Source organism: Bos javanicus, chromosome 16 (assembly GCF_032452875.1).
Source record: "Bos javanicus breed banteng chromosome 16, ARS-OSU_banteng_1.0, whole genome shotgun sequence".
Lineage (NCBI taxonomy): Eukaryota > Metazoa > Chordata > Mammalia > Artiodactyla > Bovidae > Bos > Bos javanicus.
This window is the reverse complement of record NC_083883.1, coordinates 45,048,281-45,113,101: the sequence shown is the minus strand read 5'-3', so window position 1 is coordinate 45,113,101 and position 64,821 is coordinate 45,048,281. Positions and strand designations below refer to the sequence as shown.

At 47.4% G+C, this 64,821-nt stretch overlaps 1 protein-coding gene, 2 long non-coding RNA genes and 1 other non-coding gene across 6 annotated transcripts; 1 reads left to right on the top strand and 3 right to left on the bottom strand.

Moving 5' to 3' along the window:
• Positions 1 to 10,757: 10,757 nt before the first annotated feature.
• LOC133227828 (uncharacterized) lies at positions 10,758 to 18,108 on the bottom strand. The gene is made up of 3 exons (XR_009729967.1): positions 18,034 to 18,108; positions 14,952 to 15,204; positions 10,758 to 12,371 (listed from the first exon to the last, which is right to left on the bottom strand). It is a non-coding gene; the product is annotated as an uncharacterized LOC133227828 (long non-coding RNA).
• Positions 17,814 to 63,159, top strand: LOC133227827 (uncharacterized). 3 transcript variants are annotated; one of them, XR_009729966.1, is made up of 4 exons: positions 17,814 to 18,251; positions 29,312 to 29,503; positions 61,694 to 61,885; positions 62,454 to 63,159. It is a non-coding gene; the product is annotated as an uncharacterized LOC133227827 (long non-coding RNA). The 3 variants fall into 3 exon arrangements; XR_009729964.1 differs by lacking the exons at positions 17,814 to 18,251; positions 29,312 to 29,503 and adding exons at positions 45,448 to 45,625; positions 54,815 to 54,946; XR_009729965.1 differs by lacking the exons at positions 17,814 to 18,251; positions 29,312 to 29,503 and adding an exon at positions 45,456 to 45,625.
• GPR157 (G protein-coupled receptor 157) lies at positions 22,267 to 47,080 on the bottom strand. The gene is made up of 4 exons (XM_061382830.1): positions 46,392 to 47,080; positions 29,195 to 29,408; positions 25,408 to 25,602; positions 22,267 to 24,967 (listed from the first exon to the last, which is right to left on the bottom strand). Exons 1-4 carry the CDS (start codon positions 47,063 to 47,065, stop codon positions 24,776 to 24,778), a joined length of 1,275 nt encoding a protein of 424 aa, XP_061238814.1. The 5' UTR covers positions 47,066 to 47,080; the 3' UTR covers positions 22,267 to 24,775.
• LOC133228300 (U1 spliceosomal RNA) lies at positions 54,577 to 54,739 on the bottom strand. The gene has a single exon (XR_009730162.1). It is a non-coding gene; the product is annotated as a U1 spliceosomal RNA (small nuclear RNA).
• Positions 63,160 to 64,821: the final 1,662 nt, after the last annotated feature.

Below are 64,821 nucleotides of genomic sequence, written 5' to 3'. Positions count from 1 at the left end.
AAAATGACAATAATAAACACCACTGATTAACCTAAGGACATTTTGCCCAATAGCACATAGCAGACCAAGGCGTGTCCTGGGAACACGTACTAATGTTTCCAAGAAACTGACCTGTGCTTGAAACTACCTCTGATGAGAGCCAAAGAATCATTTTTAAAGCAAAGAGGAGATAACTAAAAGAACCTATCGTATAGCACAGGAAACTTGCAGCACTCTGTAATGACCTATATGGGAAAACAATCTAAAAAAGATGGATATATGTATAAGTGATTCACTTTACTTTTCAGCAGAAACTAAGACAACATTGTAAATCAATCACACTCCAATAAAAATTAATTTAAAAAATAAATAAAAGGGAAAAGTGGCCAGACTCAGGTTCTGCCAGGACTTTCCTGATTTTCTCTTCTCCACCTTCCATACAGTTTGATTCATTACAGGGAAATTATATTAGGATTTTATCCAGAAAAGGACCCCAAAACTAATTTTGGGGTCCTTTTCTCTAGATTAGGTACTCTCTAATCTCTCACAATGGAGAAAGTGTTTGCTAAGAATACTTGTTTGCCTAGAATTCTGACAAGAGAATTTGGGTCCCAGATCTCATTCCCAAATCATTACCATATATTATTATTATTAAGCATCATTAATATAAAGTGTAACTATATCATGTGGCTAAGAATCTAGCGGGGAAGGCAGAATTTCGTCTGGTAAAACACTTGATGAATTTGTAACTATAAAAGAGCTCTAAAGAAGGGTTGGGGAGCTGGTCAGGGAAGTCTTCCCTAAAAAAGTGACCTTGAGCTGAAATGGGAAAGAAAGATGAATAGACCAGTGCTGAAGCTGAAGCACCAATATTTGGCCACCTGATGTGAAGAGCTGACACATTGGAAAAGACCCTGATGCTGGGAAAGATTGAGAGCAGGAAAAGAAGGGGTGACAGAGGATGAGATGGTTGGATGGATGGCATCACCGACTCAATGGATGTGAGTTTGAGCAGACTCTGGGAAATAATGGAGGACAGGAAAGCCTGGTGTGCTGTAGTCAGTCCATGAGGTCACAAAGAGTCGGACACAACTTAACGGCTGAACGACAGCAAAGCAAAAGGGGATGAGATAGAGATGGGGTGGTGGAGACATCCTTCCAGATAAGGAACAGTAAATGCCAAGGCCTGTGGCAGAAGAGAAATTGCAAGGTCAGTATAGCTGAAGAGCACCAGACAGGAAGAGTAAATGAAGAAGGAGCCTGGGGAAGTGGGTAGGGCCAGACTTATAGCCCGGGTGAGAGAGCTTGATTTTTGTTCTAGGAGAAGAGACAAGGCATTAGAGGATGGAGGGTGATCAGAGCTGTGTTTTTAAAAGTTCACTGTGGCCGCCTAGAAGAGAAGTGATGCGGAGACAAGAGACCAGTGGATTTGGGGAAGAGAAGATTCATTTTTTGCTGTTGAACAGGCAAAAGATGGGCTTCCTGGGTGGCACCAGTGATCAAGAATCCACCTGCCAATGCAGGAGACACAAGCGACTCAGCTTCAATCCCTAGGTCAGGAAGATCCCCTGGAGGAGGAAATGACAACCCACTCTGGTGTTCTTGCCTGGAGAATTTCATGGACAGAGAAGTCTGGCAGGTTACAGTCCATAGATCTGCAAAGAGTCAGACATGAATGAAGTGACTGAGCACAGACACAGGCAAAGATACCAGTTGCCTGAACTGTATGGTGGCAGAGGTTAGAGAAATACATGCATCTGAGAGATATTTAGGATGGAAATTGACAAAACTTGATGATTGACACCAAAGGGAATTAAGAGGATCTTTGTATTACTGTTGTAATACAAACAAAAAATAAAAATGGTCTTTCTGAAAATTAAGATTTTCAGAAATTGAAAAGAAAAAGTTTATATGGGAAAATGTAACCAAGATGTGAGATGTTGAATTAGCATCACACAGCAGAGTGGCAAATCCCTGGGCTGTTCTTGAAACTGAACAGGACCCTGTGCAGCTCCTAGGCACAGAAGCCTTTCTGTGTACCCCATTTCTTGTTTGTAGGGAACAGACTCCAACCTCCATGACTTTCCCTGAGTCCCAAAGGGTAGAATTGGGCTGTTACTAATCTGGGAAGGGAGGGAAGGTAGAGACAAGAGAAAGTTAGTTAGTGAAAGTTAAGTCGCTCAGTCGTGTCTGACTCTTTGCAACCCCATGGACTGTAGTCCATTAGGCTCCTCCATCCATGGGATTCTCCAGGCAAGAATACTGGAGTGGGTTGCCATTTTCTTCTCAGGGGATCTTCCTGACCCAAGGATCGAACCCAGGTCTCCCACATTGCAGGCTTTAACCTCTGAGCCACAAGGGATTTAAAGAAAGTCCTTAAGAAACAGCCAACAAATAACAATGCAGCCTTGGGGTAGGGTCCTGGTTCTGCCTCAAGGGATACACATAATAATATCTTTAAACTCTTTGTAGAACCAAAACTCCACAACAAATGGAAGATGTCAGCATTCTTCATTCCAGAGAAGCTCTCTAGATTAAAGGAACCACAGAAACCCATCAGATTACCAGAGACTAGTTTAAAGGAGTTTAGGCACACACTCTAATCTTATCAGCAATCCCCTCCTTGAACTATTGCTTTAAAACTCATCATCTAATGCTCCTGGGTTGGGACACAGTTTGTGAAGGGCATGAGTCCTCTCTCTCCCTCTTTGCCTGGCAAAGCAATAAAGCTATTGTTTTCTACTTGACTCAAAACTCTGTCTCTGAGATTCAGCACTAGTGCAGAGGCCGAGTTTTAGGTATCATTCTGAGATCAGACAATGATACCAGGGCTTCAGAACAGTGCTGATGTCATCTCTACTAGGAATGTTCTGGAGTGTTTAAAGTTTTGTTGTGGGCCTTTATTGCAGAGACTGCTGTAGGTGCCCTAGTGAAAAGAGAACACTCAGTCGTGTCTGACTCTTTGCGAGGTATGGACTGTAGCCTGCCAGGCTCCTCTGTCCATAGGATTCTTCAGGCAAGAATATTTGAGTAGGTTGCAACACCTTCCTCCAAGGGATCTTCCCGATCCAGAAATCGAGCCTGTGTCTCTTAGGTTTCCTGCATTGGCAAGTGGATTCTTTACTACTAGTGCCACCTGGGAAGCCTATATATGTGTGTGTGGGTATGTGTCAATCGCTCAGTCGTGACTGACTGCAACCCTATGGACTGTAGCCCACCAGGCTCCTCTGCCCAAGGGATTCTCCAGGCAAGAGTACTGGAGTGGGTTGCCACATATATAAGCCTATATATATAAGCCTATGTATATATATCAGAGAAGGCAATGGCACCCCACTCCAGTACTCTTGCCTAGAAAATCCCATGGACGGAGGAGCCTGGTAGGCTCCAGTCCATGGGGTCGCTAAGAGTCGGGCACAACTGAGCAACTTCACTTTCACTCTTCACTTTCATGCATTGGAGAAGGAAATGGCAACCTACTCCAGTATTCTTGCCTGGAGAATCCCAGGGACAGAGGAGCCTTGTGGGCTGCTGTCTATGGGGTCACACAGAGTCGGACACGACTGAAGCGACTTAGCAGCAGCAGCATGTATATATATGTGTGTGTGTGTATAAACAAATGGGGTTTTGCTTTCAAGATGGCAAAGTAGAAGGACATGCGCTCATCTTCTCCTGTGAGAACTCCAAAATTACAACTTGCTACTGAACAATCATCAACAGGAGAATGTTGGATCCCACCAAAAAAAGATACCCCATGTCCAAGGGCAAAGGAGAAGCCACAGCAAGACAGTAGGAGGGGTGAAATCACATTTAGAATCAAATTCCATACCCCCCAGAGATACTCTGAAAGTGAAAGTTGCTCAGTCGTGTCTGACTCTTTTCGACCCCATGGTCTATATGGTCCATGGAATGCTCCAGGTCAGAATACTGGAGTGGGTAGCCTTTCCCTTCTCCAGGGGATTCCAACTCTGGAATCGAACCCAGGTCTCCCACGTTGCAGGCAGATTCATTACCAGCTGAGCCACCAGGGAAGCTCAAGAATACTGGAGTGGGTAGCCTATCCCTTCTCCAGTGGATCTTCCCAACCCAGAAATCGAAACGATGTCTCCTGCATTGCAGGTGGATTCTTTACCAACTGAACTATGAGGGAAGCTCAGATGCCAGGAGGGCTCAAACAAAACCTTGTGTGCACCAGGGCCCAGACACCCCACCAAGACTGAGCCAGACCTGTCTTTGAGTGTTTGAGGGTCTCCTGTGGAAGTATGGGTCTGCAGTGGCCTGCCACAGGGGCAGGGGCTCTGGGTGCAGCAGAGCTCAGTGTGGAATAAGTCCTCTTGGAGGAGGTTGCCATTAACCCCACCATAGAGCCGCTGAGCAGACAAACTTTCACAGGGAGTCCTGTATAAGTCCTGGAGAAGGAAATGGCAACCCACTCCAGTGTTCTTGCCTGGAGAATCCCAGGGACGGACGGAGGAGCCTGGTGGGCTGCCGTCTGTGGAGTCGCACAGAGTTGGACACGACTGACGTGACTTAGCAGCAGCAGGGAAACAGACTCTTGTGTCTCGTGCGCACCAGGACCCAGGAGAAAGGAGCAGTGACCCCACAAAAGACCGACCCAGACTTGCCTGTGAGTGTCCAGGAGTCTTCGACGAAGCCATGGGTTGGCAGTGGCCTGCTGCAGGATCAGGGGCTCTGAGTGTAGCAGTGCGTGCATGGGACCTTTTGACTGAGGTATTTTCATCTCCACCATAGTTTGGTCTCAGATCAAACAACAGGGAGGGAACACAGCCCCACCCACCAACAGAAAGTTGAATTAAAGATTTACTGAGCACAGCCTCGCCCATCAGAACAAGACCCAGTTTCCCCTACAGTCAAGTCTCTCCTATCAGGAAGCTTCCATAAGCCTCTTATCCTTATCTGTCAGAGGGCAGAGAGAATGTAAACCACAATAACAGAAAACTAATCAAACCGATCACATGGACCACAACCTTGTCTAACTCACTGAAACTGTGAGCCATGCCTCGTAGGCCCACCCAAGACTGATGGGTCAAGGTGGAGAGTTCTGACAAAACTTGGTCGACTGGAGAAGGCAATGGAAAACCACTTTAGTATTCTTGCCTTGAGAACCCCCACGAACAGTATGAAAAGGCAAAAGATATGCTCTGAAAGATGAACTTCTCAGGTCGGTAGGTGCCCAATATGTTACTGGAGAAGAGTGAAGAAATAACTCCAGAAAGAATGAAGAAACAGAGCCAAAGCATAAACAACTCTCGGTTGTGTATGTGACTGGTGATGGAAATAAAGTCCGATGCTATAAAGAACAATATTGCATAGGAACCTGGAATGTTATGTTCATGAATCAAGGCAAATTGGAAGTGGTCAAACAGGAGATGGCAAGAGTAAACATCGACATTTTAGGAATCAGTGAACTAAAATGGACTGGAAAGGGTGAATTTGATTCAGATAACCATTATATCTGAATTATAATTATTCATTATATCTGAATATACTGTGGGCAAGAATCCCTTAGAAGAAATGGAGTAGCCCTCATAGTCAACAAAAGAGTCTGAAGTGCAGTACTTGGGTGCAATCTCAAAAACGACAGAATGATCTCTGTTTTTTCCAAGGCAAACCACCCAATATCACAGTAATCCAAGTCTATGCCCCAACTAGTAATGCTGAAGAAGATGAAGTTGAACAGTTCTATGCAGACCTACAAGCCCTTCTAGAACTAACACCCAAAAAGATGTCCTTTTCATTATAAGGGGACTGGAATGCAAAAGTAGGAAGTCAAGAGACACCTGGAGTAACAGGCAAGTTTGGCCTTGGAGTACAAAATGAAGCATGGCAAAGGCTAACAGAGTTTTGCAAAGAGAATGCATGGTCATAGCAAACATTCTCTTCCAACAACACAAGAGACTAATCTACACGTGGACATCACCAGTTGGTCAACACCAAAATCAGATTGAATATATTCTTTGCAGCTGAAGATGGAGAAGCTCTATACAGTCAGCAAAAATAAGACTCGGAGCAGACTGTGGCTCAGATCATGAACCCCTTATTGCAAAATTCAGACTTAAATTGAAGAAACTAGGGAAAACTACTAGACCATTCAGGTATGACCTAAATCAAATCCCTCGTGATTATACAGTGGAAGTGACAGATATATTCAAAGGATTAGATCTGATAGAGTGTCTGAAGAACTATGGACAGAGGTTTGTGACATTGTACAGGAGGCAGTGATCAAGACCATCCCCAAGAAAAAGAAATGCAAAAAGGTAAAATGGTTGTCTGCAGAGGCCTTAAAAATAGCTGAGAAAGAAGAGAAGCTAAAGGCAAGGGAGAAAGGAGATATACCCATTTGAATGCAGAGTTCCAAAGAATAGCAAGGAGAGATAAGAAAGCCTTCCTTAGTGATCAATGCAAAGAAATACAGGAAAACAGTAGAATGGGAAAGACTAGAGATCTCTTCAAGAAAATTATAGATACAAAGGGAACATTTCATGCAAAGATGGGCACAATAAAGGACAGAAATGGTATGGACCTAACAGCAGCAGAAGATATTAAGAAGAGGTGGCAAGAATACACAGAAGAACTATAGAAAAAATATCTTCATGACCCAGATAACCACTATGGTGTGTGATCAATGACCTAGAGCCAGATATCCTGAAGTCAAGTGGGTCTTAGGAAGCATCACTACATACAAAGCTAGTGGAGGTGATGGAATTCCAGTTGAGCTATTGCAAACCCTAAAAGATGATGCTGTTAAAGTGTTGCACTCAATATGCCAGCAAATTTGGAAAACTCAGCAGTGGCAATAGGACTGAAAAAGGTCAGTGTTCATTCCAATCCCAAAGAAAGGCAATACCAAAGAATGTTCAAACTACTGCACATTTGCACTCATCTCACACACTAGCAAAGTAATGCTCAAAATTCTCCAAGCCAGGCTTCAACAGTAAATGAACCATGAACTTCCAGATGTTCATGCTGGATTTAGAACAGGCAGAGAAACCAGAGATCAAACTGCCAACATCCATTGGATCATAGAAAAAGAAAACGTAAGCGATTTCTAGAAAAGCATCTACTTCTTCTTCAATGACTACACCAAAGCCTTTGACTGTGTGGATCACAACCAACTGGAAAATTCTTCAAGAGATGGGAATACCAGACCACCTGACCTGCCTCCTGAGAAATCTGTATGCAGGTCAAAAAGCAACAATTAGAATTGGACATAGTTCCAAACATGGTTCCAAACAGCAGACTGGTTCCAAATTGGGAAAAAAGTACATCAAGGCTGTATATTGTCACCCTGCTTATTTACCTTATATGCAGAGTACATCATGCAAAATGGATGTACTGGCTGGTTGAAGGCTGGATGAAACACAGGCTGGAATCAAGATGGCTGGAAGAAATATCAATAACTTCAGATATGCAGATGACAGCACCCTTATGGTAGAAAGTGAAGAGGAACTAAAAAGACTCCTAATGAAAGTGAAAGAGGAGAGTGAAAAAGCTGGTTTAAAACTCAACATTCAAAAATGAAAATCATGGCATCCGGTCCCATCACTTCATGGCAAATAGATGAGGAAACAATGGAAACAGTGAGAGACTTTATTTTGGGGGGCTCCAAAATCCCTGCAGATGGTGACTGCAGCCATGAAACTAAAAGACGCTTACTCCTTGGAAGAAAAGCTATGACCAACCTAGACAGCATATTAAAAAGCAGAGACATTACTCTGCCAACAAAGGTCCATATAGTCAAAGCTATCGTTTTTCCAGTAGTCATGTATGGATGTGAGTTGGACTATAAAGAAAGCTGAGTGCCAAAGAATTGATGCTTTTGAACTGTGGTGTTGGAGAAGACTCTTGAGAGTCCCTGGGACTGCAAGGAGATCAAACCAGTCAATCCTAAAGGAAATCAGTCCTAAACATTCATTGGAAGAACTGATGCTGAAGCTGAAACTCCAATACTTTGGCCACCTCATATGAAGGACTGACTCACTGGAAAAGACCCTAATGCTGGGAAAGATAGAAGGCAGGAGGAGAAGGGGATGACAGAGGATGAGATGGTTGGATGGCATCACCAATTTGATGGACATGAGTTTGAGCAAGCTCCGGGAGTTGGTGATGGACAGGGAAGCCCGGCTTGCGGGAGTCCATGGGGTTGCAGAGTCGGATACGACTGAGTGACTGAACTGAACTGATATATTTGTTTGCTTTAATTGATTACAGTCAAAATCAGGTTTGTTAGATTTTTTGACTGAGCTGTGCAGCTTGTGGGATTTTAGTTCTCCAACTAAGGGGTTGAACACAGGCCCCAGGTAGTGAAAGCATTGAGTCCTAACCAGTGGACCACCGTGGATTCTCAATCAGATTTTAAATTGTGATGAAACAGCTCTCTACTAGAAGCAAACCACCTAAGGACCCTCATTTTAAAGGAGCGAGCAAGAACCCTGTGGCCTGCTGGGTACAAACAACAGTGGAGATTTACTCAGGCCGTTGTCTTTTAGACTGCATTTGCTTTTGTTTGTGTTCAGATGTTAAAATTGCCTGGTGGTCCGCCTCAACCCTGTTTTCCTCTTAAGCGCCGTACTTTATTTATATGCTATGTTATAGAAGGTGGGTTTCCTTAGGAACATGTGTATCGCATTAGAGTACCTGCACATGTCTCGGAGGACACAAAGCGAGGCTGCTACCAAGGGGTGTGTGCACTGTTTGATTGGAAGGAGGGGCAGGAAGGCAGGAGACAGCTCTGGGTCATCCCCATTCCAGGATTAGGTAAGGAAGGAGTAATTAACAGGTCCCGGCTTGCACCCAGCCCTCCACACAGGCAGCGCTCCTGGTGCAGGGGTCTGAGAGGTTGACACAAGACTTCCCAAGCCTGGTGCGCAGTGGGGTCAACTACACCTTGCCCAGGCCTGCTGGGTTCTGGTCATTGGAACCCAACTCTGCAACGTGGGTGGAAGGAGGAGGGAGAGAACATGCCCGATCCAAGCTTTCTCTCTCCTCAGGCCAGATTCTGCCGTCATTGAATCAGGCCCAAGATTTTATCAGATGCCTGCAAGGCAAAAGGCTGCCAATCATGCTGACTCACCTGGTGAGTAAGCTTCAGAGACCTTACAAGGTTCCTAAGTTTTCTTTCCAAGAACAGAATTTGACCTCACCTATTAGGGTGCCCATGCTCTAAAGGGAGTGACCCTTGGGAATCACGGAGATGGGTGAAAGCCAGGGGATCACGAGGCTTCTCAGGGACATGAGTGGCTTCTGTTGGTTACACATTACCCTGGGTAAACAACTCTTTTTTTCCCACATCATGTTAAAAATAAAAACAAAACAGCAAACATATAATAAAATTGACCATTTTTAGGTGTACAGTTCAGTCGTGCTAAGTATATTCACTGTTGTACAACCAACTTCCAGCACTTTCTCATCTTGCAAACTAAAGCTCTGTATCCAACAAACACTAACATTCCCCAGCTCTGGCAACCTCCATTCTACTTTTTGTTTCTGTGAACCTGACTGCTTTAGTTGTTTCATGTAAGTGGAATCTTGGAGGATTTGTCTTTTGGACTGTCTTATTTCACTTAGCACACTGTCTTCAGGGTTCATCTGTGTGTGGGCAAGGATGCAGAGAAATTGGAACCATTGTAGGCTGCCTGCGGGAATGTAAAATGGGGCAACTGCTGTTGGAAAACAGTTTGGTGGTTTCCTAAGAAGTTAAAAATAGAATTACCTTAGGACTCAGCAATTCTACTCCTAAATATATTTTAATTCCAAAAGAATAAAAAAAAGTTGGCATTCAAGCAGAGATATGAATATGCATATTCATAATAACCCTATTTACTATAACCAGAAGGTGGAAACAGCCCACACTTCCACCAATGGATGAATGAATAAACAGATTGTGATATATACACACAATGGATTATGTAGCTATAAAAAGAAATGAAGTACCGACACAAGCCACATTAGCCTTGAAAACATTATGCTACGTGAAAGAAGCCAGGCACAAAAATGTCACATGTTGTAGGATTCTACTTATACTGGAAATTCAGAAAAGGTAAATCCGTAGAGACAGAGAGCAGATGGGTGGTTGCCAGGGGCTGAGGGGAGAGAAGAAGGGGGAATGATTGCTTAATGGGTGTGAATTTTCCTTTGAGGGTGATGAAAATGCTTTGGAACCAGATAGAGTGGTGATTATACAACATTGTGAAGGTACTAAACGCAACTAAATTGTACACTTTAAAAAGGTTAATTTTATGTGAATTTCTCCTTAAAAAAAAAAGGGAATAGGACTTCCCTGGTGGTTCAGTGGTAAAGAATCCACTTGCCAGTGCAGGAGACAAGGGTTCTTTCCCTGATCCGAGAAGATCCCACATGCTTCGGGGCAACTGAGCCCACGTGCCACAACTATTGAGCCTGTGTTCTAGAGCCCAGGAGCCACAGCTACTGAAGCCCAGATGCCCTACAGCCCATGCTCTGCAGCAAGAGAAACCACTGCAATGAGAATCCTGCACATCACAACTGGAGAGTAACCCCTGCTCACCACAACTAGAGAAAAGCCCTCGGAGCGACAAAGACCCAGCACAGACAAAAGTGAGTAAATATACAAAATTTTTTAAAATAAAATGAAAAGCAAGGGAATAAATGCTGAAATTCCTTGGTATGCCACTGCCCATCTCTGACTCTATGGTTTTGACCTCATATTAATAGTGTTAAAGGATAATTTTCAGGGATTTCCCTGGCAGTACAGTGGTTAAGATTCTGCGCTTTCACTGCAGGGGGCAAGGGTTTGATCCCTCGGTGGGGAACAAAGATCCTGCATGCTGTGCAGCCAAAAAAAAAAAAAGAAAAGAAACTTTTCAAAAAAAGTGAAAATTATGACTTTTTTCCTTCCAGTTTTATTGAGATGGAGTTGACATACAGACAGCACTGCTTAAAGTGTACAGCATAACGAGTTGGCTTACATACATCATGAAACAATTATCACAATAAGTTTAGTGAGCATCCATCATCTCATACAGATGCAAAATGAAAGAAAAAGAAAAAAATATTTTCCTTATGATAAGAACGCTTAGGATTTACTCAATTAACAACCTTCATGTGTAACGTACAGTGTTGTTAATTTTATTTACCTTGCTGTACTTTACACCCCTAGCACTTATTTCTCTTGAAACTGGAAGTTTGTACCTTTTGGTCACTTTCATCCAATTCCTCTTTCTCCAGCCTCTGGCAGCCACTCATCTTATCTCTTTCCCCATGAGTTTGTTTGTTTTTGAAGCATAATTGAACTACGGCATTGTGTTTGTTCCTGGTGTACAACCCAGTGACTATTTCTATACTTTTCAAAATGATCTACTTACAGTATGTCACCCTACAAAGACATTACATAGTTGTAGACTCTGCTCTCCACATTGTACCTTCCATGCCAGTGAGTCATTCATTTTTTAACTCTTACTCTCCCTCACCTGTTCCTCTCTTCCTCCCACCTTTTACCTCCTCTGGCAACTGCCTGTTTGTTCTCTGTATCTATGACTCTGATTCTCTTTTCTTATGTTTCTTCATTTGTTTCACCTTTTAGATTCCACACGTAAGTGAAATCATAAGAGGATTTGTCTTTCTCTGTCTGACTTGTTTCACTTAGCATTAAGTGAAATTTAATTTTACAGTATTATTGTCTAGTTCCAAGATTCCATTCTTTTTTATGGCCAAGAAGTATTCCATTGTGTGTGTGTGTGTGTGTGTGTGTGTGTATACCACTTCTTCTTTTTGGCCATGCTGTAAGGCTTGCAGGATCTTAGTTTCCTGGTCAAGAATCGAACCCAAGCCCTTGGCAGTAAAAGTGCGGAGTCTTAACCACTGCAACACCAGCGAATTCCTACCGCTTCTTCATCTATTCATCTATCAGTGGACACTTGGGTTGCTTCCGTATATTGGCTGTTGTAAATAATGCTGCAGTGAACATGTTGTTGCTATTTAGTTGCTAAGTTGTGTCTGACTCTTTTGTGACCCTGTGTACTATAGCCTGCCAGGCTCCTCTCTGTCCATGCGATTTTCCAAGGCAGGAATACTGGAGTGGGTGGCCATTTCCATCTCCAGGGGATCTTCCTGGACCAGAGATTGAACTCCCGTCTCCTGTATTGGCAGGTAGATTCCTTACCACCAAGCCACCAGGAAATCCCAGAATAAACACATATATACACATATACACATATGAAAAGATTCATACATCTTTTCAAATTAGTGTTTTCATTTTTGTTGGATAAATACCCAGGAGTAGAATTGCTGGATCATACGGTAGTGCTGTTTTTAATTTTTCAAGGAACCTCTATACTGTTTTCCATAACGTTGCAGTGAAAATGAAAAAGAGGGATGAGTTTTTTTCTTTCTCTTCCCTGAGAACAAAGAAGATAAAGAGAACAGTGAGCAGGCCTGAACATTTCTAGTTTTTTTACTTTAACTGCTCCAAGCTCTGCATGTCTGTAACTGAGTTTGCTTTTTCTGCCCCCTCTGTAGGAGCTACATTTCACAGCTATTATCTCCTCCCTTTGTAGTTCTTCTTTTCTACACACCATAAAGAAGGCTCCAGAGCCACCAAACTGCCAAACTTAATTACTGGGTTACTGACAGCCTAAGACTGCTTTTTAAACAATGGAAGAGGAAGGAGACAAGATCTTAAAACCTTTGTTCCTCATCACCAACCCCTGACTGTGAGCCCTTATCTGATATAAGCCCCTAGGTGCCCCATGGTGGGGGGCACAGTTCTTGAGGCATGAGCCCACTGTGTTCCCCTCTCTGCCAACTGAGAATGAAAATCACCTTTTTATTTCCCCCACACTCTGTATTTTTTTTATTCAGCTTCGATCGGCAGAGAAAGCCAAGATTTCAGCCAGCAACAATAACTGTTGTACCAATTTACATTCCCACCAACAGTGCAAGGGTTCCCGTCTCCCTACATGCACATCAACACTTCTTTGTTGTCTTTTTGCTAATAGCTGCTCTGAGAGGTATAAGGTGATATCTCATGGTGGCTTTGACTTGAATTTCCTTGATGATCAGCAACCTTGAGTATCTTTTCATGTGTCTGTTGGCCATCTGTATGTCTTGGAAATAAAATGTCTATTCAGATCCTCTGCCCATTTGAAAATTTGGTATTGGAATTTTTTTTTTTTTTGGATGTTGAATTGTGTGAGTTCCAGCATCAGGTACCTACAACTCGCAGAACTGTAAGCTCAAAGGTAGTATAGGGGTAGAGCCTTGTGCCAACAGGAAGTACACTCTGAGCAACGCACGACTTTACACTGAAGCACGTGGTTTTTCCTACAGTGGTTCGAAATCAACCTTGGTGGGAGCATCACAGATAACAGTGTGAAGTGAAGATATCTCCAGCCATATCAATAAACAAGAAATGTCCCAGCCATCAGCGATTACTGGCCTCCAAACGTGAATGAGGGCTCCATGGATGCTGCCCCGCACCCCCCACGGTGATTGCTGAGGAGCTGGGGGAATGCAAGAAGCAGCCATCTGCCACATCCTCACTCCTTAAGGTGAACAAGGAAATAGGATTTAGCCCCAGATAGCTGAGGTGCATACGAAAGGAATGAATTCAGTGAGCCCAGAGGCTTGCAGCTTCCCGTGTATAGAACGCTAAACTCCTTAACTTAATATCTGATCTTCGATGTTCAGATTGCCTGCTCCCTTTGTTACAAACTTGTTTGTAGCCTGACTTCCCCTCCTGCCTCCTTGGAGCAGTTTTCTCAGAGCTACTGAGATGCTGTCTCCCAGGCTCGGAGTCCTAAACATTTTCACCAAATAAAATAACTCTACTTTCAGGTTGTGAGTGTAGTTTTTACTCGACATCAGCAAAGTCTCTAAATCAGTGCCACCCTCGCCTCCAGTTGGTCTGTGGCTGGGCAGTTACAGCATCCCCCAGAATCTGGTGCCACTGATGTCCCAGGACAAGATAACACGTTTTACATTTCTAACTGTTGCAGTGAAAAGGAAAAAAGAGGAATGAGTTTTTTTCTTTCCCATTCCTGAGAACAAAGAAGGTCAAGACAATGGTAAGCAGGCCAGAACATTCCTAGTTTTTTTACTTTAACTGCTCTTAACTGTATGTCTGTAACTAAGTTTGCGTTTCTGCTCCCTAACTCTGCAGGAGTTACATTTCGCACCTATTATCCTTTGACTCTATGCTAAATACATCCTGTATTTATCCTTAAATCCTGATGTTTACCCTTAAAACACCCTTCCCCTGGTAGTTACACATCAAAAAGAAGGCCGCAGAGCCACCAAACTGCCAGACTCAATTACTGGGTTACTGGCGCCAGCCTACGACTGTCTTGGAAACAATGCAAGAGAAAGAAATCAAGATCCTAACACCTTTGTTCCTCATCACAGACTCCTGACTGCAAGCCCTCATCTTATATAAACCTCTAGACTTCTCAAGCAGGGGGCACAGTTTTTGAGGCATGAACCTACTGTGTTCTCCTCTCTGCTGGCTGAGAATTAAAGCCACCTTTCTATTTCTTCCAAACTCTGTCTCCATGTTTTTTATTCGGCTTCAGGGGGCAGAGAAAGCCAAGATTTTGTCCAGCAACACAACTAGGATCTTGAGGAGCATATTATGGAAGCCAGCAGCCTAGTGGGTGCTGCCTAGCTGCTTAAGTCCCCCTGGAAGCCAAACTCTGCAAGCATCTGACCACTGTCCTGAAGACCCTGCAACCAGAGTTTCTCTAGGTCTCCCAGGTCTGTGGACTGGCAGGAGCCATCTCACCTGAGAGCTTGTGAGAAGTTCCCAGACCTGCTCAAATCAGAACCTGCATTTTAACCAGAAGCCCAGGTGGTCCTGGCTCTCAGGAAGGTCAGAAGCACCCCTCCGTGCTGTGCCTGAAAGCAAATGTGGCATCAGCGACTCTCCCCAGACACCCAGCCCCGAGTCCTCCAGGCTCTGTGCCCGGCCAGGGCAGGCTTACCCCCAGGGCTGACACAGTATCCCCAGTGCTCTCGTCGTCACTCATGTCTCTCATCTCAGTGATGGTTGGTTCACTTCAGATGGCACCTGCCCTCCGACTCTCCACGATGCTTTCAGCCTGCTTTTCCTGCCGGGGTGGTGGGGATGAAGACAGGGACAAGACAAAGGCTGGCCGCTGGTATTTAAGGAGCTCTCCCGGGTGCAACAGGTCCAGGCAAATCCAGGGATTTGCTGTGTTCCAGGGAGAAGAAAAGCTGCAGAAAGATTAGAAGAAGGGAGAGTCTGCTCTCATCTCCCACATAATGGTCTTGAGAAATTCCCCAAACACTTGTTAAATAGGGACTGCTCAGCAGGAGTGAGTGTGAGATTGTTGCATCTGGAGCTAGCTGGGCCTGAGGCACTGGAAGGAGGGGAGGATCCAGCTGTGGGGGTGGGGCAGAAAATAGTAGGATCTTCTGTGGCACTTAGGGACTTAAGGAACACAGACAAGCTAACTGATCACAGTGACGGGAGGGGGCTTGCAGAGCATTCCTTGGGCTCAGTCATTGTACTAAGCACTGGGTCTCGCATTAATTTCGTGATTCTCTCCTTTTTTGATGAAACTGAGATGCAGAGAGGTAATGATTATTTGCCTAGAGTCACATGATTAGGAATGGCAGAGTCTTGTTTGACAGTTTCTCTCCTTTCGGTTCTTCATTTTTCACGCCTGTCTCTCTCCTGGCCACATTCCTTGGACCAAGGCTTGCCTGCCAAGATGTGGCTGGGTGAAGACTTGACTGACCTCATCAGTATTGGTTTACTACGCCCAGGAGACTGGCCCAGAAAGACGTAAGTTGCAAGAGTCAACTGGGGGGCGGGGGCGGGGCGGGAAGCTCAACATAAGAGCTGTAAGTTGAATTTTACTCAGTTATCATACTGAGGACTATAGCCTGGGAGACAGTCTCTCAGCTAGCTCTGAGAAACTGCCAGAGTTGGGAGTTGGAGGAGAATGTATATGAAATTTTTTGACTGGGAAATAAATACATGTAGTCAAGCCTTGCTGTTGTTGTTTAGTTGCTAAATCACGCCTGACTCTTTTGCAACCCCTTGAACTGTAGCCTGCCAGGCTCCTCTGTCCATGAGATTCCCCAGGCAAGAATACTTGAGTGGGTGGCTATTTCCTTCTCCAGGGGATCTTCCCAACCCAGGGACTGAACCCACATCTCCCATATTGGCAGGAAAATTCTTTTACCACTGAGCCACCAGGGAAGCCTACGTCTTAGTAAAAGATGACTGCCAATCACAAAAACCAGATATCTCCAGTTAATGATTTTAGTGCTTTGTTCTACATGGCAAGTGCAGAGAATCTGGGGTCATGGAAATTCTTCCTTAGATATGCATCTTAACTGTCTAGAGGCCCATGTACCCAGAACACAGGGTGCTTCATCCTGAATTCCTTTCAGGGTGTGCTGTCAGTCAGGGGCTAATGACTTGTAGAACTGGAAGAAAGGGCAACATTTTTTCATTTCCACAAATAACATCTAGTTCCCTCCAAGAACTTTCAAGAAACACTAAACATTCTTTAACAGAAAGCATCGTGACAGTTTACACCCAGAGAATTCTTTACCTTCAGAGCCTTACCTCACTATACCCTCTAATCCCAAACTGTGATATCATAATCCTTGCCCAATCCCAAGCATATTAAAAGACCCGCTTCAAATCACACTTCAAATATGTGCAACTTCCAGAGGTTAAGACAGTCCAGAGGTTAAGACTCCGCCTTTCAATGTAGGGATGGTGGGTTTGATTCCTGGTCAGGGAACTAAGGTCTCAAATGCCCCTGCATCCAACCAGAATTTTTAAAAAGTGCCACTGGTTGTCCAGTGGTTAAGGTTCCATGCTTCCAGGTCAGGGGGCACAGGTTTGATTCCTGGTGAGGGAACTAAGATCTCATAAGCTGGGCTGTGCAGCCAAAAAACAAAAATGTCACTAAATATTCCACTAAATGTCCCTCCCACTCTGTAAAGTGAGGTGAAAGTCACTCAGTTATGTCCAACCCTTGGCGACCCCATGGACTGTACAGTCCATGGAATTTTCCAGGCCATAATACTTGAGTGGGTAGCCGTTCCCTTATCCGGGGATCTTCCCAACCCAGGGATCGAGCCCAAGTCTCCCGCATTGCAGGCAGATTCTTTACCAGCTGAGACCTACTAAGGCCCTGTTGAGAATGCTTTTCCTTATCCTGCCAGCAATGCATGGCTTTGTCTTTTCAATAGGCAGGGCTGACTCAATGGCAGACCTGCAACCCATGCAGTCACTAGCGACTCTGTGAGAAAGGCAACCTCATTTGGCCCTACTGTAATAAGATCTCAGTAAACACTAGCTTCCCTGGTGGCTCAGAGGTTAAAGCATCTGCCTGGGATGCGGGAGACCTGGGTTCGATCCCTGGGTCGGGAAGATCCCCTGGAGAAGGAAATGGCAACCCACTCCAGTACTCTTGCCTGGAGAATTCCATGGAGGGAGGAGCCTGGTAGGCTACAGTCCGTGGGGTCACAAAGAGTCGGACACGACTGAGCGACTTCACTTCACTTTCACTAAACACTAGCTAACTCATATCAATGTCCTGACCCCATAACACCAGGAAAACTTTTTCTTCATGGAACCTGGATTCCGTTCTAATAAGTGATTCTGAGTTTGAGGGTTTTTTTTTTTTTGTGGGGTAGGGGGGATCCCACATGCTTCATTCAGAAAGTCATTCGTCTCTTCCCCCCAAACTTCTAACTTTTCAGATGTGAAAGCTTTAGGCCCCATGTACATGCTGGGCTGGTGCCAAGGTCTCACTCTGTGCCCAGAACCCCACTGGTTTTGGGGGAACAGGCCCAACAAAGTGGTCCATGGAACTTCTGGTCTCTACAGACACCATGGCATCTCAGAGGTCTGCTTAGAAGGCTATGGAGCAGAGGGAGGTGCTCTTCAGGGTGTCTGCTGCTTGAGGGCAAGAATACTTGCCAGAAGTAGGGAGTCAAGAGGGAAAAGGAGGGCTTTCCAGGGAGAGGGAACAGCATTATGATATCATGATTTATAATCAGAAATCTGTATTTCACCTTCATCTGTTCCTGGAGATGCTAAGATACTTGGAATTTCCTCAGCATTGAGGGTGTCTTTGTTATGTCAATGAGGTGACTTTTGAAAAAGCACTGTGTAAACAAAGAATGGGGCTGGTTGCCAAGGGAACCAGCTCCAAGATAGGGGATTGGAACTTTCAGGCCCCACTCCTCAATCTTCTGGAGGAGGAAGGGGCCGGAGGTTGAATCGACCACTGGTAGGCAATGATTTAATCAATCATGCATGATGCCTCCATTTAAAACACAAAGGACAGGAGAACACAGAGGTTTGGGGAAAGTAGGACTAGAGGCAAGAAAGACCTGTGTCCTTTCACACCTGGCCTTGTGCACACCTGCCTTCGGGCTGCTCTTGAATTGTATCCTTGGTAATAAGCAGTGATCTGATAAGTAAAATGTTTCTCTGACTTTTGTGAGTTAATTGAGCAAATGGATCAGACCCAAAGAAGGGATCTTGGAACCTCCCATCTACAGATGGTTGATCAGAAGCATAGCTGACAACCTGGACTTTGAGCTGGTGTCTGAAGCGGGGAGGCAATCTTTGAGACTGAGCCCTTCACCTGTGGATGTGATGCTCTCCAGGTAGAGCTGAATGGTGGAACACCCAGCTGGTCCTACAGCTAGGGTCACAGAATTGCTTGTTGGAGTTGGGAAAAACTGCAAGCATCACTAGCATGAAAGGGTGTGCTGTCGCTGGGGTGAGAAGAATGGAGGGAAACCTGAAGAGGCGATAGGTGCAGCTTGGAGGAGGCCTGAGAGTTTGGACTGTTCCCAGCCACTGGAGTGCTTCGGGCCGGGCTGCCTGGCCAGACTGTGTCTCAGGTGGTGCTCAGAGCCTCCCTGAGCCAGATGAGGGGGCTGGTGGGAAGATCAGAGAAGGGTGATGAAGGGTCATCAAGAGGAGGCGGGATGGACGGAGAGAGGCACACAGCACCTAATAAGGAGCAGAGGGTCTCTGAAAGGTTTCTCAGCACCAGTTGGGAAAGGCTTTTCCATTTTCTCGAAGGTAAGCGCATTAGTGTCTGGTTCAAGATGTGGGGACCAAGGCAAGAGAAAGTAGCTAAAAAACTCTCCCAAGTGGTTGCCTGGAAGAAGCAGGACATTGCTAATTCTGTATTGTTGAAGTTTGTGTGTGTTGCATCTGTTTTTGATAATTTTGTTGCAGAAAGGGGGACCCCTTCCAGGGCCTGAAACTGGGCTCCTGTCTAACACTCGGAAATGAATTGTCCGAGGAGACACATCTGCTGACAAAGCAAGAGATTTTATTGGGAAAGGGCACCCGGGTGGAGAGCAGTAGGGTAAGAGAACCCAGGAGAACTGCTCTGCCACGTGCCTCGCAGTCTCGGGTTTTATGGTGATGGGATTAGTTTCCGGGTGGTCTTTGGCCAAGCATTCTAATTCACAGTCTTTCCTGGTGGTGCACGCATCACTCAGCCAAGATGGATGCTAGCGAGAGGGATTCTGGGAAGTGGATGGACACGTGGTGTCTCCTTTCCCGAACTCTTCGGGTTGGTGGTGGCTTATTAGTTCCCTATTCCTTATCAGGATCTCCTGTCATAAAACAACTCATGCAAATGGTTACTATGGTGCCTGGCCAGGGTGGGTGGTTTCAATCAGTGTGCTTCCCCTAACAATTTTATTTTTTTTAATTAAAAATTTTTTTATTTTATATTGGAGCATAGCTGATTAACAATGTTGTTAGTTTCAAGTCTACGGTAAAGCGATTCAGTTATACATATACATGGATCTATTCTTTTTCAAATTCTTTCCCATTTAGGTTATTAACAGAATATTCACCAGAGTCCCTGTGCTATACCGTAGGTCCTTGTTATCTTCCCAAACTCCCAATCTATCCTTCCCCCCATGTTGCATCTTAATAACAAAATTAATATAAAAAAGATGCAAGCCATTTCTAGGGGCTAGTCTATGTATTTTTCAATTACATAATTATATTAAGACTTTATTTTTAGAGCAGTTTTAGGTTTATAGCAAAATCGAAGGGAAGATACAGATTTTCAATGTGACCCTTGCTCCCACTCTTGCACAACCCTCTTCATCATCAACACCTCCCACCAATGGTTCACTTGTTACTTGGGATGAAAATGCACTAACATGTCATTATCACCCAGAGTCCACAGTTTACATCAGGGCTCACTCTTGGTGTTGGACATCCTGTGTGTTTAGATAAATCTGGGTTGACAAGTATCCATCATCATAGGGTCCATGTTGTGGCAAGTCGCTTCAGTTGTGCCTGACTCTTTGCAACCCTTATAGGCTATGGTCCACTAGGCTCCTCTGTCCATGGGATGCTCCAGGTAAGAATACTGGAGTGGGCTGCCATGCCCTCCTCCTCCAGGGGATCTTCCTGAACCAGGGTCATACAGAGTGGTTTCACTGCCCTAAAAACTCCCTGTGCTCCACCTCTCTTCCTCAGCCCCTGGCAACCACTAGTCTTTACTGTTTCCATAGTTCTTGCCTTTTCCAGGATGTCTTATGTTGGAACCATACAGGATATAGACTTTGCAGACTGGCTTCTTTCACTTAGGAATGCATTTACGTTTCCTATGTCTTTTTATGACTTGATGGCTCTTTTCCATTTAGTGCTGAGTAACGTTCCACTGTCTGGATTGTTGTTTAGTTGCTAAGTCATGTCTGACACTTTTGTGACGCCATGGACTGTAGCCTGCCAGGTTCCTCTGTCCATGGGATTTCACAGGCAAGAACACTGGAGTGGGTTGCCATTTCCTGCTCAAGGGAATCTTCCTGACCCAGGGATCGAACCCTCGTCTCCTGCATTGGCATTCAGATTCTTTACCACTGAGCCACCAGGGAAGCCCCACTGTGGGTGCACCACAGTTTATTTATCCATTCACCTACTGAAGGGTGTCTTAATTGCTTCCAAGTTTGGGGGAGTTATGGATAAAGCTGCTACAAACATTCATATATAGGTTTTTGTGAGGACATATGTTTTCCACTTGCTTGGGTAAATAGCAAGGAGCACAATGGCTGGGTTATATGGTAACAGCATGTTTAGTTTCATTAAGAAACCACACAACTCTCTCCCAACGTGGCTGCACCATGTTGCATTCCCACAAGCAGTGAATGAGAGCTCCTGCTGCTTCACGTACTTGCCAGCGTTTGGTGGTGTCGGTGTTCCGGATCTTGGCCATTCTCCTAGGTGTGTAGTAGTGTCTCCTTGTTCTAATGTGTGTTACCTGGTGACACGAGATGTGGAGCATCTTTTCAAGTGCATATTTGCCACCCATGTATCTTATTACTATTTGGCCGGCACCTGTTAAGGTCTTTGGCCCATTTCTTAATCAGGTTGTTTTCTTCTTCCTGAGTGTTAGACAGCCCACTGTGTATGTTGGTAAGGTACAGACGTGACTCCCCCTCCTCCCAGTTTCACTGAGAAATAGTTGACACATATCCCTAAGTTGTATCAAAGTGTATAGTGTGATGGTGATTCACCAGTATTGTGAAATGATGACAATAAGCTAACATCCATTGTGTCTTTTGCATACATTTTCTTTCAGTCTGTGGCTTGTCTTTTCATCCTCTTGATAGTTAATGTATTTTTAGCCTGACAAAATCCAGGAAATCGAACAAATAGACAAGCAGCACTTTGGGAAGCAAAATTCCCCAAGATACAGCAGTTAAAAAAAAAAAGACTTGAAGGCAGGGCTGCATGGGCTGTGAGGGTCTGCACAGAGCAAGACAGTGGGCTCTGATGGTTGCTTTTGGAAGGCTGAGAGCCCTTGTGCTCCAGCAGTCCCCAGCCCCCAGGGAACCTTAGCAGCCACTGCAGTGGGTCACTGGGTATCATGATAAAATCATGCAGGGAGACAGGGTTGGTGGCTCAGTGTCTGCAGTGTCTCACTCAGGAGAGTTTAGCCTCAAGCTGTGAGCCCTTGAAACTTGGATCTGTTGATCCTCAGATGGGATGGGGCCTGGGAATCTGTATTCTAAACACCACTACCCCTGTCCCCCAACCACCACCGACACCAGTCTCTCTATCAGGCAAACTCAGGAGCAGCTGGCTGTGCCAACCGAGTGGCCTCCCACTTGACTGCTTTTGCCCACAGACAGGACCCAGACGTTGTTTCCAGGGCCCAACAGTGTAGAAAGTGCTGAACATGCCCCCACAGCACAGATCAGTCTGACCCACCCTGCCCAGCTCCACCCACATCAATGGCGATCAGTTTACCAAAGACACAAAAGAAAAATATTTTATTTAAAATAGCCACTTTGGCCTTGACCAGTCAGGGTTTTCATGACAACTTTGCACATGCCAAAAAACCTCTCTCAATGTCATTATTCCACTATAGGAAGTCTGCAAAAATGTTCTTTCTCTTGTCATGGATGCATGCAGAGCTCTGTCTGCACCCTCAACCGAGACTAAAGTCATAATCTTTATTAAAAAACAAACACATACACACACACACAAAACAAAAACAGACACAATTCAGAAGCTCAGAAGTACAGAGAGGCAGAAAGTGCTTAGTAAACCTGAGAAAAAGACCAAGGTTCAAAAAGTGCCTGAGAAGAGAGGGGCTTGGGGCTGAGCCTGCAGCCCCTGTGCAGGCTGAGGTCATACGGTGGGGCCCAGGGAATGAGGGTGGATAATCTTTGAGTACACTGACACACAGAGAGAACCCACAGGAGGAATGCACTTCTGTCTTGCTCTGATATGAGGCAGGAACCCCTCCTAGAGTTCAGAAAGGGGCTTTATTCCACTCGTTCTACTGCTCTGAACTCCACCCGCCCAGCTAGACTGACCTGAGTGAGAAAGAGGAGATGCTGCTGTTTGCCAGTACAAAGACGAGTCCCTCCCCTGCCCACACCTGTTCCCCGCTCACAGGAACATTTTCACCCGTCTACAGAGATGGGGTGGGGAGCAGAGGGAGAGAATGGAAATAGGTGCATCTTTGGGGTGGTTTTCAGAAGAGGCACAGCACAGCAGAGGTGCTCTCCTCTGTGCCCTGACTCCCTCTGCAGGTGTTTCCCGGCTGCATCTGGTCTGGGGAAACCCAGGTCAGGCAGCAGTGTTGCACCATCTGATCCAAGGCCTCTGGGGCCCCCTTGAGAACAGATGTAGTCTAGCATCATTCTCCCTGGGGCCCATACTCAGCCGTGACTGATTTTCTCCTTTGCAGCAGCAACTTCCTGAATTTCTGCTCCATTCTAGAAGCTAATGTGAGGCTCGTTACCATCTGTGCGCCCAAGGTGTGCTGTAACATTCTTCGGGGAACCCCAACTCCCCCGACATAGGCCATTTCTGTAAGCAGACTGCCCTCCTGCCAAGCAGCCCAGAACTTTCTCTGAATCCTAAAGGGATGTTCATCCCCTTGCTGATTTTCATAAAATCTTTTTAAAAAAGGAAACCCAACAAGAGCGTTTTCGACCTAGTTCTGTAGAGGACTCTTCCTTTCAGTCTCTTCCTGTTACAGATTTTGCTTTTGAGAGTAAAAGAGGGATCAACAGTAGCTGTGGCTTTGGTTTTAATCCAGAACCATTTTACGGGTTCAGAACATCATTGCAGTTACAGAGTGCTTGTGGGACCCACAGGAGGGGCAGCACCTGTTGAGTTTGACTCCTCCTCCTCAAGCCCCCCCATCCCAGTGACAGGTACACCTCCCTTCTTAGCCAGTGGCTTCTGTGACTTAACAGAGAAACTGTTTTCTGACCTATAGAGGAAAGGGCTGGTGGACGAGTCATAGACAATAGAGATATGGATGCTTCTCTTAAATCCTTTTTCTTTCATATCACCCCAGGATGCAAGTGTCATGCCTCCCAATCAATCCCCCTAACTTTCCCTTTCAGGGAGGAATCAGTATTTGGGTGATTTCCTAACTCTTTGGTTGCCTTTCCTGTAAAAAATTAACCTAGGAAGTGAATAAATCAGCAATCTCCAGGCAAGGATTACTGGAGTGGGTAGCCATTCCATTCTCCAGGGCTCCATCCCTGGGTCTCCTGCATAAAAGCAGGCAGATTCTTTACCATCTGAGCCACCAGGGAAGCCCAATCCTTCCCCAATGTTAAGTGTCTCATAGAGGCAGGAGTCTGGATCCTGGCCACACCATCTCCATCAAGGGCAGGGAGCCCATAGACACAATTCAGGAGGCCCCTGGAGACCGGCCATCCTGAGCAGCTGTGTGCAGCTGTGCCCATGCTGGTCACTAGGGAACCTCCTGGTTCAAGGTAACTGACCCTTGCATTGACCAGCAAAGCCATCCAGGAAAAGCCAGGCTCTCAGGGGAATTCCAACGCCCTGACAAACCAGGAATCTGCTGTGTGTATCTTGGTGGGGGCCCCATCTTTAGCACCCCGGCAGTTTATTGAGGATGGGTGCACGGTTGTACATGTATCTCTTGGTGCCTTTCTCACTGGTGTGGGTCCCTCTGACTGTAAACAGTGCCGTGTAGTCAGGAGCCCCAGACTCCTGGACACCAAGGTGACCTGGCAGTGCTCACGAACCACTGGTTTCCCTGAATCTCAGTGCAGCCCTCGTGCTGACAGAATCCCCCCCAGTGCAGAAGGACACGGCGTGAGGGGGATGTGCCCGAGGGTCAAGGAGGTAGACAAGCTGAGTTTGCGCTGCTCCCCATGGGGGTCAGGAGCTGCAACGGCAGGAGGCTGATAGGGCACCTGGCATGCCCACTGGGGTCTCAGAGTCGCCTGCCCCAGGTCGGCCGCACCACTCCTGGAACCGGAGGGGAGCAGCTCAGGTGCTGGGAAGTTCGTTTGGGGTCCGCCTGGGCCTCTGAGACTCGCCCCTCTTGGAGGGCGCAGGGGCCTCGGGAGGCTGAGGGGAGCAGCAGCAGCAGCAGAGGGAGAGGAGCCGGGTCCTGACCACGCGCGTGCAGAAGACGAACATGATGCAGTTGGCACCTCCCTGGAAGGTGTTCCCGATGCCCTGGTGGGGAGAAAGGAAGAGGCGTGAGTGCCAGGGCTGAGTGGGCCTGAGCAACACATGCAAGGAGGAGCAGGGGACCCAGGACCTTGTCCTCCACCCCTGGGGGCTGGTCCATGGGGACCCTGGCCACCAGGACCTCTGACAGCACCGGGCAGGCCTGAACTTGAAGGCATGCCTCGAGTCTTCTGGGTTCGGAAGGGCTAAGGGTCGGTCCACTTTCCTGGGGTTCCTCCTAGGCCATGGGACAGCAACTCAACACCCACGGGCTGCCCTGGAGCCACGCTGACATTCAACCTTTTCTCCTCAAGGCTCCCTGTCAGGCAGGGCATGGAGGAGGGCACAGGGGAGCAGGTCCCCCACATGCCCACGCTGGCCGGAGCATTGGGGCCTGCCTGCCCCACTGACCCTGCAGCCGGCCAGGCAGGGGAGGGCAGACCTACGTGCAGAACCACGAGTACCGGCATCCGCACCGCCGGGGAGCCACAGAGGGTCAGGACGAAGCGCACAGTGCTCCAGACCCGCAGGCAGATGAAGATGAGCGGGATGAGGACCAGCTTCTTATTGGCCACGGAGGTGCGGCGCTGGAGCTGGTGTGCCTCGGAGAGGATGGGCCGGTACTCCGAGAGCTCCTCGTGCTGTGCGGGGAAGGCAGAGAGCAGACGTGAGATGAGCGACATGAGATGGGGGCCCTCCTCCCCACTCCCTCCCTTTCCCTTGGGCTGCTGTCTCCCCGCTCCTCCTGGGGACAGACTGGCTGGAGTGGGAGGATGTGAGGCGTGCAGTGCCTGACACTGGCAGCCCAGGTTCCATCTCTGGCCCGTCTTATCCATCCACTGGCTGTTCCACATCCTCACATGGATGTCTAAAGCATGTCGGAAGCTTTTCATGTTCAAAACAGATGCCTGACCTCACCCCCAAGCCTACTGCCTGCTTCCCCATCTCAGCCCTGTCCTTCCAGCTGCCCGGGCCCCAAGCTTGGGAGTGGTCTTTGGTTCCTGTCTCCGTGCGACAGCTCATATCTGCCCCATAGGCAAGCTCCGCAGGTTCTGCCTTCAAAACGGACCCAGACCTGGAAGCTCTGTCCACAGTCACTGCCACCAGCCAGGTCCAAGCACCACCAGCACTTTGCTGGACGGTTGCCACTGCCTCTTCACTGGTCTCCCTCCATCGCCCTGATCACCCCAACCCCCTCTCCACTGCAATGTCACTCTCAACACAAATGCAGTATGGTTCCTTGAAAACCAGTGTTCGTTACAGCACTATTTACAACAGCCAGGACACGGAAGCAACCTAGATGTCTTTTGGAAGATGAATGGATAAAGAAGACGTGGTACATATACACAGTGGAATATTACTCAGCCATAAAAAACATCTGAGTCAGTTCTAGTGAGGTGGATGAACCAGAGCCTGTTATACAGACTGAAGTAAGTCAGAAAGAGAAAAACAAATATCATATATTAACACATGTATATGGAATCTAGAAAAATGGTACTGATGAGCCCATTTGCAGGGCAGCAATGGAGACGAAGACACAGAGAAGAGGCTTGTGGTCACAGAGAGGGAAGGCGAGAGTGGGACAAATGGAGAAAGTAGCTCAGCATATGTACACTATCACGCGTAAGGCAGACAAGAGCGCCAGTCACTCAGCCACATCTGACTCTTTGGGACCCCATGGACTGTGGCCCACCAGGCTCCTCTGTCCATGGGATTTCCCAAGGCAAGAATATTGGAGTGGGTACCCATTCCCTTCTCCAGGGGATCCTCCTGACCCAGGGATCCAGGTCTCCTGCATGGCAGGCAGATTCTTTACCATCTGAGCCTCCAGGGAAGCCCCCATAAGACGGATGGCTGTTGAGCAGTTGCTGTATCATAGGGAGCCCAGTGTGGTGCTCTGTGATGACCTGTAGGGATGGGCGGGGGGTGGGGGTGGGTGGGAGGGGGACGGGAGGGCAGGGATGGAGGCCATGGAGGGAGGGGATGTATGTACAATTATGTCCGACTCACACTGTTGTATGGCAGAAAACAACACAACATTGTAAAAATTAAAACAACAACAAACCTAAGTCAGATCAAGCCAGTCTTCCACTCCAAGCTCTTGGTGACTCCTCGTTTCATCCGTTCCTTAAAAAGTCCCCAACTCTAGCTCTCTCTGACTTCATTCCTGCCACATTCCTCATGCTTATTCTGCTCCAGCCACACAGACCTCCTAATCCTCCAAACATGCCAGGCACACCCCACGCCCGGGTCTCTGCACAAGCTCCCTCCCGCATACGTGCCCCATCAGTTCAGTTCAGTTCAGTCGCTCAGTCAGGTCCGACTCTTTGTGACCCCATAAACCGAAGCACACCAGGCCTCCCTGTCCATCACCAACTCTCAGAGTTTACCCAGACTCATGTCCATTGAGTCGGTGATGCTATCTAACCATCTCATCCTCTATTGTCCCCTTCTCCTCCTGCCTTCAATCTTTCCCAACATCAGAGTCTTTTCAAATGAGTCAGCTCTTTGCATCAGGTAGACAAACAGCCAAAAAAAAAAAAAAAAAGACACAGGCAAGAGCTGCAGCTGGGCGGCGGGGTGGGGGGACGGGGGTAGTCCTGGGCAGAGCCTGGTGAGGCCCTTGGGAACTTCCATCTGGGAGCCCTGGAATCTTCCTAGGGCAGGAGGAAAGAGGAGGTGAGAAGGGCACCCCCAGCCCAGACAGAAGACCAACTAAAAAGCCCTTCAAAGACAGAGAGGATCTCAGACCCATTGGTACTCCTGCCAGCATCTCTGTCAGTGACTCAAAGTTAAGCCACAAGAGGGCGGCAGGGAGGAGTGAGAATCAGGTAGATTTCCAAGTAAAAAGAAAACCCGAAGTGTGTGTTTCAGGAGACAGACAGGAGCACAGGGTGGGGATCAGGTCTCAGACAGCTGCGAGGAGCATTTTACACACTTGGAAGTTGTTGCTGAGCCTGCAGCACACTCGAAAGACGGGGGCATTCTCTCCTACAATTTCAGCCTTGAAAACACAGAGCAGAAGGACACACACCACATCAGCAGGATAAGCTAGGAAGCCTGTCCCCAGAGCTTTCATTCTGTTACCACTCCAGCCAGGTGCCATATTTTACCTTCCATCAGAATTGCACCTCTGCCTCCTCCTAGGAGTGCAGGAACCATGCTTGAATTCTCATTAGAAACTCCCACTGCCACTCACAACTTTCATGTATAGTAGATGCTCAATAAAAATGCACTGAACAAATGCTTGAGCAGATCAATGGATGGGCTAATCTGAGCATTTCTGGGGTAGCCGTTTGCACATGGCTGGCTTCCTTGGTGGGTCAGCAATAAAGAATCCATCTGCCAATGCAGATGTGGTTTTGATCCCTGGGTTGGGGAGATCCTCTTGAGAAAGGAATGGCAACCCACTCCAAGATTCTTGCCTGGGAAATCCCATGGACAGAGGAGCCTGGCGGGCTACAGTTGCCAAAGAGTCAGACACAACTTAGTGACTGAACAATCACAACAACGACTACATGGCTAGGAGAAAGCCCGTACTTTACATCTGCAGAAACGAACCGGTAGTCCAGCACAAGGAACAGTTCGGTCAGATGATCAGAGGAAAAGCATTCTTTCTGAGAGTTTCTGGCCAGAAGTCTAGCAGACTTCTGATCAGCCCAGTCTATTGAATTCCTGAGAGCCCGAAAAACCTACCACTTAGGATATTTTAATCACCAAGAATAAGAAGTGAATTATTTGTACCACTGATTAGGGAAGTCTGTGGCCTTCCCTCCCCAACTCGGGGGGTGGGGGTGGGGCTGCCAGGTCAATTATTTGGCTAGTGCTGATCTGCACGTAAGCATCTTTCATCCAGGTTCCTTTCAAGGTTAAACAACTGCATGGATCTGTCCAGGAGGGGGCAGTAGAGAGCTGTGGCCCAGACCGCAGGCTGAGCTCGTAAGCCTCCTTGATTCCACTCACTGGGAGTCTGCGGAGCCCCTTAACCTTGGTGAGCCTTGTTTCCTCATCCACAAATGAAGGAATAAAAGGACCCGCCCCGACGGGGCTGTGTAATTATCAAACCAGACAACCCACAGTGCTTATAAAATTCGGCATGCATCACGGTGAGTGATGCAGAGCAAGCCCTCCCTCACTCTGGCCGGCCACTCGTCCTTCCCCTGAGATGGCCGACCCTGTTGCGGGGACACACTGGCCACACAGAGCTCTGGGCGGGCCCCCCGGGGCACCTACCGCCCGGTGGATGTGCTTCCGGATGAGGAGGTAGAGCACGGGCAGAGTGACGTAGGCCAGCAGCTCCCACAGCTTCCCGGTCAGCAGCATCCACAGCACCCGGTCCTCCGCCTCCAGGTTGATCCAGCACCAGCCCACCGACACGTCCGAGGCGTCGTAGCCGATCTTCTTAAGAGCCACAGCTGCCACGGTGATGGCCAGCGGAACCCCCCAGCTGAGGAGTAAGGAGCAAACAGGCCGCGGTGAGGTCAGACCCAGCTCCCAGCAAAGCCAGCAAGGGCGAAGCGACCGGGATGCTGTGCAGACAAGGTCAGTGTTCTCCCAAGCCCACAGCAGACAGTGTCCCTGGAGAACAGGGGGGCTGGAGTCCTCAAAGCCCCCAACCCAGCTCTGCTCTGCCTAAGCCCAGGAAAGGGGACACAGGGGCTGTCCTGGCCTCCCACCTGGACACACACATCCTCCCAAGCGCTCGGAGGCTGGGTTCTAACTCAGAATTGCCAGGCTCCTCGGAGACTAGGATGCCATAGCATTCTCACTTCCCTGGTGGCTCAGACGGTAAAGCATCTGCCTACAATGTGGGAGACCCGGGTTCGATCCCTGGGTTGGGAAGATCCTCTGGAGAAGGGAATGGTAACCCACTCCTGTACTCTTGCCTGGAGAATCCCGTGGATGGAGGAGCCTGGTAGTCTACAGTCCATGGGGTCTCAAAGAGTCAGACACAAATGAGTGACTAAAATCACACACCATAGCACCGGAACAGCCAACTCCTTCCTGCTTCGGGAGGCCTGGGCACCAACCTGCAAACATCGGCCCATGTGGCCAAACATCATCCAGACACCCCACTAGCAGACAGGCCCCCGTGACCAGCCTGGGTCCGGGAGTGCATACATACACTGGCGGCTGTCAGGGTCCCGTGCAGCTGCAGCAGGAACTAGAAGAGGGGGTAGGCTCTAGGCAGACATGTCTTCTTGGGCCCTGGCAAGGATCCAAATGTGTTAGTCACTCAGTCCTGTCTGACTCTTTGCGATCCATGCTACTCTGTCCATGGAATTCTCCAGGTAAGAATACTGGAGTGGGTAGCCATTCCCTTCTCCAGGGAATCTTCCTAACCTGGGGGTTGAACCCAAGTCTCCTGCATTGCAAGCAGATTCTTTACCATCTAAGCCACCAAAGAACCCAAGGGGACACTTTAAAGCATAGAGCCGGGGTAGGGCCCCCTCTCAAGGCAGTGCTGGATGGACTTTTCTAGAGTTTAGCACAATGGCAACACAGCCAAGATTAGGGCCAAGCCCCAGGGCCCTTCCCTGGTAGTCCCCATACCAGTCTTCCCCCAAAACCTTTCAAGTTGGTGAGAGGGACACAAACAAGCTAATGTGGAGGCCCTCAGGGTGGTTAAGAGCTTGGACAGCGATGCAACAGGCTGGGTCCAAGTCTCGGGCCTGCCCCGCGTGGCTGCAACACATCAGTGTTTTTCTGCACAAAATGGGGATGATCACGGTGCCTGGAGCAGAGCATTGCAGTCAGTCATTACCAGAATGAACTGATCAGCGTGAGGTCCGCACACAGGACAGGGTGTGTCTGTGTTTATGTCAGGCAGGCTCATCCCTAGGTCCCAGGATCCAGAATCCAGGCCTGCGGTGCAGGCGCCAGAGAGGTATGAGGCCTGTGACCCCAGGAGGACACACGAGCCTATGTCCCAGGTCAGCTGCCCAGAGAACAAGTAGTAAGTGACCAGGACAGTGTCATTAGGAAAACACTTAGTGCGGAAAGCGGGAAAGTGGTTCTACCTCAAGGGCTCTGTGTAAGGGATGCCAGCTCTTTCTGAAAGTCATAGAACATGTGGTCCAAGTTGCACTTGGTCTGTTACCAAAAGGAGGCTAGAAGAGCGGTGTTTCTATCTGGGTCTCCAAAGGCTGCAGGATGGGGGAGGAGGCAGGGCAGGCATGGTGATGCAAAGGAGAAAGTCAGCTCCCTGGGCCTGGGGAAGGCTTGGTGTCCATCCTCCACTGACCGCTGCAGGAGGGCCCCACAGCCCTGCAGCTCCGGCTGTCCGGAGGCGGAAGCGACATGTCCCCCTTGAAGGCACAGAGGCACAGGAGGGGCCAAAACTCCACCGAAATGAAAGGACTATGGGATTATTATGTTACACTTACAATGGAGTGTGCTATTTTTTTTCAACTTTATCTGTGGCTGCACTGGGTCTCGGTTGCTGGGAGAGGGATTTCTCAGTTGTGATTAGCGGGGGCTACTCTCTAGTTGTGGTGCACAGGCTTCTCATTGCAGTGGCTTCTCTTGTGGAGAAGGGCCCCAGAGTGCAGGCTCCAGAGTGCAGGCTCAGTGGTCGTGGTGCACGGGCTTAGTTGCTCCGTGGCACGTGGGATCTTCCTGGACCAGGGATCAAACCGTGTCTCCTGCATTGGCAGGAGGATTCTTAATCACTGGACCACCAGGGAAGCCAAATGCTTGTCCTGTGAAGAATTATTGATCTATTAAGTTAATATATATTATTGTCAAACTATTTTGTCTTTATAAAAGTTTCCCACTTTAAAACTCAAGCCATTGTAAATAGTGCTGCAATGAACGCTGGTGTATGGCAGAAACCAACACAACATTGTAAAGCAATTATCCTCCAATTTTCAAAAAACAACCGCACACCATCCTAGTAAAGGACAACATGTGTCCACTATGAGTTCCAGAAGGCGATGGCCATGTGGGCTCACTGCTCCACCTCAGCATCCACATCAGTGCCCGGCGTGTGGCGGGGCAAAACTAGGACCTACTGAATGAATGAAGCATGAGCCCAGCGGCCAAGACAGCTTTTCCTAATTAAATGTTCACTGCAAGGACATTCCTGAAAGGAGGTGAAAGGCTTTTAAAGCAGCAGTCTCCAACCTTTTTGGCACCAGGCACTGGTTTCATGAAAGACAATTTTTCCACAGAATGAGGGGTGGGGGAGGATGGCTTGGGGATGTGGTGTTGGATAAGACTGTTGAGAGTCCCTTGGACAGCACGGAGATTAAACCAGTCAATCCTACAGGAAATCAACCCTGAATATTCAATGGAAGGACTGATGCTGAAGCTGAAGCTCCAATACTTTGGCCACCTGATGCGAAGAACTGACTCACCGGAAAGGACCCTGATGCTGGGAAAGATTGAAGGCAGGAGGAGAAGGGGATGACAGAGGAGAGATGGTGGGATGGTAACACTGACTCAATGGACATGAGTTTGAGCAAGCTCCAGAAGATAGTGAAAGATGGAGAAGCCTGGAGTGCTGCAGCTCATGGGGGGTCGCAAAGAGTCAAGACACAACTTAGCGACTGAACAACAACAAAACACATTAGATGCATTGTGCACTTTATTTCTATTATGGTTACAGCAGCTCCACATCAGATCATTAGGCATTAGAACCCAGAGGTTGGGGACCCCTGTTAAAGGGCTGAACCAGAAATCTGAAGTTAGAGGTGGGAGAGCAGTGAGTAGAGACCATCAGCTGGCAGGATGGGAGCCAGGGATTCCCATCCTGGGGGGAAGGCAGAGCACAGGCTTGGCAGGAGGAAGCTGCCTCCTTCCCTCCTCAGCATCCTCAGGGCCCCCAAAGGAAACCCAGGGACCACAGGGTGACAACCGTGGTCCAGGTTTTACAACTTTTGGTCTGATGGACAAAAGCTACAACGCGATGTCTCTCCTCTGTGTGATGGGTGTGCCTGGAGCTGAGTCTGTGCTGGAAAACAGCCAGAGGGAAGACCAAATAGACAAAAGGTTTTAAAAGGGCTGAGACTGTGGGTTGATCAATCAGAGTCGCTGTTTGAACTTGAGCACAGACAGCAGCTTTACTGGAGCCAGAAGCTGCCTGGGAGGTACCTGAGTGTACCTCCCACTCAGAGGAGTAACCTCAGGGAGCGTGGGAACAGAATGGGCGGGATGGTCTAATAACCCCGCCAAGCAGGCTCCAACAGATGCGTAATTTATAGGTAAAGACACTGGTGTGTTGGTGATGTTTTAACATCAGAAAGACGTCTGCATACAGACACACACACACAAACTGATTATGAGTTTTACTAATATAAAGTAAAACGTATGGAAACCTAGGTGGGCAAGGGAGAGTGGAATGAATTGAGAGATTGGGATTTACATATATACACGATTGATGCTATGTATAAAATAGATGGGCTTCCCAGGTGGCCCAGTCAGTAAAGAATCCACCTACCAATGCAAGAGACACCAGAGACATGGGTTTGATCCCTAGGTTGAACCCCTGGAGCAAAATGGCAACCTGCTCCAGTAGTCTTGCTTGGGAAATCCCATGGACAGAGGAGCCTGGCAGGCTAACATACAGTCCATGGGGTTGCAAAAGAGTCAGACAGGACTTCGTGACTAAACAACAACACATTAAATAGATAACTAATGAGAGCCTACTGTATAGCTCAGGGAACTCTACTCAGTGCTCTGGGATGACCTATGGGAAGAAAATCCAAAAAAGAGGGAATACATGTGTATTTAGAGCTGATTCATGTTGCTGTACAGCAGAAACTAACACATCAATCGTAATGTGAGAAACACGCTCAGCAGCCCAAACTCAAACGAACGGTCTTGGAGAAACAAGGTGCAGCGGGAAGCGGGGCTTTAATGATGGTCTTGCAAGATCGGGTGTCTGGTGGGCAGGCTCACCCAGGGTCGCTACATGGATCATGTTATCCTCAAGCTATCCCTAGCAGGCAAGCCCCTCCTCCAGTTCCTCACTGGCTGAACACTGTGGAGCAAACAATCTTCCTGGGTGTCACCTCGGTTTACTTCCTCTCTCTTTATGGGCTGGCCCCTCACTGACATCTTGTTTCCTCCTTTCCTCCGCACCTATTTCCGTTCTTATGTTTTGAATTCACCAATGGAATGAGCCAGCATGAAAATCCTAGGCATCCCGCCCTCTCTCTGTTTGCCTGGACTTTCTAGTTTTGTAACTATTGCATCAGCAAGCTGTCACTCAAAACTAGCTATTCTTGAAAATGGACCACTTTAATAAAGTTCTTTATTTCTTGCAGTAAAGTAACCATACTTCACTATTTAAAAAAAAAAAAACGATGTGAGGCGAGGCACACAATCTGTAAATAATAATAAAATACACAATACTCATTGTGTACTCCATACAGCCAATTGATTCTCACAGGATGCTCTTGTTGACTTTTTCCAAACTGGTATCCGCAGCCAACCTGTGGTTGCAGTTAGCCAATGAGAGTAGTTCCCTGACAGGAAGGTGGATGCTATTTTCATTTTCCTTAACGAGTAAGATGGAAGTGAAATGAGGAAGACCTGGGGCACCAGACAAGTGCTGGGAACTTTACTGGCTTGATATGAAGTTGATATGATGTTTGACATGACCAACCTCTCTGTGACTCAGGTAACACTTTTCCAACACCAGAAGATATTTCTTCTTTTTCCCTGCTCTGGGACCTGGCCCATTCTCATCACCTTCCCCTGAATGTCCAGCTTCCCACCTGCCCTGATGTGGCTGCTACCTGGGCTTAGGTTCAGAGACAAGAAACACTTTACATTTTATCTTTACTACTAACATTTCCTGGGCTTCCCAGGTGGGACTAGTGGTAAAGAATCCACCTGTCATTGCTGGAGACATAAGGATATGTGTTTTATCCCTGGGTCGGGAAGATCCCCAGGAAGAGGGCCTGGAAACCCGCTCCAAAATTCTCGCCTGGAGAATCCCGAGGGCAGAGGAGCCTGGCGGCCTACAATCCATAGGATCTTAAAGAGTTGGACATGACATTTCCTAATCACTTTCTTAACTTTAGATCAGGGGTCCAACATACTAGGGCTCTCAGGCCAAATCCAGCCCAAAGTCTGATTTTTAAATTTATTTTTCCATTTTATTTATTTTAAATTGGAGTATAGTTGATTTAAAATGTGTTCATTCCTGCTGTACAGCAAAGTGAATCAGTTATACATATACATATAGCCACTCTTTTTATTCTTACAGTCTTTTAATTGGAGAATAGGTAATTTATGATATTGTGATGGTTTCTGCCATCACAATATAGCACAATATAGCAACATGAATCAGCCATAGGTATAAATATGTCCCTCTCTCTTAAACCTCCCCCTACTTCTCTCCCCAGCCCACCCCTCTAGGCTGTCACAGAGCACCAGCTTTGTGTTCCCTGCATCACACAGCAAATTCCCACTGGTTACCTACTTTACACATGGTAATGTGTATGTTTCAGCGCTACTATCTCAAATCATCCACCTTCTCTCTCCCCCACTGTGTCCACGAGTCTGTTTATTTCTGCATCTCCACTGCTGCCCTATAAATAGGTTCGTCAGTACCATCTTTCTAGATTCCATATATGTGTTAATATACAGTATTTTCCACTCTTTTTTTAGATTCTTTTCCCATGTAGGTAACTACAGAGCATTGAGTAGAGTTCCCTGTGCTACACAGTAGGTCCTTATTAGCAATCTCCTCTCTGGTGGCTCAGTTGGTAAAGAATCTGCCTGCAGTGCAGGAGACCTGGGTTTGATCCCTGGGTCAGGAAGATCCCCTGGAGGAGGAAGTAGCAACCCACTCTAATATTCTTGCCTGGGAAATCCCATGGACAGAGGAGCCTGGTGGGCTACAGTCCATGGGGTTGCAAGAGTGAGACACGACTTAGCAACTAAAATATATATATAAATATATATATTTATATATACTGGTATATATGTCAGTCCCAATCTCCCAATTTGTTGTATGTTCTTTAAAATAAAGTTTTATTGGCACACAGCCACACTCACTGGTTACATGTCACCTATGGCTGCTTGCAAGTTACCAGAGCTGAGCTGAGCAATTGCATGGGACGTCACATGGCCTGCAGAGCTGAAAATAATCACTATCCAGTCCTCTACAGGAAAAGTTTGCTGACATCTGCTTACAAATCAACAAAACTATAATTAGGACCAAAGGGGTTCTTGTTTTTCATATAATTTATTTAATTGTACGTTTAAATAGTTTAATTTTTAATGATAGTTCTAGCTAACAACCAGCCCAAAAAATACCCTGAAATTTAACAGTTGGGTTCCACAAACTGGCTCCAGGTCACCACTAGACAAGGGAAGAAAGGGATGGGGGGCTGAAACTGCACTGGGTTCTCACCTACAGAGCGAGGTGAAAGGCTGGCAACCTCAGATAAGCCAAGTTGCTCTCTGGCCAAGCGATCACCCTGAGCTGTTGGTGGTATGCGACCCTGGAAGGGACTCTGTAAAGACAAGTGTGACCTAATTGCCACTTTCCAGAAATGTCTACTGCTAATTTCTGACAAGTATAGGGCTGGCCAAAAAATTCAGTTGGGTTTTTCTGTAAGATGATACAGAAAAATGCGAATGAAGTTTTTGGCCTACCCAATACCACGTAACAGGCTTCTTTTTTATCCCTGTAAAAAAAAAACACCATCAATCAAAAAGTAAACAAAACCAGAAGTAAGATATGGCTTAACAACAGCACACATGAAACAGACCAAGGGTTGCAGTTGATCGTGGCCCAGAAGGTCACATGGTCGGAGAGGTCTCCCTGATGCTCAGATGTGGGTGATGGAGAGCGGCCAGCAAACCGTCCTGCCTCCATGTGGACACCTGGGACCCATATTCTAAACCTGAGCCTGTGACGCTGGCACCAGAGCAGGCATGTGAGGAGGCACTGGGCCTTGAGTGCTGAAAGACTTCTGAGGAGGGCCGGTGAGTGCAATAGCCATCAGGCGGACAGAGGAAAGAAAAGGCAGGCATGCTGCTCAAGTCCCAAAGCAGGGGGCTGAACTGGCAGCTTTCTCCCCTCCCTGCTCCCACCAAGGGAAGGAAGTCATGTGACCACATGCAGGGGATGCTGTGAAAAGGCCTGAGGAGGGACATGGTTAGCGCAGGTGACCCCTTCTCTCCAAACCTGTGATATAGGCCGAGGAGAAGCAGGGCTGGGGTCACTTAGATGGAAGGCGCCTGAAGACTACACCAAAAAAAGGGATGGCAGAGGATGAGATGGTTGGATGGCATCACTGACTCAATGGATATGAGTCTGAGCAAACTCCAGGAGATGGTGAAGGACAGGGAAACCTGGTGTGCTGCAGTCCATGGGGTTGCAAAGACAGGACTGAGCAACTGAACAACAACAGAAGCCCATCTGTGAGCAGAATCCCCTACTTGGAAGGGCACCAAGGGCTTCTCCCAGAGGCATCCAGCCCCAGCTCTCACCTGTGTTTGCCTGGAAACCAAGGCCAGACTCCAAGCTGGCTACCTCCCCCTTCAGAGGCAGTTATGGGGTAAGTATGTCTCCCCATCTCCCCCAGATTCCTGTGTTTAAGTCTGAACCCCTAGAACCTTGGGATGGGACTGTATCTGGGGATAAGGTCTTTAAAGAGGTGATGAGGTCAAAATGAAGTCATTGGGTGGGTCCTAATCCAATAGGACAGGTGTCCATGCAAGAAGCCTCGAGAGTCCCTTGGACTGCAAGGAGATCAAAATAGTCAATCCTAAAGGAAATCAACCCTGAATATTCTTTGGAAGGACTGATGTTGAAGCTCCAATACTTTGGCCACCTGATATTAAGAGCCCTCTCACTGAAAAGACCCTGATGCAGGGCAAGATTGAGGGTAGAAGGAGATGGGGGCTGAAGCTCCAATACTTTGGCCACCTGATGGGAAGAGCCAACTCATTGGAAAAGACCCTGATGCTGGGCAAGATTGAGGACCGGAGGAGATGAGGGCATCCCTGACACAATGGACATGAGTTTGAGGAAGTTCTGGGAGATGGTGATGGACAGGGAAGCCTGATATGCTGCACTCCTGGGCGTCACAAAGAGTCAGACACTACTAAGAGACTGAACAAGGAATGGCTTTGTAAGAAGAGATCTGGATGCAAACACTCACTGAGGGACGACCATGTGAGCACACGGGGTGCAGACGGCTCTCTGCAAGCCAGGAGGGGAGGCCCTGCCCACACCTGGATCTCAGACTTCCAGCCTCTGGAACCCGGAGGGAAGGATGTCTGTTGTTTAAGTAAGTGCCCCACCCAGTCTGTGGGCTTTGTTAGGGCAGCTGGAGCAGACTAAGGCAGAGGCTGTCTTACCAACTGTAGGGGAGAGACATGCAGGGGCAGGGGACCGCAGCCCAGCCCTGGGGACCTCCCCTCTCATCACACCCAGACCAGCAGAGCTGGGGGCCCTCAGTAAGCTTGGGGGAGGTGTAAACTGACAAAAGTCCTACAGCCTGGACACGAGCTTGGCTTGTGGAACTCGGCATTCACTTTGTTCTTTGGTTGCCCAGTGAGAAGCTGAACCAACGCGGGATCAGCTGGGCAGTGAGCAGGCTACCTCCCACACCTGAATTCCCTGGCATTTGTTAGAGTCCCACGAGAGGCGGCCGGTGCCCACAAGAGCAACACTCTGGATTTCCCTCAGAGTTCCCAGTTTGCCCAGTTGGGGACCTTCTGAAACCTGTCCCACCAGTCAGGGTGGGGAATGCCTGGGGTGACTCAGGGATGGAAAGACCCTTCCCGCGCTCTGCCCCACGGGCTCCAGATCTCCTCAGTCCACTGTGGATTCCTGCACTCGCCCCTCACCAGACCTCACCCTTCCTACAGATCTCTGCTACATGGGTGGCCCTTGCTGGGAGGCCACAGGAGGGTCTTCTCCCCAAACAGCAGAGCCTGGTCCCTGTGCCTGTGCCCTACGGAAAGCCATGACTGTGAACGTGACCCTGAGATGCTCTGAGGACGAAACCACCAGGCAACAATGTGCCGATTTAGAAAGATCTTGGGAGAAGGACAGAGCCGGCCCAGAGGGAGGCAGCTGCAGGGAGCAGGGCCTGGGGAAAGGAATCCAGGCCTGAGGAGGCCTGGAGGTTTCTGCCCGGACAATGGGCTCTTAGTGTGAAGCGCTGGGCAGAGAGGCAGGACGTGGGAGTTCAGGGCGTCAGCCACTGGCCAGGCCACCACGAGGTTGCTCTGTGGCCCTGGCTGCAGAGGCGAAACACTCCCTGCCAGAGCCGGGCTCTGCAGTCCTGGTTCTGGGGGGTCAAGGAGCGCTCTGTAGCACACAGGGATGCTTTTCTGCCCACCTGGGCCCAGGTAAGGCCTGTGGCATCTGCATGTGCCCCAGCAGGGTCGAGGGGCAGCCCCTGGTGCCCCCACGAACATGCAAATGCAGTGCAGAGACCTCACTGTAGCAGGGCTCTCAGAAAACAAAGTCAGTTCAGCTCTTGTCACTTTAGGGAGCACCACCTGGCGTGGGGTGCTGTTCACGCGGCCATTGCATCTATCCCCCTTCAGGCACGGTCGCCTGGGGCCTTGTCACTGGGCCCTCGGTGAGCAAGCCAGTGTCTGCTTAGAGAGCTCACAGGCTCTCCCCTTCAGGGCCCACGGTTCACCTTTTCTCTGCACGGGAACTTCCCCCTCCCCACAGCAGGGGGTTTTATGGTGACTCTGCGGTGCCCTAGATTTCTCTCTTCCTCCAGAACTCCCAGCCACTGCCAGAGGGTGGGTGGGCACGTGGGCCAGGGGTCATGCCCACATCTATTCCCACTTCAGTGGAGCCCAAAGAAATCCTAAGGCTGCTGCAGGCAGCCAGCTTGGCCCGGGCCCATGGTGAGATGTGGCACCCCTGGCCCAACCTCCCCCCGCAATCACAGGACACACCAGTGGATGCCTGGAACAGGTGGCCCTGGGGTACGCAGGTTGGAGACAGTTAAGGACCCTGCCATCTTGGTTCAGAAGGAGCCCACCCCACCTTGCGGGGGAAGAGGGGCTGTTTTGAAAGGCAAATTGCTTTCTGCAGGGCGAGAGAGATGGTTTCAGGCTTATGTTATCAAAAGGGAAATGACCCCACCCGTGGCCACTGAGCTGCCCAGCACTTTCATAGGTGAGAACTGCAAACAGATGGTCACAGATGCTTATCCACATGCATGTACAACATGACCACAAACAAACTTATGGTTACCAAAGGGAGAGAGGGGGTGGATAATTTAAGATCCTATGTGTTTGGGATTAACACATACACACAATTATATATAAAATAGATAAACAACAAGGACCTACTACAAAGTACAGGAAACTCTACTCAGTATTTTCTAATAATCTATAAGGAAAATGAACCTAGAAAAGAATATAAATATATAACTGAGTCTGAAACTAACACAACATTGTAAGTCAACTATGTTTCAGTCAATCGATCAGTCATGTGGTGTCGGTATGATGCCGCTGCCACTGCTAAGACACAGTACGAAGGGACCTGATGCAGGACTTGCCCTTGAACGTGGAACATTCTCACACCTTGGCTTCCCTGATAGTTCAGTTGGTAAAGAATCCACCTGCAATGCAGGAGACCCCAGTTCGATTCCTGGGTTGGGAAGATCCACTGGAGAAAGGACAGGTTACCCACTTCAGTATTCTGGCCTAGAGAATTCCATGGACTGTACAGTCCATGGGGTCGCAAAGAGTTGGACACAACTGAACAATTTTCACTTCACTTAAAAATGAAGTAACAACCAGAAGATTCACCTTGGAATGCTACAGGAATCAATGGATATGAAACCCTTGAGGGAGAGCTTGAGACTTCCAGGAGGTTTATCTAGACAAAATCCTTATTAACTACAAAAGGAAAAAGAGTAACTGCAGTGGAGACTGGTAGATAACACCTCGACCAAGTGATCAAAGTGAACATCACCAGGAAACATACAAGTCACAGTTGCCAGCCACCCCCAGGTAGCAAGCGAGAACCGGTTTCTGTGAGATTTCAGCCCAAAGTGCCGATTCTGAATCTGTTCAGGGACACACTGACTGAACCCACCCACCCCAGTAACCATCTGCATGAGTCATTTTTCACCAGGTGATTCTGGTAGGGGACACAGAACTAACAAGCCACCACCAACCAGAAGAATTTGGGAAAGGTCAAAAGGAGACAGGAGACTCCAGTCCATATATCCTCCCATAATCCTCCTCACTGGAATCCATCTTGGCCGAGCAATACTCACACCACCAGGAAGGGCCTTGAGTCACAGCAATTGGCCAGAGACTACCTGGAAATGAATTACCTCATCATAAAACCCAAGGCTGCAAGCCACGTGGCAGAGCAGTCCTCCTGGGTTCCTTTACCTACTGCTTTCCCTGTGGACGCCCCTTCCCAACAAAGTCTCTTGCTTTGTCAGCACGTGTGCCTCTTTGGACAATTCATTTCCAGATGTTAGACAAGCATCCACTCTTGGGCCCTAAAGGGGGTCCCCCTTTCTGCAACAATTCCACTCACCAGGAAGCATCAGGTAACCTGGATGAGAGAGATATCCTACAAAATAGGGTGCCTGTACTAGTCCCAAGTGTCTCAGTGGTAAAGAATCTGCCTGCCAATGCAGGAGATGTGGATTCAATGCCTGGGTTGGGAAGGTTCCCTGGAGAAGGAAATGGCAACCCGCTCCATTATTCTTGCTTGGGAAACTCCATGGACAGAGGAGCCTGGTGGGCTACAGTCCATGGGGTCGCAAAGAGTCGGACATGACTTATCGACTGAACAACACTAACAACATGGTCATGCAAGAGACTGCCCTTGCCTTTTGGAAATACACCCTGAAGGATTAGGAGCAGGGGGCATCAGGTCTGCAACTTATTCTTAAATGATTCCAGAAAAAAATTAATGGAAAAGATAAATAAAGCTAATGTATTTAATTGCACATTAATAGTGGGGGAAATCCAGAATGCTAAAAATAAATGACTGCCGAATTACCTCTCAGTTTAAAAAATTATTGTCAAGGCCAAGAGACAAGACGGAATCCTAAAGGGGCACTGACCTTGAAGTTCTAACTCGGAGCCTCCTGCTCACAGCTCTGTGGCTCAGGCAAGTCTCATCAGCTGTGGCTGGAGGGTGATCAACCCTGGGTGAGTCCCCTGGGTTATGGAGGATCAAGGCGCTAAGGAATCAAGACAGCACTTTGCAAGACCTCAGGAGCCTGACCTCTGAGGATAAAGTCTAAGCTGCCCTCCTTCCCCAATGAGATTTTTTTTTAAGTCTTTCAGTAAAGGAAACTATGTCAGGCATTATGATAGAGCCCCAGGGGGCATGCAGGGACTTCATGGGTACTAGTCTCTCCAGCCTCCTGCGGTGTATGGCTGCATTCAGCTCTATAGATGGCTTTTCCTACTTATCATGTCCTACCACTTAAAAATATATATATTACTTGTAGACTTCATGGCCAGTATTTAATGGCAGCATAACACTTCCAGGTAGGTTATAGTCTATAACTTACTGATCCCCTATTTTTTGGACATTCAAATTGTCATCACTGGCTAACAGTGCCATGCAAACTCCTTTGTACATCCAGCTTTGCATGTCATTTGGTTGATCTCCTTAGACTAGATCCCTATAATAGGATTTCTGGGATCAAGAGGTATGAACCAAATACTTTCTACATGGATTATTCCAATTTACATGGCCAAAAATAATTAGGAAAACACCAGTGTCATCTGCATATCACATTAATATCCTGCCTTACTACTTTTTTTCCTTCTAATTTAAAGAGAAAATGGTACTTCTTTGCTATTGCTTGTTTGAGTATTCATGCTTTTACTACTTTGTCAGAATCTCCTCTGTCCATTTCTGAAGATATTTGTCAGTTTTCTTTAAAAAAAAATCAACTCATAAGAACTCTTTAGAGAATAGAGATTGACCTTTTGTGTATTCATATTTTAAAATATTTTTGGAGACTGGAAGGTCTGAAGAAGAGTACTGATTTCCAGTCATTTGACATGGTTAATGACTGGGTCACTGTGTAGCCTGAGTCTGAAGATGAGACTTCCCACTGCCAAGAGGTCCTTGCTAGTGGAGGTAATGGAATTCCTGTTGAGCTATTTCAAATCCTAAAGATGATGCTGTGAAAGTGCTGCACTCAATATGCCAGCAAATTTGGAAAACTCAGCAGTGGCAACAGAACTGGAAAAGGTCAGTGTTCATTCCAATCCCAAAGAAAGGCAACGCCAAAGACTCTTTAAACTACCACACAATTGTACTCATCTCACACACTAGCAAAGCAATGCTCAAAATTCTCCAAGTGAGGCTTCAACAGTATGTGAACCAAGAACTTCCAGATGTTCAAGCTGGATTTAGAAAACACAGAAGAACCAGAAATCAAATTGCCAACATACACTGGATCATCGAAAAAGCAAGAGAATTCCAGAAAAATATCTACTTCTGCTTCATTGGCTACACTGAAGCCTTTGACTATGTGGATCACAACAAACTGTGCAAAATTCTTCAATAGATGGGAATGCCAGACCACCTTACCTGCCTGCTGAGAAATCTGTGTGCAGGTCAAGAAGCAACAGTTAGAACTGGACATGGAACAACAGACTGGGAGAGGAGTATGTCAAGGCTGTATATTGTCACCCTGCTTATTTAACTTATATGCAGAGTACATCATACAAAATGCCAGAATGGATGAAGCACAAGCTGGAATCAAGATTGCCGGGAGAAATATCAATAACCTCAGATATGCAGATGACACCACCTTTATGGCAGAAAGCGAAGAGGAACTGAAGAGCCTCTTGATGAAAGTGAAATAGGAGAGTAAAAAAGCTGGCTTAAAACTCAGCATTCAAAAAACAAAGATCATGGCATCCGGTCCCATCACTTCATGACAAATAGATGGAGAAACAATGGAAACAGTGACAGACTTTATTTTATTGGGTTCCAAAATCACTGCAGATGGTGACTGCAGCCATGAAATTAAAATACGCTTGCTCCTGGGAAAAAAAGCTATGACTAACCTGGGCAGCATATTAAAAAGCAGAGACATTACTTTGCCTACAAAGGTCCATATAATCAAAGATATGGTTTTTCAAGTAGTCATGTATGGATGGGAGAGTTGGACTATAAAGAAAGCTGAGTGCCAAAGAATTGATGCTTTTGAAGTGTGGTATTGGAGAAGACTCTAAAGAGTCCCTTGGACAGCAAGGAGATCAAACCAGTCCATCCTAAAGGAAATCAGTCCTGAATATTCACTGGAAGGACTGATGCTGAAGCTGAAATTCCAATACTTTGGCCACCTGAGGCTAAGAACTAACTCACTGGAAAATACCCTGATGCTGGGAAAGATTGAAGGCAGGAGGAGAGGGGACGACAGAGGATGAGATGGTTGGATGGCATCACTGACTCCATGGACATGAGTTTGAGTGAGCTCCGGGAGTTGGTGACGGACAAAGAAGCCTGGCATGCTGCAGTCCATGGGTTGCAAAGAGTTGGACATGACTGAGTGACTGAACTAAACTGAACTGAAGAGGTCATTCAGCAGCCATAAACTAATCCTTCAAAGAAAGACAACGAAGAATTCTTAGCAATATCATCTGGGAGGATCCAGGTCAATATATGAACCTGCTGGACAGGTTTTTACCAAGTTTTAGACTAGCAAAGGGAGTGCTAATTTCTGGAAGAGAAAAAATTGTCAAAGTCTCTTTGACAGGAAAAATGTCTTTTTTCTTTTAAGAAGCAAGTGGATAGGGACATCTCTGGTGGTCCAGTAGTTAAGAATCTGTCTTCCAATGCAGGAGACTTGGGTTTGAAACCTGGTGAGGTAACTAAACTACCACAACTATTGAGCCTGTGCGCTGCAACTTTAGACCCAATGTAGCCATATATATATAAAGTAGGTGGATCACATACAACAGACAAGAGGAACCATCTGGTTCCTTACAGCCAGAGAAGGACACACGGGCTTTCTTAGAAGGCTTTCCCTAAGCATCACAGAAAACGTCCCTAGAAGTGAAAAGAAAGGTTCTTAGGAAATGTGTCTTTTCTATAGAAGCTGCACAGGTTCTCTTTATCACTTAAAAAATACATTGCATTCAGTACTTTTCAAAAGAGGGGGGAAAAGAGAAGAGAACCTTGCAAAGGAAGTCTTGGGCTCCTTCCCAGGTACACGTGAGCTTTACGCTGCCCACACCCAACCAGGCTCCCAAGAACAGGGTCCCAGAAATGGATGCAGAGATCCAGTGGGACAGAGAGAAAGGAAAGGCTGCCCCTTCTCTGTGGGTCTCTGTAGCACCTGACCCTGTCTGAATGGCTCACTGCAAACATTTTGACTTGAACAGCTGAGAAGCAGACCATTTAATTTCCCAGGGACCAGCTGGCCTCCCTCCAACAGCCGTGAGACCTTGAGGTCAAGTGACTCTTGCAGGCTTGTGACCTTACTGTTGTGACACCCAGGTGACTTGTCTCTACAAAAGTGCTGACCATCCTCTGTCCCTTGGAAAGAACTCAAGTATTTAACAGAGAGGACCTATAATTAGGGCAGCATTTGGTGCTCTTATTTGGAGGAGGGAGAAGAGGAAAGAAGCTCTATAAAATTCCTGCCTTGGGTTCAGCACAGGACCTCACCAGATGTTTGCATCCTGAGATTACACTGGGAAGGGGCCAACCTTGGTTCACAGGTGAGTTACCTGGATGAGACACTACAATGCCAGGGCAGGACAAGGCCTTGGTTCTCGCTACCCAGAGACTCCAGGCAGCTGGCAGCTGTCTTCCAGACCAGCCTCTGCCTCTGACCTCAATTTCAGAGCTGCTGAACTCTGGAAAGAAAGATTATTTAGAACATAGATAACAAGAGATTGGTGCCTGAGGTTTAGAGATGAGTAAAGATAAAATAAACAAGACTGTCCTTCCTAAATTTTAGCGTTGAGGCAGAGGGTTGGGTGAAGGGCAGCCTGAGAGTGGCCAGATGAATTACATGTACTTTTCCATCCTGGGGCACCTAACTCATCTCTCAGGTGCCTGTCCCTATGCCCAAGGGCAGCAGAATGGCCAGAAGGCAGTGAAACAGGTGGCCAAAGGTCCAGAGTGGCCTCACCAGTTCTCCAGGTGCTTCCAAGTTACTAGGGTCTGGCTCTGAGGGTGAGCTCTAGTCCCCCACGCTCCAGGGCCTTCGCTGAGGCGCCCACCTCCCTGGGAGCTTCGAGCTGGGTGGGGCCACCTCAAAGGGACGACCCCTGCGGCAATATACAGAACTAGTTCATCAAGACCATCATTCCGCTGGCCCAGGGCTATCCCGGGACATGAGCAGACACTGCCGGCTGGGTGACCGGCCAAAGGTCCGACCAAGACGCGTGGCCCTGAGAGTGGCGAGGGCCACAGGGACAGCACACAGGATCCGGGCAGGGATCAGGGAACCTGAAGGAAAGCGGAGTCGCCGTCACCCACCTGATAACATGGAAAGCCCAGAGCAGGCGGCCAGTCTCGGACCCATGCGCCGTGCGCACGATGCTGAGATACAGGTAGAGGGCGATTGCCACCGTCCAGAAGAAGGAGCTGGTGTTGGCGAAAGTGGAGAGCGCGCCCTGCAGCACGCAGTCCCACGAGGAGTCCTTGAAGTCCTGTAGGACCCCGTAGAAGTAAGAGGCGGCCGAGAGCAGGTCGGCCAGAGACAGGAAGAGCAGCAGGCGCCGCGCCTGGCTGCGCAGGTCGGGCCACAGGGCGTGCGTGGCCATCAGCAGGCCCGAGCCCAGCGCGGAGAGCACGCACGACAGAAGCACCACGGCGCGCTCCGACGGCACCAGCTCGGTGGGCGGCACGGGAAGTGGCATGGCCCAGCGCGCAGAGGGTTGGGATCGGGGATCCGCGTGTGGCCGCCGCCGCCGCCGCCGCAGCTGTCTGGGCACAAACCCGCGAGCTGCTAGCGTCCCAGAACCCGCCCCGCCCGCGTGCAGCCCTCCAGAGCCCTCGGGGCCCGCGGCCCACGCCCCGCCCCTGCCCCAGGCCACGCCCCTCCCCTGCCACGCCCCCACGCTCCGCTCCTTAGCCCCCACGTCCAGACAGCGGGTGCGCCCCGCCCCCGTCCTGACGCCACACCCCTTCGTCCTCAAGCCCCGCCCCATGGCCCCCAAGTCCGGACGGCGGACCCGCGTCGGCGCCTAGACTGTCTCACGAGCCCCACCCTGGCCCCGGCGCGCGTGCCCCTAAGGCTGCCCAACAGCTCCGCGGCACGCTCCCCAAGTCCCCGCCGCTCTGCTCACACCACACTCATGGTACCCTGCATGATCCGTCCTGCAGGCCGCAGGTCTGCGGGACGTCCGGGGGAGGGATGTATCGGCAATTTTTTTAGGGCTAATATTTCCTTCCTTTTTTTACTGCCAGCCTGTGTACGGGGGAGGGGGGTTGGTGAGGGGGCAGTGGTATGCTGGAGGGAGGGGTGGAGGCATTCTTTCCACTGGTAACAAAACCAACACTCGAAGTGATTCGTTCTTTAAGCAATGATAACAGAGGTGGGAGTTTGGAAGGGGGTGGTGGTTCCCGAGGGGAATGCTTCCAATTTTTCTTACAATGAGCACGATCACTGATATGGTTTCTTTTTTTAATTAAGTTTAGTGGGTGAAGTCTTACAGAAAGGAAACAATTTCTAATTTATTAGTGTTTTTTTCCCTGAAAATTCCATTAAAAAATTGGGGTACCATTCGTGTACCATAAAATTGGCCCTTGTAAGCGTACAGTTGGCTTGCCTGGTGGTTCAGTGTTAAAAGAACCCACTTGCCAATGCAGAAGAGGCAGGTTCAATCCGTGGGCTGGAAGGAGCCCCTGGAGAAGGAAATGGCAACCACTCCAGTATTCTTGCCTGGAGAATACCATGGACAGAGCAGCCTGGCGGACTATAGTCCACGCAGTCACAGCTTGACACCTAAACACATGTACAGTGATTTATAGTGTATACACAAGTTTGTGCAAGCATCCTCCCTGTCAAATTCCACAACATTTTCATCACCTCAAAAAGAAACACTGATGGTTCAGCAGGTAAAGAATCCACCTGCAGTGCAGGAGATACAGGAGATGCAGGTTTGATCCCTGGGTAGGGAAGATCCCTGGAGAAGGAAATGGCAACCCACTCCAGTACTCCTGCCTGAGAAACTTGATGGACAGGGGAGCCTGGCCAGCTGCAGTCCATAGGGCTGCAGAGAGTCAGACACGACTGAACATATCCCACAGGGTCAAAAGAGAGGTAAGAAATCCCAAATGGGATCACATGCTAAGCTCAAGGGACAAAACCAGGACTTCATACCTAACCTGACTGTGGTTTCAACCTCTTCTAGGAATGCAGTCTTTTTTTTTATTTTTTTATTTTTAAACTTTACATAATTGTATTATAGGAATGCAGTCTTAATCAGTCAGTCTGGAATTTCCTGCTCTGCAGTAGTGAAGTAATTCATTGATAGACCCCTGCAATCCCCCAAAGGAAGGCCACCTCAGCTGACATAATCAGCTCTTTGCTGACTAATTTCCTTGTCCCACCTCTTTCTGCCTGTAAAAGTCTTCTATTTTGTCCGGTTCTTCAGAGCTCCTTTCTGTTTGCTAGACGGGCTGCTACATGATTCATGAGTGAATAAAGCCAGGAAGATCTTTACCACTTACTCAATGGAACTGTGTTTTATAACAGTAGTCACTCCCCGTTTTCTCGCTCTCCCCAGCTCCTGGCAACTATTAATCCACTTTCTGTGTCTATGGGTTTGCCTATTCTGGACATTTCACAGAGATGGAATCAAATAGTAGGTGGTTTTTTGTGACTGGCTTCTTTCACTTAGCTTATTTTCAAGATTCATCCACATTGTGGCATATATCAGTATTTCATTTATGGCTGAATAATATTCCATTGTATGGATGTCCCTTATTTGTTTTTCCATTTTATCAATCGGCTCTTATAAACAATGCTGCTGTCAACATTTATTTACAAGTTTGTGTGTGAACGTTTATTTTCAGTTTTTTGGGTATATACCCAGGAGTGGAATTCCTGGGTCATTTCAGTTCAATTCAGTACAGATCAGTTGCATCCGACTCTTTGTGACCCCATGGACTTCAGCACACCAGGCTTCCCTGTCCATCACCAACTACCGGAGCTTGCTCAAACTTATGTCCATCAAGTCGGTGATACCATCCAACCATCTCATCCTCTGTCATTCCCTTCTCCTGCCTTCAATCTTTCCAGGCATCAGGGTCTTTTCCAATGAGTCAGTTCTTTGAATCAGGTGGCCAAGGTATTGGAGCTTCAGCTTTAGCATCAGTCCTTCCAATGCGTACTCAGGGTTGATTTCCTTTAGGATTGACTGGTTTGATCTCCTTGCAGTCCAAGGAAATTTCAAGAGTCCAACACCACAGTTCAAAAGCATCCTAGTCCAACTCTTCCATTCATACATGACTACTGGAAAAACCATAGCTTTGACTAGATAGACCTTTGTTGGCACAGTAATGTCTCTTCTTTTTAATATGCTGCCTAGGTTGGTCATAGCTTTTCTTCCCAGGAGCAAGCGTATTTTAATTTCATGGCTGTAGTCACTATCTGCTGTGATTTTGGAGCCCAAGAGAATAAGTCTCTCATTGTTTCTATTGTTTCTCCATCTATTTGCCATGAAGTGATGGGACCAGATGCCATGATCTTTGCTTTTTGAATGTTGAGTTTTAAGCCAGCTTTTTCACTCTCCTATTTCACTTTCATCAAGAGGCTCTTCAGTTCCTCTTCACTTTCTCCCATAAGGGTGGTGTCATCTGCATATCTGAGGTTATTGATATTTCTCCCTGCAATCTTGATTCCAGCTTGTGTTTCATCCAATCTGGCATTTCGTATGATGTACTCTGCATATAAGTTAAATAAGCAGGGTGACAATATACAGCCTTGACATACTCCTCTCCCAATTTGAAACCAGTCTGTTGTTCCATGTCCAGTTCTAACTGTTGCTTCTTGACCTGCATACAAATTTCTCAGGAGGCAGGTAAGCTGGTCTTTCCTAAGGTAAAGTCTCATCTCTTGAAGAATTTTGCACAGTTTGTTGTGCTCCACATAGTCAAAGGCTTCAGTGTAGTCAATGAAGCAAAAGTAGATATTTTTCTGGAATTCTTTTGCTTTTTCTATGATCCAACAGATGTTGACAATTTGATCTCTGGTTCCTCTGTCTTCTCTGGGTCATATGATTACTACCTTTTTAACTTTTTGAGGAACTATTAGACTTTTCCCCAAAGTGGCACCATTTTATATTCCTGCAGCAATGTATGAGGAGAAGGCAATGGCACCCCACTCCAGTACTCCTGCCTGGAAAATCCCATGGATGGAGGAGCCTGGTAGGCTGCAGTCCGTGGGGTCTCGAAGAGTCGGACACGACTGAGCGACTTCACTTTCACTTTTCACTTTCATGCATTGGAGAAGGAAATGGCAACCCACTCCAGTGTTCTTGCCTGGAGAATCCCAGGGATGGGGGAGCCTGGTGGGCTTCCGTCTATGGGGTTGCACAGAGTTGGACACGACTGAAGTGACTTAACAGCAGCAGTAGCAATGTATGAAGGCTCTAATTTCTCCACAGTCTCCTAACTCTTTGATTCTAGCCATCCTAGAATGGTTGGTGTTTCATTGTGGTTTTGATTTGTTGTTGCTCAGTGTTCAACTCTTTGTGACCCCATGGACTGCAGCACGCCAGGCCTCCCTGTCCCTCACCATCTCCCAGAGTTTTGATTTACATTTCTCTAATTAATAATTATATGGAGCATCTTTTCCTATGCTTATTGACCACCTGCATTTCCTTTTTGGGGAAATGTCTGTTCAAATCCCTTGCCTATTTTTTAAATAAGTTGTATTTTTGTTATTGAGTGGTAAGAGTTCTTTATATGTTCTGGATATTAGACCTATCAGATACATGATTTACAAAAATTTTCTCCCATTCTGTGGGTTGTCTTTTCAATCTCTTGATAGTATACAAGGAAATACAAAAGTTTTTATTTTGACAATGTCCAGTTTACCTCTTTTTTCTCCCTCTGGCTGTTATGCTTTTGGTTTACCATCTTTGGTGTCATATTTAAGAAGCCAGTGCCTAATCCAAGTTCAGAAAGATTTACACCTATGCTCTCTTCTTCCCAGTGTAACACAGCATTGGTTACTGTAGCTTTGCAGTAAGTTTTGAAATGAGGAAGTGTGAGTCCTGCCACAGTGTTTTCCTTTTCACTATTATTTTAGCTCTTTGATGTCCCTTGCAATTCAGTATCAATTTGAGAATTAGCTTTTCCATTTCTGGAAAAAAAATAGGGATTGCATTGAATCTGTATGAAAATTTCGGGGGACTGATGCCGTCTTAATAATATTAAATGTTCTTATCTATGACCAGGAGACGTCTTTCCTTTTATTTAGGTCATCTTTAATTTCCGTCAATGATGTTTTATAGTTTTCAGTTTACATTAGATTTGATTTTGCAAGTAACTCATAAAAGGAGATTATCATCTGGATAGATTATCTTTTTTGCATCTAACTTTTAAAAACATTGTGTTATGAACTATGCATACTGACAAGCAGTTACAACACAGATATACAATCTGATAAATAATTACAAAGCAAATACCCACCAAGAAATACATTATCAGCACACCAGAAAGCTCCCAGGCCTATTTCTTCCTCCTTGGTCATTTTCTTGCTTTTTAAAAACTGTTCACGTATACGTCCCTAAACATAGTAGTATAGTTTGCCTGTCATCTAATTTTTTTTTTTTGGCCACACCATGTGGCTTGTGGATTCTCAGTTCTCTGTCCAGGGGTTGAACACAGGCCCTCAGCAGTGAAAGTGTTGAACCTTCAGGGACCTCCCTGAACTTTATATAAGTGGAATCACACCCTATGATCCTTTTTGTATCTTCTATTTTTTAACGTGTTTTTAAAATTTTAATTGAAATAGAGTTGATTTACAATGTTGTGTTAGTTTAAGGTGTACTGCAAAGTGATTCACATACACATATATATTCTTTATTTACATTCTCTTCCACTACAGTTTATTGTTAAGATATCGAGAATAGGCTCAGATGGTAAAGAATCTGCCTGCAGTACAGGAGACTCAGGTTTGATCCCTGGGTCAGGAAGATCCCCTGGAGAAGGGAAGGGCAACCCACTCCAATATTCTTGCCTGGAAAATCCCACGGACAGAGGAGCCTGGTGGGCTATAGTCCATGAGGTCGCAGAGTCGGACATGACTGAGCGACTATGACTTTCACTTTCTGTGCTATACAGTAGGTCCTTGTTAGTTATCTATTTTATATATCAGTTCAGTTCAGTTCAGTTCAATCGCTCACTTGTGTCCGACTCTTTGTGACCCCATGAATCACAGCACGCCAGGCCTCCCTGTCCATCACCAACTCCCAGAGTTCACTCAAACTCATGTCCATCGAGTCAGTGATGCCATCCAGCCATCTCATCCTCTGTCGTCCCCTTCTCCTGCCCCCAATCCCTCCCAGCATCAGGGTTTTCCAATGAGTCAACTCTTCGCATGAGGTGACCAAAGTACTGGAGTTTCAGCTTCAGCATCAGTCCTTCCAATGAACACCCAGGACTGATCTCCTTCAGGATGGACTGGTTGGATCTCCTTGCAGTCCAAGGGACTCTCAAGAGTCTTCTCCAATACCACAGTTCAAAAGCATCAATTCTTTGGTGCTCAGCTTTCTTCACAGTCCAACTCTCACATCCATACATGACCACTGGAAAAACCATAGCCTTGACTAGACGGACCTTTGTTGGCAAAGTAATGTCTCTGCTTTTGAATATGCTATCTAGGTTAGTCATAACTTTCCTTCCAAGGAGTAAGCGTCTTTTAATTTCATGGCTGCAATCACCATCTGCAGTGATTTTGGAGCCCCCCAAAATAAAGTCAGCCACTGTTTCCACTGTTTCCCCATCCATTTCCCATGAAGTGATGGGACCAGATGCTATGATCTTAGTTTACTGAATGTTGAGCTTTAAGCCAACTTTTTCACTCTTCTCTTTCACCTTCATCAAGAGGCTTTTTAGTTCCTCTTCACTTTCTGCCATAAGGGTGGTGTCATCTGCATAGCTGAGGTTTTTTATATTTCTGCCAGCAATCTTGATTCCAGCTTGTGCTTCTTCCAGCCCAGCGTTTCTCATGATGTACTCTGCATATGAGTTAAATAAGTAGGGTAACAATATACAGCCTTGACGTACTCCTTTTCCTCTTTGGAACCAGTCTGTTGTTCCATGTCCAGTTCTAACTGTTGCTTCCTGACCTGCATATAGGTTTCTTAAGAGGCAGGGCAGGTGGTCTGGTATTCCCATCTCTTGAAGAATTTTCCAGTTGATTGTGATCCACATAGTCAAAGGCTTTGGCATAGTCAATAAAGCAGAAATAGATGTTTTTCTGGAACTCTCTTGCTTTTTCCATGATTCAGCAGATGTTGCCAATGTGATCTCTGGTTCCTCTGCCTTTTCTAAAACCAGCTTGACCATCTGGAAGTTCGCGGTTCATGTGTTGTTGAAGCCTGGCTTGGAGAATTTTGAGCATTACTTTACTAGCGTGTGAGATGGGTGTAATTGTGCGGTAGTTTGAGCATTCTTTGGCATTGCCTTTCTTTGGGATTGGAATGAAAACTGACCTTTTCCAGTCCTGTGGCCACTGCTGAGTTTTCCAAATTTGATGGCATATTGAGTGTAGCACTTTCACAGCATCATCTTTCAGGATTTGAAATAGCTCAACTGGAATTCCATCACCTCCACTAGCTTTGTTCGTAGTGATGCTTTCTAAGGCCCACTTGACTTCACATTCCAGGATGCCTGGCTCTAGGTGAGTGATCACACCATCGTGATTCTTTTATATATAGGAGTGTATATATTTTAATCCCAAATACCTATCTTACCCCTCCCACCCCGATCCCCTTTGGTAACCATAAGTTTGTTTTCTGTGTCTGTGAGTCTATTTCTGTTTTGTAAATAAGTTCACTTGTGTCATTTTGTCTCTTGTTTTTTTGCTGAATTTATTTTTGTGAGATTCATCTATGTTCTCAGTGAAGCCGCAATTCTTTCAATTTCATTGCCTGCCATACAGTATTCCATCGTATAAATAAAATATCTATCCCATCTACTGTTTTGGGACATGTTGGATTGTTGGATAAGCAATGCTGGAATAAGCATACATTCTTTTTTTAATCAGGAAAAAAGTTTACTAAGAACAATTCTCAGCAGCTGGAACAGCATATTCATGAACTTTGCTCTGCAGAGGTCAAAGAGCAGCTGCTTTCCTTCTGAGTCACTTAGGAAGGCCTTGACCTCCTTCTGAGAGGGCCCAAGATCATGAACAACCCCAGGCTGTCAATGAAGCTGCTCGGCTTTTTACTGGTGTGAATAGTTCTAAGCTTGGATTGTGCAACCAGCCTTGGCTTTGGCACATGGCCACGCAAGAGCCTGGAATGGACTCTCCCCGGATCATAGTCATTTAATTCTTCAGAAGGTCTTTGAAGGACAAGGGAGGACAGAAGACATCTTCTGGCGAGCATCTCTGTCACAGATCAAATCGACTAGACCTTTCCCCATTTATTGACATGAAAACCCTTCACCCACCTCCCCAGGCTTTTATTATACTTCATGTTTTTAGGGAAAAGCACAAGTGCCCCTCCCCCACTACCACAATTTGCAGTAAAGTTTCCTTCATTTGGGGAAATTGCAGGGGTCAGCACATCTGAAGTGCAATGGATAAACCTTGTCCTGGGAAAACCATTTTTGAGATCATGGTATTTCTCCAGCCAGGTAAGCATGTGCTCAGTCTGTCCAAGTCTTTGCAACGCCATGGACTATAGCTTGCCAGGTTCCTCTGTCCATGGATTTTCCAGGCAAGAAGACTGGAGTGGGTTGCCATCCCCTTCTCCACGGGATCTTCCCAGGCCAGATGGAACCCAGGTCTCCTGTGTCTCCTGTATTGCAGGCAGATTCTTTACTGCTGCGCCACCTGGGAAGCCCTTCAGGTAAGTATAGCGGTTGGTTATTTTACATGCAGTTTTGAGCAAGAGAACCTTTGGCATTCTCTGCACTGGAAAACATTCAAACAACATTCATACTTCTCATTACAGGGGTAAAAAAATGGGAAAGACATGTAATGAAATAGCTTCAAATCACTTAGATTTAAGCTTGAGGCCAATTTTCCAGTCTGATGGCACTGATATTGCCCAGATGGGTCCGGGGACTAAGCAGAAGTGTGGGAATCATGACTCCCAAGTTGCTGGGTGATCTTAAGCTGCCTAATGTGGTCTCTGCGAAAAGAAGCCGAGGACTCTGGACACCTTGCCTCTCAACACAGGTGCTGGGTTCTGCTTCTCCCATCTCCATCCCAGGAAATGGTGGTCCTCCAAGGAGGTGTGACCCAGACAGCAAACCCAGAGAAACTCCTGGCTCCAAGCTTCTGCTGACAGCTCCTACCCACATGGAATGCAGGGTCCCATCAGCCATGTTTTAAGAGGCCTGTCCTCTCAGTCCTCCCCCTCCCTCTCCCTCCTTAGAAGAATTGGTAAAGATCCAGATGGAATCTTCATTTGACCCTGCGTCATCTCTCTAGCATCTCCGCCAAGCCAGCTGGCAGTTGTCTGCTGCGCCCATGTCCAAAGGGGTCATGTCTAAAGGTCCTGGCACATCATGACAGCCCTCCTTGCCCTGCAGTTGTCTGGCTGCAGAACTAGGGGCCCAGACCCCGAGAGGCCCCACAGCCATGGCCAGCAGCCCAGGAACAGATTGGCTTGGGTTTGCTTCTCCCTTGTCCTCCCACCCCAGAAATGGCACAAGGTTCTTCTCCCCTGTCAACCGCAAAGGGGATGGCAATCTGAAGTCTCTCAAATGAAGGAACCCTAAATGATTTTCTGAGCTCAACTCCCACCTAAGCAGTAATCTATGTATTTGATTTTTAACACTAGAACAGAAGAGGGGCTTTTCCTCATGCTGTTGGTAGAAATGTGGGCTGGCTAGCGTTCTCATTTCCCTCTTTGAAGGTGAATATGGCTCATTTTGCCCTTTTCTATGTAGGTTCCATGGTAAGCAACAGTTGTGGAAGAGGAACCTGGTTCACATGGGTCCCTCTCCCTATTCCCCCCTCCCGGCATCCTCAAAGGAGGTAGTGCAAACCCTGACATGCTCACGTGACCACTGAGCCACACAGATGGAAAACCAGGGCAAGCTGACCAGCCACAGTTGTGCAGTTGTAACTGACCAGGGTTCTTGGCCTCCTTGATTAATAGAAGTTAAGAGGCCAGACAAGAAATTCAGGCAAAACTTTATTGGAGTGTCTGGTGTAGCAGGAGGGATGGATAACAAGCAACAGTTTCCCTTGCTTTCTCGCTCTCTGTGCGGGGTACAGGAGAAGAGGCAAGCTGGTTCCTTATATGGGGTGAAGGGAGGGTTCCTTATATGGGGTGAGGGGAGGATGTGTTCCTTATATGGGGCGACGGAGGCCAAAGGGGTGGCTTAGGTGGTTTGCCCACCCCTTTGGTGGTGTTACATGCAGGGGGCATGTACAGTACACCAGCCTGCTTTTGCTCCCTGGCTCTTCAGACTTGGCAGTTGAGTTTTTATATCTTCTTGTTTATAACTGGATGCATAGTTATTTTTAGTCTCTTATAGTTTCCTTGTATTTTGTTGTTGGAGGAAAAGTTTGTCCAGGTGCAAACACTGCAGCGAAGTCTCCCAGGTCCCAGCCTGTCTCACAGTCAGGGGCCTCTTCTTCAAGGAGCATGGCTGGTGGGTGTATTTTCCTACCAGAGAGACCCTCAGGGCTCAGGAAGATGTGTTTAAACCCTCACCCCTCCGTCCCCATTACCTTGAACCTTCCTCTCCTTACCCCAAAGTCTAAAAGCTGTTGCTGCCAGCTTGCCGTGCACCAGGCCCTCCTGCCTGTGGAAGCCCTGAAGACCCTGCCTCTGCCAAGCTCTTATACTGCAGCAGCTCCCAGGGTGACCACTACTGTGGTTCCCAGCTGCCTGGGCCAAATTAAAGAATAGTGGGGGCACTTCCCTGGCGGCCCAGTGGTTAAGACTTCGCCTTCCATTGCAGGGGCTGCAGGTTCAATCCCTGGTCGGGAAGCTAAGATCCCACATGCCTTGCAGTCAAAAAGCCAGAATATAAAGCAGAAACAATAGTGTAATAAATTCAGTTAAGACTTTTAAAATGGTCTACAAAAAAAAAAAAAAAAACACCTTAAAAAAATAGATAAATCACTAAAGGGAAAGCCCACTTTCCTTTATACCTCTGCCTGGGGACTCACTTTGCAGGTGGGAGTGGCTGAAAGTACATTGCTGGCACCAGGAGTGAGGTCTCTCTCTCCTAGTGGAAGACCCAGGTTCTAGTCCTGCTGCTCGGTCCTGGCCATGTTGGTGGGCAGAATTCTAAAAATGCTCCCACTTGATTCCTGAGCCCTGGTCATCTCATCAAACACCAATCTAGGTATTCCTCTGAGGGGATTTTGAAGATGGAATTAAAGGTTTGTTATGATCTGAGTGTTTACACTCCCTCGAACTTCCACGCCTCACCAAATTCATATACTGAAACCCTAACCCTGACTGTGATATTAGAAGGCGGGGCCTTTGGGAGGTGATTAGTTTTAGATGTAACGTGAGGATGGAGCCCCTGTGATGGGACTGGTGTCTCTGGAAGAAGAGGAAGAAACACCAGAGCTTCCTCTGTCCGCTGTGTGAGGATATAGCAAGAAAGCAGCTGTCTACAAGCCAAGAAGCAGGTTTTCCCCAGGAACTGAATCTGTCGGCAGCTTGATCTTGGACTCCCAGCCTCTAGAACCCTGAAAAACAAATGTCTACTGTTTAAGCCACTCAGTCTGCAGCATCTTGTTATAGCCGCCCGAGCTAAGTCAGGTGGCCCGTTAAGATACAAAGATGATCCAGGTTGGCCTGAACCCTTTACAGGCAGAAAGTTTTCTTTGGCCAGGAGTAGAGGAGGAAGTCAGAGAGCACTGAAGAGTGAGGGAGATTCCATCAGAGGGAGATTTGGCGTGAGGACCTAGCTGCCAGCAGTGATGGTGTGAGTTGTTGTTCAGTCACTCAGTCGTGTCCAACTCTTTGTCACCCCATGGACTGCAGCACGCCAGGCTCTGTCCTTCACTATCTCCCAGTGCTTGCTCAAACTCATATCCATTGAGTGGATGATGCCATTCAACCATCTCATTCTCTGTCACCCCCTTCTCCTGCCTTCAATCTTTCCCCAGCATCACAGTCTTTTCCAATGAGTCAGCTCTTCCCATCAGGTGGCCAAAGTATTGGAGCTTAAGCATCAGTCCTTCCAATGCATATTCAGGGTTGATATCCTTTAGGATTGACTGGTTGAATCTCCTTGCTGTCCAAGGGACTCTCAAGAGTCTTCTCTTATGAGAGGGCCTGTGAAATGCTACTAGGGATGAAAGAGACCTGAACTCAGCCAATCCTTGAACAAGCTGAGAACACAGCCATTAACGCTGGACTGTGGGACCCTGAATGGAATACCCAGTTGAGCCATGACAGACTTCTGACCTGAAAGGTCTATGAGATAATAACTGGCTGTTTTATAAGCCACCAAATTGATGCTGGAGAAGACTCTGAGAGTCTCTTGGACTGCAAGGAGATCAAACCACTCAATCATAAAGGAAATCAACCTTGAATATTCACTGGAAGGACTGATGCTGAAGCTGCAGCTCCAATACTTTGGCCACCTGATGCAAAGAGCTGATTTATTGGAGAAGGCCCTGATGCTGGGAAGGATTGAGGGCAGGAGGAGAAGGGGGTGGACAGAGGATGAGATGGTTAAATAGCATTACCAACTCAATGGACATGACTTTGAGCAAACTCTGGGCAATAGTGGAGGATAGAGGAGCCTCCTGGCTGCAGTCCTTGGGGTTGCAAAGAGTCAGGGACACAACTTAGGGACTGAACAACAACAACAAATTTGGTGTAATCTGTTACAAAGAAATAGAAAACAAATATTCCACATGACCCAAAGGGGCTACTTAATCTTTCTAAGTCCCTGTGTCTCATTCAGAAAATAAGGACAGAAAATCCAAAGGGTTGTGAATAAGGGCTTGTAGACAGATCCCTGAGCTTGGGGGCAGAAGGCCAAAAGTTGCAAGTTGTGTCACTTTTAGCAAGTTATTTAACTTCTCCTAGTTTCAGGTTCCACACTTCTAAAATGGAGCCAACGGCAGCTATTTTCTTAATAACTGAGTGGCAATTGGGCTCATGGCCACCCAGCCAAAGACTACATTTCCCAGAATCCCTTGCAAAGAGGTATGGTCACCTGCCCAAGGCCTCACCAATGAAATGAGAATGAGGCATGTGGGCTGCTTCTAGGGTGGACTTTAAAACATGGCACATGCCCTCCAGCTCCTGCCCCCTCCTATGACTGGAACACTGAGGTGCCAGCCACACAGTTTCAACAAGCAGACAAAGAACATGACTTCCAAGATGGTGGAGAAGAAAGATGGTATGAACCCAGGTCCCTGAATGAGGGGGTTGCCGAGTCACCCAGTGGCTTGGCATGTAAGACAGAAATAAACATGTTTCCTTGGAGCCCTTGGCTATTGGGGAGGGGGAGCGGGGTGCTCTTGTTACAGCAGCCTGGTCTCTGCCTTGACTAATTCAAGCAACTAGTACAGGGAAAACAGGTCCAAGGATGGCAAAGAAGAATCAGGGATGTCATGTAAGCATTAATTAGCCCAGAGCCTCCCTTTCACCTAGGATTTTGTTTTGTAAAATGGAGCAATTATTAAAATATCAAGTGATTTTTTTAATCCTCCTCAATAAGTATTACTTCAAGAATATGCTAGAAGTTCAGTGAATCAAGAGATTGTGGTGATTTATTCATTCCACAGATTATCTACTGAGTCCCTATTAATTGCCTGAAGATATAACACTCAACAAAACAAAATACCCACTTTCAAGGAGTTTTCCTGCTAGGCAGGAGAGAGGTGATAAACAACCAACAAATATATAATGTTCAATGGTGATTAGTATGGGAGAGAAGAGTAAATAAAAGGGTGGAGGCATGCCAGTGAGGGTGATGGGAATGTGTTATACAGGTATCCAGAGAAGATCTCCCTGATGCCACAGCATTTGAACAAGATCCGGAAGTGAGGGAGTGTCCTGGGACACCCAGGGGAAGAACATTCTAGGCAGGGGAAACAGTCCATGCAAATGCCCCGAGGAGGAGCACAGCCTATGTGTTCAGAGAACAGCAAGGAGCCTCTGGAGGGGGGATCAGAGGGCAGATAGTTCATGAGGGCCTCACAGTCAACATGAGGAATTCAGCTTTTGCATACTGAGAGTCCCTTGGACTGCAAGGAGATCAAACCACTCAATCATAAAGGAAATCAACCTTGAATATTCCCTGGAAGGACTGATGCTGAAGCTCCAATACTTTGGCCACCTGATGAAAAGAAGCAACTCATTGGAAAAGATCCTGATGCTGGGAAAGACTAAGTCTAGACTAAGAACAGGAGGAGCAATTGGAGAGCTGAGCAGTGGGGTGCTCTGAACTCCATGGACAGAGTAAAGCCTGGCTTAGGGGCTACTGTGTCATTGAGGTGAGGGATGATGGAGGCAGAAATCAAGGATGCGTAGTTCCAGATGCAGAGATGATAGGATATGTGGAGGGGTCGGGTGTGAGTGTGAGCAAATGAGGAGTCAAGGAAGATTCTAGAGTTCCAAGATGAAAGGGCAGAGTTGCTCTTGCCTAGAGGGGCAGGTATGGGGAGGCAACAGAAGGAGCTCAGTTCTGGATGCCTTTGATTCCTACTGGACAAGCCAAGCAGTCCTACTTGGGGAAGGTCCTACTTGGAAACAGAAATCTGGAGGCAGTCAGCATAAAGACGGTGTTTAAGCCATGAGACCAACATCTGCAGAGGGAGCCCTGGGCACTACAAACTAGAAGTGGGAGGATGAGTCAGTGGAACCAGAAAGATGTCTTTCAGCTGTGATTGTTTTATTGTGGCAAAATTAAAATTTTTTTGATATGTCATAAAAATTATCATTTTCACTGTGTTGAAGTATGTGATTCAGTGGCATTGATGACCTTCATAGGACTCTGTAACCATCACCACTATTTCCAAAACTTTTTCATCACCCAAAACAGAAACTTTGTACCCCTTAAGCAATAACTCCCCATTGTCTCTTCCCTCCAGCCCTGGCAATATCTACTTTCTGTCTCTAAGGAGTTCCCATTTCTGGACCTTTCACATCAATGGGCTCAGACAACATGTGGTTATTTCTATATGCTTCTTTCATTTACTATAATGTCTTCAAGGTTTACTCATGTTCTATCACGTAATGGCACTTTATTTCCTTTTATGCCAAGTAGTATCCCATTGGATGAATGATGCTTATCCATTCACTTGTTGATGAACACCTGGGTTGTTTCTGCCTCTTGGCTACTGTGAATAATGCTGCTGTGAATAAGCAGTGACTCTTAATGTGGGCTTGGGGAAGAAATAAAAGCTATGAGCATGTCTCCTTCCCAGAAGCCCTTCACAGTCTTCCAGGGGTTTTATTTGGCTCTATAAAAGAGGACTATGGGCTAAACTGATTGAAAACAGCTTTAAAACAAATGGGATTAAAAGAAAATTATCCATACGCATTAAATTTCAATTAGACAGGAAATATATTACACATATACTCAATAGGAACATGGGACCTAAATGTGGAGCATGTACAAGCTATGCTATGTCTTGTTCAACACCTGTTTCTCCACAGAACACACACTCGATAAAGAGGGACCTGGCTGGCCTTGTGCATGGTGTCTGTCACACAACAGGTCCTCAGTCAATGTCTGTGGGACAAACGGAGCAGCCAGATGACAGTCGCTGGAGTCGCAAGGGACACACAGTGGCCCCTTGGCAAGGGACAAGGATCTTACCTGTGGGCAGTAACCTGGAAGGGGACCAGGTGAGTCTGTTTTCATCAACTTCCCACAGGAATCGAGCAAATCCTTTCCTTACCACCGTGGAAGACAAGGCCCAGGAGTTCAGTGTTTTGTTTGTTTGAGCAGCGCCAACAACAGAAATCACAGATGTCCTATCATGTTGCAGGTTTCTCAAAATACCACTCATGCTCATCACTGCTTTTAAATTATGGTCATTACTTGGCCAGCTGCTGCTGGATCATATTTAATGTGCTAATAGAGGCACATATGTTTGTGTATTAGTCATTCAGTCATATCCAACCTTTTGGGACCCCATGGGCTGTAGCCTTTCAGGCCCCTCTGTCCATGGAGTTCTCCAGGCAAGAATACCGGTGTGAGTAACCATTCCCTTCTCTAGGGGATCTTCCAGACCCAGGGATCAAACCCGGGTCTCCTACATTTCAGGCAGATTCTTTACTGTCTCGGCCACAAGGGAAGCCCAGGGGCACATGTATTACTCTAACAAATTTGGTTTTATCAACTATTTTGATAATTATGTTACACCATGTGCTGTGCTTAGTCGCTCAGTCGTGTCTCTTTGCGACCCTATAGACTGTAGCCCGCCAGGCTCCCCTGCCCATGAGGATTCTCCAGGCAAGAATACTGGAGTGGGTTGCCATGCCCTCCTCCAGGGGATCTTCTCAACCCAGGATCGAACCAGGTCTCCCGCATTGCAGGCGGATTCTTTATCATCTGAGCCACCTGGGAAGCCCAAGAATACTGGCGTGGGTAACCTATCCCTTCTTCAGGGCAACTTCCTGACCCAGGAATTGAACCGGGTCTCCTGCATTGCAGGCGGATTCCTTACCAGCTGAGCTACCAGGGAAGCCCATGTTACACTATATTTGCTATATAATCCATGTATTTTTTCCATCTTTGGGTCTATAGGCACTGGTAGATGAGCAAAGGGGTCACGATATAACCACAGTCAAAAGGCTGCTCCCAGGGCTTGTCTCCATTCCCCCTCTGCCTTCATCCCTGGGACACACGGGTACTGGATCCAGTTTCACACCCAGACTCCATGTCCTGACCCGGCTGTGAGGGCACCTCTCGCCACCAGGAGGCGCTGCTTCCTCCGTGTCAGAGGAAGCCCAGGGGCAGATACAGGGCTTCCTCCCTCCATCTTTGTCCTAATCAGGGCTGGTTAACGGAACCTCCTGGCAACTTTTTTCCTGTTCTCATTCTCCGCTCCCCCACGCCCTTCTCTTTCTCTCCCCCATCCACTCTCTCTTAAAATAAAACTTTCTATAACGGAAAATTTCAAAATGTACAAAAGTATATGCGAACCCCCCGGATGCCATGAGTCAACTTCAACAATTATCGCCTCATGACCAATCTTGTTTCACCTACATCCTACCTGGGGAACTTTCTAAGTATGTAGATACCCAGGTCCCACCCAAGATGGGGGAGTCAGAGTCTTAGGGCTTAGGAAGCTCCCAGGCCGCCCTTTGGGAACCACTTTTACAAACTTGGCCCCGCCTCTGGGATGCCGGCTCTGCCCCCCAGCCCCCAGCCCGAGCTTGCAGGCCTTCTCCCATCTCTGACCCAAGTCCTGTGGCTCCCATCACCCCTCTCGCTCAGGCCCCACAGGACTCCGGCACAGCTGGTCCCTGCCCTTTGTATGGTCGCTCTTCTGCATCTATCTGAGAGCCAGTACTAAGTGACCACACCTCACACCCTTGAGCAATCTCCGGCAGCTACGTTCTGTTGGCTCCTGGGTCTTTCGCTGCCTCTTCCTATGGACAGAGAACAGGCCCCCGAGTCCATCATTTCTAGACTGGAAAGATACTGCTAAGCTATTAAAACTTGACTGTGAAGTGTTCAGTAAAATCTCAGTGATGAGCTGAACTGTGTCACCACCACCCCGCCCCCACTCTGCAAACCCATAGTTGAAGTCCTGACCCTCAGGATTTCAGAATGTGACTGAATTTGGAGACTGGGTTTCCACCCCCCCCGGCCCCTATTTATCTGTGACTGCACTGGGTCTTAGCTGTGGCACCAGCATCTTCGATCTTAGTTGTGACATGTGGGATCTAGTTTCCTAACTAGGGACTGAACTCGGGACCCCACTGCACCACCAGGTAAGTCCCTGGATATAGTTTCTTTAATGAGGTAATCAGGTTAGAGGTCATCAGGGTGGGTTGTAATCCAGTATGACGGGCATTCTCATAAAAAGGGGAGGTGTGGTCACAGACAGGCACAGATCATGTGAAAACACAGGGAGAGGAGGGCCATCCATGAACCAAGGAGACAGGCCTCAGATGGGACCAGCCCTGCCGACACCTTGATCTTGGACTTCCAGCCTCTGCAACTGTGAGAAGACAGATTTTCTGTGGTTCTTTGTTAGTGCAGCCCTAGCAGAGTAACACAACCCCCGAGCAGAAACAAGTCACAAAACAAGAAACATTCCTGAGTTCTGATGAACCAGTTTCTTATGACTGTCAGAGGCAGCCCCAAGGACTGGACCCAGGTTCTGTATTTGTGTGTGTCCCCTGAGAGGCCCTGGGTTCAGCCAGAAGGAGAATTCTGGTTCCACCCAGTCTCCCTCGCCCCGACTCTCTGGGTGGGTCGGTCACCATCTTTTGCTGCAGCACCTGCTCTGTGCCAGGCTGTCTCAGGAAGTGGTCACCAAGTCCTGATCCCAAACCGGGTCATGAGTTTGACCTGGGACAACAGAGTCCTCATGACCTCCAGCCTGAAGGCTTATGGCAGGTGTTAGACAAAAGTGGCTACACAATTCATGGGCCAGGTGCACAGTGAAATTGCAGGTCCTTGTTCCAAAGTCGTTACCAAGTTCCATTGGTGACAGCCCAGGGGCAGGTCCTGCTAAGCACAGGGTCCTGTGATGCCTGCACAGACTGCATCCCCTGAAGCCGCCTTGGCTCTTAGGGAACAGCAAAGGGAGGAGCGAGGCCAGCGT

What these genes read in the sequence shown, in the direction of transcription:
- GPR157 (XM_061382830.1), bottom strand. Translation starts at nt 47,065, where the DNA reads ATGGGGCGGGGCTTGAGGACGAAGGGGTGTGGCGTCAGGACGGGGGCG. An exon ending in GGAAGCACATCCACCGGGCG is followed by an intron (nt 25,603 to 29,194) that starts GTAGGTGCCCCG and finishes TTCCCCGCACAG; the next exon opens with CACGAGGAGCTCTCGGAGTA. An exon ending in CGGTACTCGTGGTTCTGCAC is followed by an intron (nt 24,968 to 25,407) that starts GTAGGTCTGCCC and finishes TCTCCCCACCAG; the next exon opens with GGCATCGGGAACACCTTCCA.